The 66,927-nt window shown below is 42.8% G+C and overlaps 2 protein-coding genes across 8 annotated transcripts; both read right to left on the bottom strand.

Moving 5' to 3' along the window:
• Positions 1–278: 278 nt before the first annotated feature.
• Positions 279–15,751, bottom strand: LOC311229613 (alpha-1,3-galactosyltransferase 2-like; the record flags this gene model as incomplete). Its single annotated transcript, XM_084315689.1, is given in 8 exon segments — positions 279–423; positions 425–507; positions 511–554; positions 557–954; positions 1,170–1,244; positions 1,246–1,302; positions 6,387–6,482; positions 15,156–15,751. Coding segments are annotated over 8 exon segments (1,494 nt in total).
• A 21,232-nt stretch (positions 15,752–36,983) lies between these two features.
• Positions 36,984–66,551, bottom strand: znf362a (zinc finger protein 362a). Of its 7 annotated transcripts, none has more exons than XM_084316271.1 (10): positions 66,455–66,551; positions 55,827–55,893; positions 52,632–52,881; positions 52,134–52,259; positions 51,816–51,875; positions 51,106–51,424; positions 50,449–50,673; positions 44,843–44,921; positions 40,288–40,446; positions 36,984–39,874 (listed from the first exon to the last, which is right to left on the bottom strand). In XM_084316271.1, exons 2-10 carry the CDS (start codon positions 55,890–55,892, stop codon positions 39,752–39,754), a joined length of 1,407 nt encoding a protein of 468 aa, XP_084172397.1. In that variant the 5' UTR covers position 55,893; positions 66,455–66,551; the 3' UTR covers positions 36,984–39,751. The 7 variants fall into 7 exon arrangements, with proteins under 7 accessions (XP_084172397.1, XP_084172398.1, XP_084172399.1 ...); XM_084316272.1 differs by having other exon boundaries at positions 52,632–52,848; XM_084316273.1 differs by having other exon boundaries at positions 52,632–52,842.
• Between the last annotated feature and the right edge of the window lie 376 nt (positions 66,552–66,927).

The raw sequence follows: 66,927 nt of genomic DNA, 5'->3' as shown, positions 1-66,927 counted from the left end.
ATTTTTTTTCTCTTGAAAACTAGAAACGCCAAGGAAATCATTCAAATAACCTTTGTTTTTATTTGACAAAAAAAAATTATCAAACCAAGATGAATGTCCCTATTGGGATTGAAGTGCAAACCTAACTTTCACCAATCTTCACTTAAATTTTTTTTAAGTCGTTTTCAAAATCATCCTAAATCATTCATTCGAATTAATCGAGAATATCGATTAATCACCCAGCCCTACGTGTGGCATGGTCGACTGCTACAACCAATTTCTCTCTTTAGCCCACTCTATTATATCCGGAGTTTATTGTAATCTTTCTCTGCCCAGAGTAGGCGTGTGCCACGTATGTCACTCCTGTGACCAATACCTTTGTCCCAGCAGTACTCCGGAGATAGCAGCCTGCTGGGTTTGAGCCAAAAGTACTTGTTGAGGTGACTCATCGTGCCACTGAGCCTCCACCTCGTTCCCTTTATCCTCCATGATGCTCTGATAGCAGGCCTCGGTCATGGCCTTCACGCTCTACCATGAGCCCCCGAAGAGCGCCGCATGGTAGTAGAAATCCCCGTCTTCATGTAGGCCATGGACTTGGGGTTGCGGTCGTAGGTGTACATGATTCTCGGCCGGTGGTAGTAGTAGGCGTGGAGCAGAGCCACGGAGTCCCCCAGAGCCTCGGAGCCAAACCGGCCAGTGAACACCTGGTCCACGTCGAAGCAGAAGACATGAGTGCTGCGGAGACGAATGTCTGACTCGATGGTGTCCGCTATGGCCCTCATGCGCATCATAGAGATGTCCTGCCACCGGGAGTGTCTCTCCACCTTGACCGCCTTCAGGCTTTGCTGAGGAGCGAGCTGGACGTCTGGCACCTTCTCGGGTTCATCCGTAAACACATAATATGTCACGGGCAAAGCCACCATGAAATGACGTTCTGCAGAACGGAGGAAGGCCTCGAGGTAGGCATCCAGATACCTTGGGTGTAGATGATGGGGAGAGAGAGAAAAAGAAAACAATTTAGCCGCTGTCTCACAACAGTTTGGAATTGCCTAGGAACTAAGAAATGACAATAATCATGACATCCATTACCATTATGATCCTCACTTCATTCTCATATACAGTATATTCATGTGTTCCATGTCTGCTGGATTTTTATTCTTAAGACTCATTAAATTAGTGGAGAAACTGACCTGCCTACAGCAAACACTGTGAGTGCTACAGATGACTGGTTTCTCTTGTGCATCCCGTCGTAAATATTGGGGTCACCCATCCCAGATGATAGGAGCGCCCCAGTAAGTGCATGTCTGAACATCCGTTCTGGACCTGATGTGGGAGATAAGACTTGTAAAATACTACACCAGAAAAATGCAGTGAGATAAGGAGGGATTGTAGATGGACAATCACTCATTTCATATTATAGAAGGATGCAAAGGGATGTTTGCAGCTCATGGCTTTGTGCTTAGGAGGACTCTAAATGCTGATTAGATATGGCATAATGATAGTGAACAATTATTTAAAAGGGTACGTTCAACTCTTGGGCCTATAGTACCCCTTACCAAAAGTCACTTTACCAACAGAGCACAGTTGTGGAGGGATAGACTGTGGTTGTTTAACCTATTAAGTCTGTAGGTCCCCCTATAGGGTGACCCTGCTTTTCTTTATCATAAATCGATCAATAGAGACTGTATTAGATCCCCAATTATCATATCACGTATCATTAGAATCACAGGCGTATGTTTGCTCAACTGTTACAGTGAAATTAAAAAGACCCATTGACACTGCCCAGGGAAGCTAGAGAGGAGAAGGAATAGAGAATCGTTTTTAAAGTAATTTTTTTAACTGTTCTTCGGCAAGCAATGCTCTCTCTCTCTTCCCGAGAGATGGACCGGTCCGGGACTGAAACCCCTGTTGGTGATGAGGCTGCTTCCTAGGGCCTTACTTGAGGTCTGAAAACTATTTTCCTGGTGCCTGCCGCGCCACCAGACCGACGGAAAGTATACTGTACATATTCTTTTGTTTGTAAGGCGCGTTCAGCCTTATCCAGGACCCCCTGAGAGCCAGGATGGAACACATGACCCGGTATAACTGCCATATTAAGTTGCTTGCTGATGTTCTCAGGGAGACGTCTGAGATAGCCAGAAAAAATTACTTTTTCACTAGCCTTCTGCAGCCAGCATTGATTGAATAGTGACATACTAGTACCCCACCCCTTTCTCAGCAAGGTGAGCTTGTGACACACTATCCCAGATGCCCCCGGCGGGGGGGGGGGGGGGGGGGGGGGGGGGGGGGGGGGATAGAGGTGAACCCTGCTATCTTGGTAGCACTCAAAACTCTTGCATCACCAGGAGCAGGATCGGCCATATTAGATCCTGTATCCACCTCGTGGACTAGGGAGCTTGCCTGAGCCTGAAGCGTGGCCTGAGTGCGCATCACTGCCAGCGAGGGAATTGGGAGCATAAATGGACAGGATATAATAATAATAATAAATTGAATTTATAGAGAGAAGGACACTTTACAAGAGAGATAAGCTATATAAAAGGGGGTAAAAATACAGGAAAAGATTAAAGAATAATTATAATAATAAGGAGGCAAGGTGCTGTCCAATTGGACGAAACAGTAACAGAAAAAGAAAAGAAAAACAACGGGGATCGGTAGCTTAAAAGAGTCAGGGGGGAAGAGGGTGGGCTACTTGGGAGCAGGGCCGTGTTGCGCAAAGGCAAGTGTGAACAGGTGGGCTTTAGGTGGGTTTTGAAGAGGTTGATGGTGTCAGAGCCTCGGATGGAGGGGGAGATATCTGGGTCCCCTTCGTAGCAGGGTGACTCCCCAGTGTTTCATCCCTCGTCATATAGTCTCTCATAACCTCTGACACTACCTTAGTTGCACCAATAGTGGGAAGTTGTAATATTCTGGTGATTGTTTGGAAAGTGCAACGTTTCTCAATCTTTTCCTCAAACTGAGCTATGCAATCTGACACGTGATTGCATTTTCAGGTAACCTGCCAACATGAGGGTTCCTATGGGTTTCTTGAAGTTACCTGCCAGGTCACTTAATCTTATGCATGGCCAGTCACCTGCAAATGCAACCATGTGTCAGATTGCGTAGCTCCATTTGAGGAAAAGCCATATGCAAACAGTGCTGGGACTATAAACATTGCATTTAATTAGGGAATTTAATAAGATGATGGATGGTGAATTAAATTGACAGGGAACATCTTGATGTTTGGTATCTGTTCTAAATGAAAGGAGATAAACCTCAATACGAGACTGATTATGTTTCTGACCTGTTTACTTATAATCATTCAAGCCCTGCATGCATGGAACTACTGTCCTTGCTGTAATTAAATCACATTTCTATCAGTGCGTAATGATTACTTTAGTGCTGTTGGAGACAGTATGCCTACTTTAATGAGGATGTGGATCATAACACTTTTCTGCTCATTGATGATGTGTTGCAACACAGTCTAGTCAGAAAACATAAATAAGTAACACCATAATATATTTAGGTAATGTATCGGCAAAAGTCCAAAACAAAGAATTCAGACTGGGACTTGAACCAACAACCATTGCAGTTGATAGAAGTACACTACTCTCACCACTACACTACAGTACCCACACACTAATACTGTGATTATGATTACTCTTAACATTTGCTTAGCGGTTATGGTTAAGATATGCCACTATGGCTTCTTATCAATTGTATTAGTAGGTTGATGCCCACAAGCCTTCAAAAGGATATCCTATTTAATCAACTTCACAGTCGGCGAAGGAATGTTTACTCAGCTAATAGGCCTACTAACATTACTGTTTTCATTTGTCATTTTCTCAGAGTGAATGACTAACATGTGATATGTCAGATGCAAAACAAGTGGATATGGGGCGTTTCAACAGCCATTTATGGTTAATTGTGGGAGTTAACTGAGTGGGACTCGAGGTGGGTTTTGGAGAACATTTTTGTAATATAATTAAGATGTTTTACACTGACATACTGTGTATAGTTCTGTGTCTCTGAACCCTGGAATGACCACTAGGTTCAAGGTGCTATCTGATATTCGGCAAGGGTGCCCAATCTCTCCAAAAGTATTTATTTTGACCACCCAGTTACAGTTAGTAAGCAATGCTTATTAGTAAGAATCCCGAAATACAAGAAATACAAATTTTCTACAAGGAATTTAAAATGAGTACATTTTTAACACACATACATTTTCTTAAAGAAATCCATGGTAGATAAAGCCCTTAACACAATTTCGATATTACTTATCGATATAACATTGCCTTGGTGGTAATCACACTTACATGTCATTTCCAGAGACTTATGTACCGTCTGGCTTTGCAGCCCACCCCAGTGTTGTAGTCGAGTCACTAAATCTCGAGTCCGAGTCGAGTCTCGAGTCCCCAGTGTTAGAGTCCAAGTCTGAGTCACCAAAGAAGAGCCAGAGTCAAGTCCCTATTACCCTAGTCCGAGTCCGAGTCCAAGTCATCAAGGTTGAGTCCACTCCACTCTGGCAGTCAAAGAGCTGACATACAAATAAAAAAAGGTCTACATTAAACATAAATGACACAGCGGTCACCAATGCTCGAGTCCAAGTCCAAGTCAGAGCCATCAGTGCTCAAGTCCAAGTCAAGGCAGGAGTCCTGAAAATCAGTCCAGGACTCTCCTTGCTTCCCTTTTTCTGCCCATGTCCACCTGTTGGCCACTCTGCAATGTGCTCACTCCCTACCCATCCATCCCACCCCTGATCCCACCTAGCTTGAGCGTGCGCCCCGTGCATCCACCCGAAACCGCCAGTAAGGCATGTAATATCGACCCCTCTGCTGTCTATCCGTGCTTCATTCTCATATTGCCAATAAATACCTTGTACCCCATTATTGTCTTGTGTTGTCATTGGTGCAGGCTTAAATACTGAAACGTTTGTATCTATTCCAGGCCTTTATTGCAGGTCAAAATGTGCATTGACCGTTATGATTTGGTTTGGTGAGTTGATACCTCTGTTGTAATGTCAAGAACATCAATATTTGCCACAGTGAGCATTTACATTTTACTTGCCATGAGCCCTGTAAAAGAAAATTGTATTCTCTTTTAGTGTGTTCTTTTAGTTGGTAGACAACTTTCTTCATCAAAGGTCATACAACATAGATATGTATGTTTTTAGTGTGCTTCTCCCATATGCTTCAATAGAATTGGCACGAAGCAGGGCATTATGACATAATGAACCTTCCTTTGTTTATGTTTCCCTGTTCCATATTAACCTTGACTCAGACAAGCCCCATATAAGTATAGACGGTCTTCTATATAATTCTATAGCCCCATAGCGATGATGTGTATGGGAATGTCCGTTGGATTCTATTTCAATATTGTGTTATATCAGTAGAGGCCTTGCAAAATAACAATTGATATGTGTTGATATATGAAAAATAAAACATAATTATTTGGTGTCTTATTATTGGATCTTGTAAAGGAGTCACAGTGGAACAGTAATATCATGCTTTTCCAATGTTTTACCTTCCACTGCACAGAAATTTGACATTTTCTTTCAAAAGTGGTTACCAATGGTTACAGGCAGCCATGTTGGAATAGAGACACCTACACAAACATTCCATTGGTAATAGAATGTGGCAAAATATTTCTTCATATGAAAATGTTTACTTTAATGAGTTGCCTACATTATGTCGAAGAGTGTGAGGAAAGGAGATAAGATCTCGCACAAGATAATGAGGCATTACTGCTATTATGATTGCTATTATAATGCTTAACCCTTTCACTACCACACTACCAAAGGGTCAACCCTTTCACCGCGACAATACAGAAGGTTAACCCGTTCATTGCCACACGACAAAGGGTTAACCTGTTCACTACCACACTACAGAAGGTTAACCGTCTGTAGTGTGGTAGTGAAAGGGTTAACCTTCTGTAGTGGGGTAGTGAAAGGGTTAAGTCAATTGAGAGATAAAACAAAGTCAACATACTGTATAAAGGAGTATGCCTCATTCTTATCAGAAACAAGGTTAAGAATGAAGTAGCCTGAGGAGAAAAGGTTTTTGCAAATAGAAAAGGACAAGCTTGTGTGATGATCACTGAATGAGTTCCCTGAAAGATGTACTACTTGAACGTGTGAAGGAAAGAGGAAGTGGTGGGCTCACACAACCATGCTACGGCAGTTTTGTGGTAAAAGACCAATGACATCTGTAATGAGTGTATCTTTCCATCACAGCCTACAGTTGCTGCGTCTCAACCACTGTGACAGCTTAACAGGGTTATCTGGTTTCTTTTTACAGAAATTCAGTAGGCTAAGATCTAGTTTCCAATGAACTGTTGCTCAGTTGTTGAATACAGTACGTCACAAACAAGGAAGAACAAACGTTTTGAATATGTCTGTCCACAATTAGATCATATGCTGTGAAAACTCTTACCAAAGGTCTAGTGCGGCATCAGTATCACTGCCCAGTCTAAGCTTATCTCCAGGAGCCATGGGGCATTTGTCCATAGGGAGGAGGCCCTCTAAGTACCTGATAGAAAATACGTTATTGTACAAACACCCACAGCAAAGTAATGTTTTTTTTTTGTCTTTTTTTGCAATGATCTAAGACAGCAGTTCTCAAACTGTGGCAAGAGTAGCTCAAGAGTAGCTTCAGGCAACCGCCGTGAGAAGATACACATTGAAAATCCTTTGCTTGGAAGCTAAAATCAAACCAAATGCAACAAATTCAAGTTAGAAAATGGAAAATGTTGATATAATTTCCGTTATTATTTATTTATTTATTTATTTATCTATTCATTTATTTATGTATTAATGTTATCCAAATGACTGCCTGGCTAGCCCATGTCATTAAAATATGCTGTTCTCAGAGAGCAATGCCTATCATCTCTTACTGCAATTAAGACGAGACACTGGATGGATGCAGAACCAGATCTGCACTTGAAAATGACCTCAATGTGTCAAGGATATATAACCAGGCCTTTTTCAGCTTTCATTACTATCAATGAGTGCAAGATTTATTTTTTACACCATTCACTTATGAATGCCTTACTGTTATCTGAAACGGTACTGGTGAGCTACGCTGTTGAAAAAGTTTGAGAACCACTGATCTGTTTATAGTTGTTAATTAATTATCTTGAGGAGGGATAATTGTTTAGGGTTTACCTGACAGATGGTGGAGTCAAGTATATGTAGAAAATTATGGCGACACAGAGAGTCCATTTAAAAATGTACTTTAGCTTGTAAATCTGTCTGCTGGAGGAAAGAAAAAACTCCATTGAAAAGGGAACCTCAAATTGAAATAGTTTCTGCATGTAATAATGCACATATTGCTAGCATAGGGTAGGCTATATAGCCTATATAGCCAAGAAAATAAAACATTTGAATAACACAATAGTCTATTGTATGCACAGAAAATGTGTAAGTGTACAGTATTTATGAGCTGTAGCTTACCTCATAGCTTAACGTCTCTGAAATGTCTTGGCTATGAACCTTTACATGAACACAAGTTGCTGTTGATCAATGAAGTGCACCTTGAGGATGAGAGGGAGGATGAGAGGGAGGATGAGATGGAGATGCTTGGTATATTTGTATTTTGTATTTATTAGTTTAGATCTGTATTTCTTATTTCTTATTGTTTTGTCATTATTATTGTTGTTGTTAAAGTTGATGTTGTGTTGTTGGTTGTTGTTGTAAAAAAAAAAAAAAAAATGATCTTAAAGAAAGAAACTTCAGAATGTTACCTTTCAAAATAGACCAGACTCATGCATGTACTATAAGTATAAAGTATAATAAATAGCTAATTATTATTAAATAATTAATTAATAAATAAAAAAGCGCCCCATTTTTGCCTGTTGAAACCTGCAGGAATCCTGTCCGTCAACATCCAGACCATAACACCTGCCCATCATGAATATGACATGTCACCCACCTCTACAAGCAACAGTAACACCAACACCACTAAAGGTTTGACCCCAGAAGACCATGCACAATGGCCAAGTGTCATAGGCCATACCCAACAATGCAATATGGTATCAAGGGGACCAATACCGGTCAAAGATATTGTTTCCCCCCCAGAACTCTGAGAGAAGTCCTTGTAGATTTACAAAGGAAAACTACAACATGATAATAAAAAATTGGGAGAAAATACAGCACAGACTCAGTTTTCTGTTTTCCGTGCAAACTGTTAACATTGTGCTAGGTCGAGGCGCCAGGGTGGCACACCACGTAACGCACTGTAGTGCAACGCGGCCGTCCCGGGTTCGACTCCCGGACCCGGCGACCTTTGCCGAATGTCTTCCCCCATCTCTCCTCCAATACTTCCTCTCTGCCGGACTTGTCCAATAAAAACTAATAAAAATCAACCAAAAAAATATTTGCTAGGTCACCCTTGGTTAGCGTCTAATGGTTAACTGGTTGACAGGTAGGCTCTCACTGGAGAAGGGCTCCATGTCAGTCTCCAGCGAGGTCCCGCTCACCAGACTCCCATTTTCCTCACAGCCCAAACTAGCGATTGGGTCGGCAGGCCCTTCTTCCCTTCCCAGTCCCGACCTGACCTGGTCGCGTGTATATTTTCCCCAACGGAGTTTCACTTCCGTGTTCGGTTTGCACGATCTGATTGGCCACTGACGTTTTTTTCAGCGCCAATCGCGTTACTCCTAACAATCGCGCCAGCAGGCTGTTACCCTAACCCTAACCTTAACCAACTAACCCTAACCCTAACCTTAACCAACTAACCCTAACCTTAACCCTAACCAACTAACCATAACCCTAACCTTAACCAACTTCGAAAGAGAGCGACTTCGAAAGAGTCGCCAAGCTTAACCAGTTTGTTAGGAGTAACGCGATTGGCGCTGAGAGAAATGTCAGTGGCCAATCAGATCGCGCAAACCGACCGCGGAAGTGAAACTCCGTTGGGAAAATATACAGGCGACCTGGTCGCTAGGTCAGAGTTCGCTAAAATGGAGTGTCTGACTGTCTGGGCATTATTCACCGCTCAGACAGCCCACATCGTCCCTAAAGCAGACGGCGGATGGCGACCATGCAGCGACTACCGCTGCCTCAACGAAGCTACCACGCTAGACCGCTACCCAGTCCCCCACATCCAGGACTTCTCTGTGCACCTGGCGGGAAAGCTTATATTTTCCAAAGTGGACCTGGTGCGTGGTTACCACTGTGGTAACATTGACTGGGTATTTCATAATCCATATGTCTATAATTAGAAAAACCATATGCAAAACACTGGGGTGCTCTAAGGAACTGTTTTGAGCCCAGATGAAACCCCCGCTGTGGTTGAAACTGTATTTAGACAGCCATTCCCAACCCCCACTCAAGCAAATGTGGTCAACCACTAGAAACAAAGGAACTCGAAAGTCACACCCCACAGATGGAACAGTCACTCACCCTACTAAAAGAGATCAGATTTCAGAGACCAGATAACCAGCTCTGATAGAATGTTAAGACTGTATGTAAATATAGTCACACTCAGCACCTGAAAGATTACAGGCAGAGGGAAACAGAGGTCTGGGTGCAGGCCTAACTTGCTTTTCCTAAAGGTTCATGGAAATGGTCAAAAACAAGATCATATAATTAAACCACATTAGATAAAAGGTATTTGAATATCATTCAGAATGTCAAACTAATTATGAAGATGATAGTGTCATTTTCACTCTTTCACACCATATATAGAAAATAAGTCTCAATTACAAAGGTTTAGTCTGGAAAAATACACGTATCAAGTTATTCTTTATCACTGTTTGATATCAAAATGTAAGCCAAGAGTAAAACTGTGATAATATTAGAAGTGTGTAAATTCATATACACGGGAGATACATCTTGTAAATGTTTATTGGGACATGCCTCTGTGAAGAAAAGGCCACAGCCCGACGGGGGCCATGGGCCCCCCCTCTGATACTGGAGGAACACGAGGAGGAAAACAGGGGGGCGGACCACCTCCCAGAAGACAAACCTAATTGGACCAAACGTATTATTAGAATGTGCTAGGATTGGTGGAAATCAGAGTATTTAACAGAGAGCGCTGTGTTTGAGAAGGAGGCCAGACAGATGCACCCATCCCCAGGGGGTCTTGCTGGTCTCCACCACTTCCACAGACTGCCCTTTTGCCGCGACGTGAGTAAATTGTATGGAGTAATCACTGTTTGTGATATATAGATTTAGATGCCTAACTTAGACCAGGTTTAACCATGTGGTGGCAAAAGTAAGGTAGTCTATTCCATTGATAAACATGACTACATTTATGTGCAGACTTGTTTTGATGTGAAGTGCCACCGTGAATGGGCTATGATTATGTAAACCTCAATCTTTTGTACAAGCATGTTTTATGTAAAATGATGAATAATCCCTGTATGTAAATAACCTGCTTATCCACCTTTTGGGCCCTGCGGCAATAAATCATCTGAATTTGAATTAGAACTTTGTTGTCTGACTGCACAATTATTCCTCTCTGGCTAAGAGTCACAAAGGAGACCATTCTATCACTCTGTCCTTCTTCCCTCTAGTTAGCAACCTGTATGCACTGTAAATAACCCAATGTATTGACTTAGAATATACGACACCACCACCAGGTTCCTGTGCACCCCTCGGACGTCCCTAAGACATTAGTGGTCACTGGTCACTCTATTCGAACTCTTTGAATTTCTACGAATGCCGTTCGGACTTAAAGACTGAGACTGTGTCTGTTGACAGAATTAAGCCCGGCCACATGGACATTTCCCAGCCCTTGCTCCCCCGCCGGGGCCGTCCGCTGCTGCCCCGGCGCCCGTCTCCTGCTGAGGTCCCCGTGGCCCTGTTGATGTCTGTGCCCCCGGGTGTCGTGGACTATGGGTGAATTCTGGGGGGGCTTGTGTGGTGATTAGACATAATTCACCCACGGAACTGTTGTTGGGAACTTTGGTTCCACACGGACATATACATTGTTGATATCCTGTCACCTGCAGTTCAGTTAGCTAGCGACACCACAGGTGTATGTTGTATTCTTGGATGCACAATAAATATTCAAAACTCTCTTTTGACGCCTGTCCTTCGGCACTACACGCTTATAATAATAATAATAATATTACTTATTATGGAGTAAACATTTAATATTTGTGCGGGCAATTTGAACAACCTAGAGCTAGTTCTGAATAATAAACAAATGTTGTACTCCAGAATTCTTGTTTCATTATTATTCAAATAAAACCATATATGATGGAATAAGAGACACATAAGGTGTAAGGAAAGCTAAGTATTGTTGAATATTTACATTATTAACACTTTGCAATAGCTATGTACAGGCCCGGACTGGCCATCGGGACGTTCGGGATGAATCCCGATGGGCCGGAAGTAAAGTGGGCTGGTCCAAAAAAATAAAACTCCGATCGGCCCACTTTGGGTAGGGTAGGGCTGAAAAAGTTAGATGTAAAAATGAAAATTGACACAGAAAGATGCTTAAAAATTGTTAACTTATTAACCTTAGTTGTATAGTGCATAATGAAACGTTTGTCAATCTGTATTGTTCTAGAGCAGGGGTTCCCAAACTTTTCAGGCCGGGACCCAGAAAATAAGGCATCAGAGAGCCGCGGCCCAATGCACATCGTCAGGCTTTTTTTTTTTTTTTTTTTTTTGCCAGGTGACCGATTTTTTACGCCAAATATCACTTCAATCCTATTAAGTTAGTTTAAGTTAGTTATTCATTTATATGTGCTATTTATGAGAGGGCTAACTTGTTGCAAAATAATAATGATAATAATAATAGCCTCATTAAAATACTATTGTTGCTTTGGTTGTTTTCAGCGTTTTATGTGCATAATCTGTTATTTAGTTTGAAATGTTCGTTGAAATAAGTAGATTTTTCGTTTTTGTTTATTTATTAAGTTAATATAAAACCATATAGTCACATTTTAGCATACAATAGAATATAATTTTAGAATACAACTAGAAACACTGTCCTGGCCTGCTTCTAAGTTCAGTGGCCTGAAAAAAAATAAAAATAAAAATAAAAAAATAAATAATTTTTTATTTTATTTTTTTTTGGAAATCATCTCGCGGCCCTCCCGTGGCTGCTCGCGGCCCACCTTTGGGTCGCGACCCCGACTTTGGGAACCACTGTGAGAAAGAATGGGCATTCATTCAAGTCAAAGTTAATTTATCATGGATGATTCCATCATTCCAAGGAGAGAGAGAGAGAAAGAGAAAGAGAGAAAGAGAGAGAGAGAGAGAGAGAGAGATTTATTTTTAATTTTTAAACACAACTTTATTTTCTCACTCAGCAATCAACAATACATCAGAATGTATACTGCAAAACACAGAACAGCTAATCAAATCAAGAAAAATAAGACAAACTTCACATCAGAACAAAGCCAAAAACCAACTCCAACTCCTCCACAACTGTACACAACACCCACTTGTAACACCATATCATCTCAAACTCTGCTACATTGCTGGTCAACTTGTAAACATTTTAATCCGTTCGTAACCTTGCCTTTACCATACCTCTAAACAAAATAGTGGTATCTACCAGCACCGAATCCTCAATCTTTTTCCTCCTACTTAGATAAATGGCAATTTTTGCCTGACCCAGCAGGAAGTTGAAGAGCTGACACTTTAACCTCCTCTTCCTGCTGTACCTGTACCCCAAAATAAACATCTCTGGAGTAAGATGTTCATCAAACATCACAAACATGCGGGTCAGGAACTGAAAAAAAACAAGAGCCTGTCACACTTTAAAAAACAGTGAAAAACTGTTTCCCTCTGTGCAGAAAGGACAGGTGTCTTCAACATCAGAATTAATCACAGAGACAAAAGCGTTCACAGAAACTGCACCATGTAAAATTCTCCACTGTAAATCCCCAACTCTTTTAGTTAACAGTGGTTTGTATAGTGCTCTCCACTCAGGCCTCTGAGCCTCCTGTAGGCCCAGATGAGCTCTCCATGGAGTGTCAACCCTATCCTTCAGCCTGTTTTGGTTCAACACTTTATACACAGGTAATACATAGCTTTGCCCACCATGGTGCTCAGCCTGCAATCAGCAGCACTGCTCACCTCTAACAGACAACCATCACATTTAAAAATAGGGATAAGTTTCACCTCAGGAAAAGAATCATTTACAGCAGGCAATAACTGACCATTACATTAATCAACACACATTTCCAGTTCATTATCAGTCAGCTGCTGTTTCCAGCCTCCCAATAGGCGGCCCATCACCCTGACAGACCTTGTGCCCAGCTGTCAGCATTATCAAAAAGGGGACCGCACACCTCCAGCACATTGCCCAACGTGAACATCTTCGCCTCACACAGCCTTTGCCTCAGTGCTGGCTCGGCCCCACCCTGAAAACGAGTCCCATGAACCACCGGCTCCCTCAGAAGCCAGTACAAAGAGCCACCGTCCTTCAGTCTCTCTTTCGTAAACAAGCCCCATACTGTTAACAGTCCCTTGTAGAAACGGGGCAGTTTTTTCATTGTACATCCCTTTAAATCCATGAGGAACATTGGCTCAGCCAGACTTAGCCCACCACACCGCTCCAGTATGGCTCGGGCCACAGGTCTCCAGACCAGATCAGCCGGTCCTGTCAGGAGTCTCTGAATGAAACAGAGCCTGAACGCAGCTCCCCTACTTGCCAAGTTGACAAGCCCCTGTCCCCCTTCCTCCTTGGGCAGGAAAAGGACACTCTGCGGGACCCAGTGCAACCGGTCCCAGAAGAAGTCCACCATCAATCCCTGCACCTTAGACAGTAGGTCCAATCAATCAATCAATCAAATTTATTTGTATAGCACGTTTAAACATGACGCTTGTCAACCAAAGTGCTTCACATAGCTAAGCTAAGTACACAGAAAAGTATAAAATAAACAGAAAAATTAAATAAAATCAACGGATAGACAAAGGAAAAACAGAACAACACGTCAACAAGTACGGCAGGAGTCAAAGTGAGTCAGGGAAGGCCAGGCGATATAGGTGGGTTTTGATTTAAAAGACTCGATGGAGGGGGCAGATTTGATGGACATGGGGATGCTGTTCCAGAGGTCAGGGGCTGCGACCGCAAAAGCACGTCCCCCCCTAGACTTGAAGTTAGACCTACGAGTGGTTAGGAGACCCTTATCAGCCGATCTGAGGGCCCTGGCGTTGGTATAGGGGGTGAGGAGGTCTGCTAGGTAAGCAGGGGCTTTACCATTTAGGGCTTTATAAACCATTAAGAGGACCTTGAAGTCTATTCTAAAGCGCACCGGGAGCCAGTGGAGGGAGGCAAGTACAGGGGTGATGTGAGCTCTCTTCCGGGTACCTGTGAGCAGTCTAGCGGCAGTGTTTTGGGGGAGTTGTAGACGGGCTATGGTGGATTTATTTAGCCCCAGGTACAGGGAGTTACAGTAGTCTAAGCGTGAGGATATGAAGGCGTGAATTACTCTTTCCAGGTCTGAGGGGGAGAGAATGGTCCAGCGGCGGGTCCGTACATGCTAGCCGATGCCACAGCATGGAGGACACAAGATTGTTGATAATAAGGACCCGACCTTTCAGCGACAGTTTTGGAAGAATCCATTTCCATCGCTTCAGCCGGCCCTCCACTTGCTCTACCACACCATCCCAATTCTTGGAAGAAAATACCTCATCCCCAAGATAAATCCCCAAGTACTTTATGCCTCCCCTCTTCCAAGTCAGGCCTCCAGGTAACACAAGTCCATCAATTGGCCCTTTACCCACTGCTAAGGCCTCACTCTTCTGCCAGTTCACCCTAGCAGAGGAGAGAGTACCAAAAGCCCTCACATTTGATTGTACAATATTAATGTCATGCTGGGACTTTACCATAATCATGACATCATCAGCATATGCAGACAGTTTGAATTTTATGTCACAACCCGGAAAAGAAAAACCAGACAAATGAGTCCTTAATCTGTGTAACAGCGGCTCTATGGCCAGACAGTACAACATTCCTGATAAAGAACAGCCCTGTCGGACTCCCCTCTGAACCTCAAAAGGTGCACTTAAACCACCGTTAATCTTAAGTACACTCTCAATGTCTCTGTACAAGACCTGGATCATAGCTATAAGCCCAGAGCTGAAACCAAAAGCCTGCATTGCTTTCCACAGGTACTGATGTTCAACTCGGTCAAAAGCCTTTTCTTGATCTAGAGAAATCAGACCAAGTTCACAACCCAAAACACCAGAGAGGTCCAAAATATCTCGAATCAACGTAATGTTGTCAGATATCAACCTGCTGGACACACAGTAGGTTTGGTCCACATGGATGACCTGCTCCATCACCTTCCTCAGTCTCATTGCCAGTACCTTTGAGAGCACTTTATAATCTGAGCAGAGTAAAGACACTGGACGCCAGTTCCTGATGTTCTGTAAGTCTCCCTTCTTGGGCAGGAGAGTGATGACCGCTCTCCTACAGCTCAGAGGGAGCCTCCCCTTTCTCAGACTATCACTGAGGACACTCAAAAGATCCTCACCAATCACAGACCAGAGAGACTTGTAAAAATCAACCGGGAGACCGTCTATCCCAGGCGCCTTCCCACTCTGCATGCTCTGCAAAGCCTCTAGCAGCTCTTGGCCTGACAGCAGTGCTTCCAGCTCTGCGCTGTCCTCAGCTGAGACTCTAGGGAGGCCCTCAAAGAAGGACCGTGCCACCTCCGGCTCTTCTTGGTACTCAGTTCTATAGAGCTCTTTGTAGAAACCAACCGCACACTGACGGAGGTCGGCTGTCTCATGCAGCATCTGCCCAGTGTCTGACCTCAGAGAGTGTAGCAGCCTCTTTTGGCCATTCTTGCTCTCCAAACCAAAGAAAAAGTTAGACGGAACATCCATCTGGACCACGTTTTGAAAACGGGATCTAACCAGAGCGCCCCTAGCAGAGATACCCAGCAGGTCAGACAGAGCTGATTTTTTTCTTTTGAAAACTTCAATATGTTCTCTTTCTCCAGTGGAGCCTGCCAACCCCTGCATGTCCATCACTTCTCTCTCCAGAGCTCTCATAGATCTGGCCATGTCTCTTGTAACATTGAGAGTGTACTGTAGGCAAAGCTGTTTTATATGTATTTTACCTACATCCCACCACTGTTGCAGTGAACTAAAGTCACGTTTAGTTTGCCTATAGTCAGCCCAAAAAGAACTAAAAGCATCCTTAAAACCATTGTCAGACAACAGAGAGACATTAAAGTGCCAATATGCACTTTTACACTTTACATTTTTTATAAAAATGGAACACTGGACAAGGGAATGGTCAGATAAACCCACCGGACTTATGGAACAGCTTGTGACAACACTCATGTGATGTTCAAAACAATACAAACGATCAAGCCTGGCTAATGATAAATAATTATCCCTGGAATGAGCCCAGGTATACTGCCGCTGATTAATGTGGAGATATCTCCAAATATCACACAGTTCAATGGTTTCAACCAGTCGTATAAGACAGGCTTTAGAAGCCGCATGCGGCTCCTGATGATTCCTGTCTAACACGGGATCTTCAGTGCAGTTAAAATCACCACCCACAAACAGATACTCCTCACTACTACAAGCACTAAGAGTATTTTTTAATTTATCCAAAAACAATAACCTTTCCAACCCCACCGTTGGAGCGTCTTCATTTACAAAACACATCTTTACATTTTCAAATACAGCACAGAGTTTAAGCAACCTGCCTGGAATGATCTCATCAATAACACATGAAGCAGGTAGAAAATCCCTAGAAAAAAGAATGCCAACTCCCCCACTACTACTACTCTTATGACTGAAGAAAGCTCCCCCACCCCACTCCCTCTTCTAGTCAGATTCATTTTCAACCGTGCTGTGAGTTTCCTGAAGAAAAGTAACATTTAGCTTCTTGCCCCTGATCAGGCTGTACAGGGAAGCTCTTTTACCATCTTCTCTAGCACCATTAACGTTTAAAGACCCCAGTTTAAAGTCACACATGTTTAGTATACAGCACAGCAGCAACCAAACAATAGCAAAAAAACACATTAGGCCTATATATCATCAGGACCAACAGCCTCCTCATTGATTTTTGCTCTGACTTTTGATAATGTTTTCTTCAAGCGGAATCCCTCTTGGTGAGAGAAAAAAGGTTGCCCTGCATCCTCCCCACTCCTCATGTGTATTGTGACAGAATCGTGAAACTTCCTTAAATCAGGGAAAAATTCCTCTAATTTAATAGATTTACCTTTTGTATTTTTCAAAAATGTTTTTATCTGTTCAAAAGAGAACTCAGGCTGTGATAAATCACTCAAGAGCACATCCTCCTCTTCCTCACTGCTGCTACTACTGTTCTGTGACTGGGCGGCCTGTCCTTTATTTCCTGGGCCTTGCCTCGTTTGAGAGGGGGCGGGGCTCTGCTCCTTCCTAGCTGCCTTCGCGTCCTGCCCGCCAGTAACCCTCGAAGTAGCCCTGCTTTTCCTCTTTCATACAACTTTTGAAAACTCCATCTCTGTCTCATCTTCCTCAACCAGTACAGACTCCGCTATCCTGGTTGCTGTACTCTCCAAATCCTCTCTCACTTCGACCCGAGTATCACTGTTCAAATCAATTAGCAGATTCCCCTGAATAGTGCTGATGCTTTGCGCCTGCACAACATTCCCCCGCTCTCTCCACTGTGTACCTGTGCTTTTGCAATAATTGCAACTGGCCTCTCACTCACACTTGTTTCCGCTGCTGTGCGTGTAACAGTAGGTTTACTCGCTGCAGTGCGGGCAGCTGCCGAAGGCTTATTCGCTGCTGGCTGACTGCTATCTGCGGTCTTTGTAGCCTCAGCGCCAGCAGTCGGCTGTTCACCCCTTTTCGCTAGGCACGCACGAATTAAATGACCCTCTTCCCGCATCCAAAGCACTTCATTCTGCCTGAGCTCACATGAATGTCGTAGTCAAAATCGTCCAGCCTGAATTTGAAAACTAAACTCAGTTCCTCGTCTTTCTTCTTCAGAATCATATGCACTTGTCTCCTAAAAGACACGACATGTTTAACGTGACGCGAGGTACCCCCGAGAGAAAACATTGTAATCGGTGAAACTAACTGCCCGTGTCTTGACAGTTCTTTCTCCAAAAGTCCATTTTTCAAAAACGGGGGGACATTCGAAATTATAAACACGTTTGGCTGGGTTCGGGGGGTGACGAGTAACGGTAGTAAGCGTCTCCCGAATCACCACTCCACTTTCCACCATGATCTGATTCACTTTAACGGTAGAATCAAGAAAAATTACTGCTCTATTCATCCTAGAAGCTGACTTAACACTTGCATATCCCACGACTGCGCCGATAGCCAAACAACAACTCTTCCACTGACCACAACCGTGGTCTGGAGAGAGTCGCAAGCCGTGTTTGCGTGTAAGTCTCTCCAAACCGGAGGGTGCTACGTGCTCCGCCATGCCTGTGTAAGCACAACGCAGCACTCACCAAACAATTGTCCCTCTATACTACGGCTAAACTCAACCGAAACAACTAAAGCCAACACTCTCGTAAAAGCACACAATAAATAAGCAATAGTCTAATTCATAACATTAAACACAACAAGTTAGAGAAAAAGTTAGAGTTTCACTCACACCGCAAACGCTCCTCCACCACCATACACACGCATGTGCAGAGAGAGAGAGAGAGAGAGAGAGAGAGAGAGAGAGAGAGAGAGAGAGAGAGAGAGAGAGGAGAGAGAGAGAGAGAGAGAGAGAGAGAGAGAGAGAGAGAGAGAGAGAGAGAGAGAGAGAGAGAGAGAGAGAGAGAGAGAGAGAGAGAGAGAGAGAGAGAGAGAGAGAGAGAGAGAGAGAGAGAGAGAGAGAGAGAGGAGAGAGAGAGAGAGAGAGAGAGAGAGAGACGAGAGAGAGAGAGAGAGAGTAGAGAGAGAGAGAGAGAGAGAGAGAGAGACCTGGAAAGCGAACAGGCTCTTGGAATGGGTATCTGGGAGGAAGTGGGGGGTCTTTCGATGTTGATTAAACGGCAAGCAACTAATGTCATGAGTGCAAAATTAAAGGACAACAACCGCAACAACCAGGAAGGGGGTGGGAATTGCATAACGGCTAAACAGTGGGTTGGGAGAAAAATCGGAAAAAAGGAGGGGGGAAAAGATAATAAAAAAAATAATTATCTAATCTAACTGAAATTGTGTAGCACAGACCTTTCTATGTATCAAAACCTCAATATTATTATGGTGTAGTTAATACTTCATGTATCCTTAATCCCTAGGCTAATGAGGCACTAAGATGTTAGTAAAAAAAAAAAAAAAAAAATTATGCCAATGACAGGAAGTAATGTGTGTGTGTGTGCGTGCACTGTGCACGAGTGCACATCTAGGGGCGGGGTGTAGATTTGGTCTCCCTGATGTTGACTCCTTAGCCACAGCCTTGGGTTGTTTAATACTGGACGAGTGTTTCATAACGGCCGTTGTGTGGGCCGGTTTCGGGGCGGTGAGTGGGCCGGTGTGTGGGCTGGTGCGTCTGAATGTCCCGGGCTGAATTTGTGTCCAGTCCGCCCCTGGCTATGTATATGTCCCTAACAGGGTGGAACTCTCTCATGGTCGATGGCTGAACAATCCACCCATTATTTAAGTGCTTGAGCTCTATCAATACAAGTACCTGAAGGTTAAACATGTAATTTACCTGATATAATTATAAAAACGTAAAAAAAAACATGATTTTCCCCACAAAGGTTAGCACATGGAAAGGTCACCAATAGCCAGGAATGACCAAGCTGTCTTTGAAAAAGTTGAGACACCGATGTTGCTCAGAATGAAAGAAATGCTCAACATGGTCTGTATGCAGGAATTAGAATGTACATGATTTTTATTATGTTTTACTCACCTGTGGATTGTTGATAGTTATGAGAAGAAAGTTATTCCTGGCCGGTCATCTTTCATAATTTAAATCCAAGATCTATCGGTGCAATCTATAAAGATTCAAGAACCAATGATCCATTGTGCTCCTGGTCTGCTGTAAATTCGTTTGTCATAATTTTTTTTAAACGATCCGTATGTTGGACAGGGCTGATTTGATTGATTGATTGAAAACTTTATTAACAGATTGCAGAATGGGTACAGTACAGCTCAATACACACAATTGTTAAGGGGATGCAGACCAGAGAAAGACTTTCATCTTGTTTACATCAGGGTCCCCCATGATGAATGAATGAATGAATGAATGAATGAATGAATGAATGAATGAATGAATGAATGAATGAATGAATGAATGAAAACTTTATTTGACAGGTTGCAGAATGGGTACAACAATACAGTACGGCTCAATACACACAATTGTTAAGGTTATGCAGACCAGAGAAAGACGTTTGTCTTGTTTACATCAGGGTCCCCCATTTTCAATTCATCATGAGTCCGTCTCCGCCAGAATAGTAGTGTATGCGTCAGACAGAAAAGTCGTTTCAGAATGTTCAGAGGGTTTTTAACCAGAGGAAACAAGACGAAAGTATTTCTCTGGTCTGCATCCGCTTAACAATTGGCCGTACTGTATTGTACCCATTCTGCAATCTGTTAATAAGGTTTTCAATCAATCAATCAATCAATCAAAACTTTGAACTGACGGATGACCGCCTTAGCAAAGCTGTTCTGCTCAACCACAGTAGGCTCCTTTAGGTTACTTGTGGCACCAAAACGGTAAGTATATATAAAAAAAAAACAAGGATAATTTGTTTACACCATACTTGTAGTTTTCTTTGTTTCCTTTAATTACCTAGGTCCTACTGTATCCCCGCGCAGTCAGGCACACGCTGCTTGAGGCTTGAGGTGTTATGTAGATTAACGTTAGGTTATGACTATAACCAAGTTCTGTTAATTAGGGGTGACGCTTGGCATCACACTGCACTATCTCGCGTACGTGCACGCGCACTGAATAAATTCCACAAATGTACCTTTAATACCAGTATTAGTCTGACCACACCCGTCATCAGCTTACCTTCATAAGCAGGTGTGTGGTCACCTGCTCTCCTCCTTCCCAAGCTTTCACCACAAGGTGAGGTCAAGGGCTGCAGCGGCCGTCTGATGCCAAGCGTCACCCCTAATTAACAGAACTTGGTTATAGTCATAACCTAACGTTCTGTTCCATTAGGGGCTCTGCTTGGCATCACACTGCACAAAGGGAGGCCAAGCGGAGCCGTTGGCTGACAAATACACCCCGCTGAAGGCCCCCCACAACCAACAGAACAGGGAGGGCCGAGCCCCCATGACCCCCCCTAATGGAGGGCACCCTCCCTATTAGAGGTTTACCGAGAGGGCGACGGACCCGACCGCGCAAAGAGGCACTCAAGCAACTCAACGCACAGGGTGAGCAGACCGTGGCTTGACCCCACGACTACACCCACGCACAACCCGCATGCCACCCGGGAACGAACGTAGGAAACAACCTCGTTACTGCCCCCAGAATCACGGGATCAAGGGCAAACCCAACCCCGTGGCAAGGCCGTAGCAGCGGAGCGCGAAGGAAGACCCAGACCCACCAAAAGGACTGGACTCCCTGGAATGGGGGCCCGGAGAAGTCCATGATGCCAGCATCAAGACCCCACCAGGTGGGCACCTAGTGACCCCGCCCCCCACATCGCCAGCGTATTCGGACAAAGGCCCCTCAGCCTGCAACAGGCAGACAGCATGGTCGTAACACACAAGAGTTAACCAACGGAAACAGGCAGTGCACCGGGAAAAAAGACCAGGCAACAGGCTGTCAACCCAAGCCTGGAGACTGCGGACGAGGCAGGCGCCAGAAAGGACAGCTGAACACAGCCGCCCCGGCGGAAGGGGCGTATGCTGGCGTTGTCGCATAACCAAGCCTCCATAGAGAAGGCCGATACGATCGGCAGACGTCATGAACGTGCAGGGGCACCCTCAACCGGAGAAACCGGGAGTTGACACTGCAGCAACACACCAGAGAACCAACCACCTAGGCATTACCCCATGCAATGGTTGGTCCCATAACCCCTCAGGAAAGAAACCCCAAAAACACACCTGCGGCACTGCCGCAGCCCGCGTTCTGGTTTCCAACAGGGCTATCCCGGGTCTACGGGTCAACGAAACATTACCCCGGACCGGGCCCGGTGATACGGGGAGCACAGGGTCCCCCGAGGAGGTTAAAACCACCCCAACAGGCCCCTCTGCGCCAAGCGCAAGAGAAGAGCGTAAAAAATGGAAGACCAGTCCCAGCACCCCGCACTCGGTATTCCCAGGAGGTCACCCAACCAAGTACCAACCAAGACCAACCTGCACAGCGGCCGAGATCCGACGAGATCGGGCACGTACAGGTTGGCACGGCCGTAAGCCATTACGACAGTGCAGAATACAACGCACCCAACAAGGGTTCCATAACGCTCAACCCTGTGACACCCGGACCGACCTAGCATTTTTTCCCCCTGAAAAAAACCCAAGTCCCTCAGGGTACCAGAACAGCAGATCTGCATCCCCAGCGGACAACGGGTGCAACTGATCTGGACCAGCGCGACCAGAACCAGTCCCGTGCCCTAATCACGCCGACCTGCCAACCCCAGGAGAAGGGGCAGATATGCGTGTTGATCCCAACATAAAAAGAAGGCGCCACCCAGACGTTTCGGTACGAACCGCGCCCGGTGGCTCACCCCTAGGGCGTGAGACCCTTCCCCATATGTCCAGACCCATTCCGTTATCATCCCCTGACATGAACGGGAACCCATCGACAACCACACAGGGTGTCGGAAGAGGAAAAACCCCCATCCCAATTGCTTCATAAAAACGCTGTTTCAACCCCAAGCAATCAAGGCGCGCCAGTCAGCCAATGCCCCAAAAGAACACCCTGAGCTAGCACTATGTGTGCGTTTTGACATACCCACATCAACAATAGGCCGTTTAGACCACCTTATTGAATCCCCAAGACGCCCAGGGGAACGACTAGAGGGGCAAGATGCAATCAACTCCATGAATGAATGAATGAAACATTTTACCCAACAGACTGCAGAAAGGGTACAACCCAGTACGGCAATACACACAATTGGTTAAGGGGAGGCAGACCTGAGAAAGACGTTAGTCTTGTTTCCATCAGGGACCCTCATTTCCAATCCATATAGACACATCCAACTCTTTATAACAATAAAGAAAAAGCATCACCCGTATGACCCAACTGCACAGCTGGGAGTAAAAAACCTGTTTTCACATGATTTTAATCCAGTCACTCTTTTTAATCAGAGTGTAAGACCAGACCCTCCCAGAAACACCTTCCCACATGAGTTCATAGTCATGAAAAAGATATGCCAACTGTGAGTCACGTGACCAACCGACTCAAGTTGACACATAAATCGGGCGCAGCAGAACTGTGAGCCCTACGCCCTAAACTCGACACCTTTAAGACACCAACTCATGGAAGGCGTCGCCATAGCAACACTGCTACAACGGGCGTGGAAACCTGCCGGCTCCTGTCATGTAATAGGATGCCAAGACAACCCACCGGCTTGGCCCTGACTGGCTCAGCAGAAGAGATCAAAAATCCCCAAACCAATCAAGTGGGAAAAGGAGGGGTTTATTCGACACCCCCTCCCGAAAAAACACCCTTTATCCCTACACACAGAAAAACAACCGTAGCCATCTTGAAAAACCTCCGGTAGAAAGCAATGCATAGCAAAAGCTAATACAATGCCCGCTACCCACAAAAATGTAAACAGGTTTTACAACAAAACACAAGTCGCCTGTGCGTGAATCCTACACCCGTTGACTATGTCGTACATAGGAAAAAAACGCTGATCGAGAGTAAACGGCTAGGCCGTGAAATGTGTGTGTACGAGTATTACTGCAACTAAACAACACAGCATTGTGAAACACATATACTTAGTTCAAGCAATGGAATAACACCAGTTTCTACCTGCATGTGGAGCATCAAGCTAATAGAACCTATTACCGAGTGTACGTTGCAGACCTTGCTTAACCTCGTAACACAACACGACTCATCCCACAACGTAAAAGGGCAGATTCATATATACACAACCCCACCATATGAATTGTTTGAAGAAACACACAGTTTGTTCGGCCAAAACACAGTCCCCCTCACATCGGGGAACTTTTTTATTAAACTAAATAAAGTGTTTCAAGGCACAAAATCATAGAGGGGCCGGGGAGGGTGTAGAGGAGAGGGGACACAGAGGGGAAAAAGTCACTTAACGGCATCTGCCACCTCGCGCCGCTCGAGTCTTGCCACCCCGAGGAGCCCCGGAGGGACGGTAGGTTACAGTCTGCTGGACACGACGTTCCCTACCGTCTCCTCCGGTCGTGGATGGGCCGGCGGTGGCAGAAGCGCCGTTTCGTCCCCTGGCCCTCTTGGCAGGGCCAGCAGCGGCGGCGGAGGCAGTGGTAGCGGCGACGGAGACAGCTCGACGTCGCGGAAGCCTTCTGACTCCACCGGCAAGGACGGGAGGCGGAAAATGGGGTTGGAGAATGGACCTCTCCTCTGCCATCTCTCTGCATGTTGAGGACATCAACCGCAGGGCCTTCCCGAATAGGCCAGCGTCGGAGAGGGCGGCCGTCAGAAGAGGAGCTCTCTTCTTCTCTGGCACACGGGCCTGCTCCAGCCAAAGGTGACGCTGGCCCAGGGTGGCCAGGGCGCGCACTTTCCCCATGGCTATGGCCAGCACCTGGGAAAGGTGCAGGACAGCTCCCGCAGCCTGGGTGATCTGATCGCATTTCACCTCGTTCAGATCCGTGCCGCCCGTCATTATCCCCGATACAAATCTAGCCAGGTGGGCGATGTTAGACGCCGCAGCTAGCGATTGTGTACCAGCGATGAATGACTGGTCACCCCAATAAGCCAATCGCCTAGCCGATTTCCCCTGGAGGACCGGCTTGCATAGGGGTTCCCACACCATATCCGGACAGAGGAGCGCGGCCATCGGACTGTCAAGCCGAGGCACGCCCTCCCCCATACCTTTGACCAACCCCGACACCCGCGTAACTGGTACGTAGGCGGGAGTTAGCCATAGTCCAGATGAAAACATAGGTCCACCTGCATGGTCTGGATTTTTTTTCGCCACCTGTTTTTTCTTAATCCTTGAAGTGTCTATTTTAAGATTTTAACGTAACAGGTTGAAATAATGTCCCATGGGGTTTATTTTTAACCCTTTATTACACCTATCCTGAACGAAAACCTGAAAAAGAAGAAAAAGAAAACAGCATAACTTTTGAAGTTAACAACATATAGAGACAAATTAAAACACTTCCCCAAACAATATTGACCCAAGGAATTCAGTAAAATTGTTATTTTTAAGATTCAAACTCATCTTGATTCTATTTCAGGACAAGAAAATGCAAAAAGAGCTGAAAATGTTTAGATCACATCTCTATTTTCCCACTTTACTCAAATGTAGTCCATCAGATGAGATCAATTTGAGATTAATATTGGAAATACAATGTTAATAAAGATTGTATCATGCTGTTATGGCCTAAATATTGTAGATTTTGTGTAAACAAGGCCAACAGTGGAAGACTAATGTGAAAAGACTAATTCGTCCTACATAGACAAATTAACACATTTTCCTATACAATTTGAAATCCAGTGAAATATGTTTTGTTAAGGTTCAAACAAAGTACTATTAGGCCTACAGTACATCTTCTCTGTTGGCACAACATTAAAACCTAAACTACTAATCATCATCATCATCATCATCAAAGAGATCGTCATAGTATATCTCTCCAATCTCCATCCTCATCACACTCGTACTCTCCATCCTCCTCATCCACTTTATGTTTACCTTATTAAGAGCTTCTTGCTCTTCTGACTCCGCTTTCTGGGCCAGTACCTCAACAAGAGAAGGAGGGAGGATGGGTCCAATCGTCCAGACAGGCTCTATCACCCCCTCATCCATCATCTTCTCCCAGCCCATATCCTGATCATAGGGTTTGGGCATCTAAAAAAAATTGGCTGGTCTGCTCTTTTGTAGCATGCAGGCAACTCTGAAGTTGACTCGCTGTACATGTGGGATGAGACAGACCTTGGGAGGAGGCAGGCGTTCAAGGTCTACTTTGGATCTGGATATGCCCATCAACCTCCAAGAACTCATGCATTACCCACTCTCGCCTCATGCACTTGGCTCTCCCGATGGCTTTTTTGCCAAGACAAACAATGATGATCCTCCTCTACCAGCATGACCAACCTCTCTATATACTGATGATCCTCCTCTACCATGTCAGCATGACCAACCTCTATATACTGATTGTATAGGCAATCATACGAACCACAGTTGCCTTGAGGCTCCAGGTAATGCGTTGTTAGTCCGACATGCTCTTAATTGCAATCCAAAAGAAAGGATGACGCTGGTCCAATGTACTTTCAAAACAAACAGGATTTATTGGGAAGCAAGTCACAACAGCCCCAATAGCTGCCTACCACTATAAAACAAACGAAAAGGGTTATGTAAATGAACGTAAACTGTCAATCAAATGCGAATTGAGTGCGGTCAAAAACTATATGGTACCGCTATACCTGGGCCTGCATGAACTTCTCACCTGCCATGTTATAGGAGTGGTTAGGGGGAACATGGGAGAAAAGGGGAGTTGACCAGGTAAGTCTCCATCTTGGAATTCATTGACAAATATTAATAAACACAAAGCACGAATACCATAATAAACTATATTTCTAAGGGGGCAATAAAGATACAATTTACCATCATAGGATTTGGCTCCTACAAACCGGCCTCTAATTGTTCTTGTAGGCAAACGAAACAATTACAACTTTCAAAATATAAAAAAGGAGCCAAAATGTATAGTCCATTCAAAAATCTAAATCCAAGCAAAAAAATCTTCCATCTTCCAAGTTATCAGTAAGAGTGTATTAGTGAACACTCTCTACCATGTCAACATGACCAACCTCTATATACCGATGATCCTCCTCTACCAGCATGACCAACCTCTCTATATACTGATGATCCTCCTCTACCATGTCAGCATGACCAACCTCTCTATACTGATGATCCTCCTCTACCATGTCAGCATGACCAACCTCTCTGTTCTGAAGGTCCAGATTAACACATAAAGTCCACGTTTATAATTTTGTATACCTTTGTATGGCCGACTGTCATTCCTGGGTCGTCCACGATGCACCTGCTATTGTGCCTTTTCACTCTGTACCAAAGTTGTAGATGTTGAATGAATTGAATGTCCACAGTTGCTCCTCTTACGGTTTACAGGGTTTATTGTTGTCCAAGGGTAAATTAACACTATGATCGCCGGGGACGAGTTTACACGTCATTCCTAGCCATGCTCATTCTGCCGAAGACGCCGTAACTCGTCTTTGATGTCAATATTTCAAAAATCTGTCATCGAAATCATATTTCCTTTCCGGAGCCCTGAGACACACTGCTGATCTCCTCTCAACTCTCTAGCGGTTCAAGAGCGTCATCTGGTGGCCGATCGGCAGATCGCCAACCGGAAATTAACCTTTGAACCGGAAGTGCTCCGGGTCCGGGCACTCGCTATCGTTAGAGAGACTCCGTCTTGATACAGTGAACATCGATCGGTGCAAATAACTCGAAAAAACAACATGATTTGGACGTATATACTATTATACAACCTGGAAATGGATCGGGCATTTCTCCATCCCATAATAGAAAAAATTCTGTTCCACGCTCATCTGCCAGCGGCGCAAGGAAGCCACGGTGAGTTTCAACGTTATTTTCTAACGTCTTCTATACTAACTGATCTGATGAACATATGACCCACTCTGGATGAATCATCTAACGCTGCCCACGGAATTATAAACGATCCCCCGCCCATCCGGTCATCATCAGATGATACGTAGAAACTTCTAGAATCACGTCCAGTTGAAATTTTTTATCTCGCACAGATTGCTATCAAACTGTATTTCATCATCAATATAATGCATTTGGAGCTATAAATCAAGTTCTGGAGAAAGCTGCAGAAAACGATAAAAACATACTTATACTTTAGACCAGTGGTTCTCAAACCTTTTACACCAAGTACCACCTGAGAACGTAGCTGGCTCTCCAAGTATCACCATATATATGACCGGCGTTAAAATACAGTATATTCAGCTATGCACAGTTCACGCAGGAGGCAAATGTATTCCTAATACCATTATTTATTGTTAACTTTTGTCAGACACAGCCACAATGTACAAAGGGATAGCACTAGAACTAGCAAACGCTTCCACACAACTCATACAATGCAAGGGGCATTGAGAACATAATAACTAACATTCTCACATAGCAAGTGAGAAAATTAAGAACAACTGTATTTCAGCAAATGTACTTAATTCTCTCTATCTCTATCTCTCTCTCTCTCACACAGCAAGCAATTGTCCGTCATTCTCTCACACACACACACACACACACACACACACACACACACACACACACACACACACACACACACACACACACACACACAAACACACACACACACACACACACATTCTGCATTCTGGTGCAGGAATTTTTGAATTGTTACCCTTTAAATGCTAGTGTTTGTGATGGGCATCACAAATTATTGTAAAAAAGAAAAGAAAACACATATTCAATACATTTTTGAATGTTTACCCTTTAAATGCCAGTTTGTGTGATGGCATCACAAATTATTGTTAAAAAAAACACAAAAAAAGTAAAATATTTTCAATATATCAAATGCAAAGTACATTTTTCTGGGGGGGATTATTACAGGCTAGGCATGTGTCAATGATTAGCAGCAACACAGATTTTGATGGATTTTTTGTAATGTCAGATTTAACACCAACTCTTTTCAGAAAAGTGGGAGTACATTACAAAAAATCTAAAAAATAAATGGTTATGATCAGGGCTGAAGTTGAATTAAAGATGTATGACTGTTTAGACTGCATTACTCTCTGTCACAGTGATCTCCTGGTTGTTCCCCACTTAGGTTATCTAACTATCGCGCCGCCGCAACCAGAAACACTGGCCTGGCCTGCTTCTAAGTTCAGTGGCCTGGAGATTTTTTTTTGCCTTTTTTTTTTGTAAATGTTTTCAAGTACCACCAGCAGTACCACCAATTACCACAAGTCGGTTTCTGCCTCTACAATATTGTTTATGTATATAAGATATATATTTCACGTCGTCTATTTACCTAACAGTATTTTATCATTCGCCTCTTTGCATATGTTCCATTCTTAACGCCGTAGGCGCGTGCGCATGCACCTGTAGACAGCGTGAGCGCATGCGCTGGGTTTTAGGACATGCCCGGGCATAGTGTGTGAGAGAAAAACGTTTGGCGCAGTTGTAAACAGACCACAACGTATCTTAACACTTTGATCGCCATGGTTAAATTCATAATTTACCATCCCTAGCCAGCTCTATTTGTCTATGGAGAAGTTCCCCTTCTTTGCAGGGCTATAACTTTTTAAATTCTATTGCTAAATTGACATTATTATGGCCCATTCAATGTCCTATATCCATTGTTCAGGGTGTAGCAACGTTATACTTTTTCATTCACATATTCATACTAAAATATGGTCTAAACTTTAAGTATAAGTATGGTTTTATCGTTTTCTGCAGCTTTCTCCAGAACTTGATTTATAGCCCCAAATGCATTATATTGATGATCAAATACAGTTTGGTAGCGATCGGTGCCAGATAAAAAAATTCAACTGGAGGTACTTCTAGAAGTTACTACGTATCATCTGATGTTGACCGGATGGGCGGGGGGTCGTTTATAATTCCGTGGGCAACGTTATATCATTGACCTAGTGTGGGTCATATGATCATCAGAGCAGTTTATATGGAACACGTTAGAAAATAACGCTGGATCTTACCGTATCTTCCTCGCGCCGTTGGACGATCAGCTTGGAGTAGACAGTTTTCGATTATGGGATGTTGATCTATTCTAGATGAACCATTTCCAGGTTGTATAATACTATATACGTCCAAATAACGTTGTTTATTGAGTTAGGGCGAGCGATTGATTATCCAGTGTGTCGAGATGGAGTCCGGCTAACGATCGCGAGTGCCCGGACGAAATATGGATGAGCACTTCCTGTTTGGCGCGTCACTTCCTGTTGGCCGATCTGCCGATCGGCCACCAGATGGCGCTCTTGAACCGTTAGAGAGTTGAGTGGAGATCAGCAGTATATCTCAGGTCCCCGGAGGAGAAATATGATTTCGATCACAGATTTTTGAAATATTGATATCAAAGACGTGTTAAGGCGTTCATGAGCTACGACATAGGCTTGTCACGCTACGATTACCCCATCCCACAGCTGAGGGAAAAGTACGACCACCTACGCCAACTGCCCATACCGCCTATCAGCGGCGCCACACCGACCCTACTCATTGGGTCCGACCACGCGGACCTCATTGTCCCTACTGACGCGGTCCACATCGGACCCAGAGGATGCCCAGCCGCGGTTAAGACCCGGCTGGTGTGGACGCTCCAGGGCCCCCTCTCCGGGCCTTCCAGCCGACCAACGTCCACACGCTGCCTTTACACCAAGGCGAGCGACACAGACCCCACTCTCCTACAGCACGTTGAGCGGTTATGGACGCTAGATGCGCTGCCATTCAAGAACGAACGGAAGATGGTTCGGTCCAAGGAGGACAAGTATGCCATCGCTCTGCTAGAGCAGAAGACTACTAGGGTCGAGGTCGACGGAGTGCTAAGGTACGCGACCCCACTCTTGAGGCGAGAAGGGATGCCCACTCTGCACGTGCCTAAGGGAGCGACGCACCACTACCTACATAGCACTGAGCGGCGCCTCGCCAAGAACCCCCAACAAGCGGCGATCTATCGCGCTGAGATCGAGAAGCTGGTAGCGGCCGGCCACATAAAGAAAATCGATGACCACGAGGCAGAAGGGACGACAGAGTCCTGGTACGTGCCCCACCACAAGGTCACACACAACGGAAAAAACCGCATTGTGTTCAATTGCAGTTATCAGATTGGACAGCAGAGCCTGAATAGCCTACTCCTGCCCGGTCCCACACTTGGACCCTCCCTCCTCGGCGTCCTGATACGTTTTCGTCAGGACAAAGTGGCCATCAGCGGCGACATCAAGGGGATGTTCTTACAAGTCCGGCTGATGGAGGAAGACAAGCCTTTACTGAGGTTTCTGTGGAGGGAGAGGCTCGACGACGAACAACCCTCGATATACCAATGGGAGGTACTCCCCTTCGGCACCACCTGCAGCCCGTGCTGCGCCATGTTCGCGTTACAGAAGCACGTGGCCGAAGACCCCGGAGCTGACGATGATGTCCGACCCAGCGTTGAACGATGTTTCTATGTGGACAACTGTCTACAGAGCGTATCCACACCAGAAGAAGCAGAGAGCATCATGATGAAGCTACGGGCTTCGCTAGCCAAAGGTGGATTCGACCTCCGACAGTGGGCCAGTAGCGACCCTCAAGTCCTCCGGCACCTCCCTCCAGAGACGAAGGCCGCTAGCAGCGAGACCTGGATGGTGCACACCCCAGGCGAAGCGCAAGAGATGATTCTGGGTCTCGTCTGGCGCTTTAAAACGGACTCGCTTCACTACCGGCACACGCCTCTGAGGACGGACCAGGAGGCGTCCACGACTAGACTGACCACTCGGCGGAGTGTGTACCGAACACTCGCCAGCCAGTACGACCCTATGGGGTGCATTCTCCTTTACACCACCCGGGCGAAGATGCTGGTGAGAGAACTGTGGGCCAAGGAGCAGGGCTGGGATGACCCCATACCCGAGCACCTAGCCACCACATGGAGAGAGTGGGAGGATGAACTTGTCTTACTCCGCGAGGTTGCCATCCTGCGGAGTTACTTCCCTCCTACCGTGCGCTTGGAGATGTGTCAGATAGACCTGCACGTCTTCAGCGACGCCTCGGAAGTGGCGTACGGATCAGTGGCCTACCTGAGAGCTCAAGAAGAGGGAGGAGAAGTCCACGTAGCCTTTGTCCTGGCCCGTGTCTTGCCAGCTCTATTTGTCTATGGAGAAGTTCCCCTTCTTTGCAGGGCTATAACTTTTTAAATTCTATTGCTAGATTGCCATTATTAGGGCCCATTCAAGGTCCTATATGTATTGTTCATGGTGTAGCAACGTTAAACTTTTTCATTCACATATTCATACTAAAATATGGTCTAAAGTATACGTATGTTTTCATCTCTTTCTGCAGCTTTCTCCAGAACGTGATTTATAGCCCCAAATGCATTATATTGATGATGAAATACAGTTTGATAGCAATCAGCGCGATATAAAAAATTCCAACTGGAAGTACTTCTGGAAGTTACTACACGTCATCTGATGTTGACCGGATGGGCGAGGGGGCGTTTATAATTCCGTGGGCAGCGTTATACCATTCATCTAATGTGGGTCATATGTTCATCAGATCAGTTAGTATCGAACACGGAAATATTACACGCTAAAACTCACCCCAGTCTCCGCGGGCCGTTGGGCGATCAGCGTGGGGTAGACAGTTTTCCATTATGGGATGTAAAAATACCCAGTCCATTTCCAGGTTGTATAATGGTATATACGTCCAAATCATGTTGTTTATCGAGTTATTGGCAACGGATCGCTATGTATTGTGTCAAGATGGAGTCGCGGGAGATATAGAGAGTGGCCGGAAGTAATATGGGTGATCAGCACTTCATCCACATCACTTCCTGTTTGGCGCTTCTGCCGATCGGCCACCAGATGGCGCTCTTGAACCGCTAGAGGATTGAGATGAGCTCAGAACTGTGTGTGAAGGCTGCGGATGGAAAATATGATTCCGATCACAGATTTTTGAAATATTGATATCAAAGACGAGTTACGGCGTCCTCTGCAACTTGAGCATGGCTAGGAAAGACGCCTAAACACGTTTTCGGCACTTAAAGTGTTAAGAGAGAGCTGGTCGGTTAGTTAGATACAACAACAATATTGTCGAGCCACCATTGGAAGAGCAGAGTGACATGGTTTGAGAGAAGTGAAGTAAATAATAATTTCTATAGATTTACAGACGGGCAAATAAGAAAGGAACGTTGAGAGACTTTGGGCTGAACCCAGCGGCGTTCTGGATTCAACTAACTACTACTGACTACATGCGGGTTAGCCTTAGCATAAAAGGGCTAACTAGCTAGTGACCATGCCATCGGGCGTTTGGAATATTAGCTATTAAACCTGCCATCGGGCGTTTGGAATACAGGAACCAGGTCCGTACGAGACCCCCTATCCAGCGACGACAGGATTATACCACGTTGGTCTGCAGCTCTCTGGAGTAGGAACTCCAGAGAATATCGTCTCCATCCTTCTCTTGCTTCCCCCGTGCTGTTCACTCCGTCTCCCTCCATTCAGAGCTCCAACGGTCGGGTACCAGTAGTTTAGGAACTATACTTACCTCGGACATTGTTGCATTGACATTATAGTAGTAACCTGAGATCTGTGATATGTATGTTTGACTTTAATATTAAAGTGATTATTGGAACTTGGTATCACTGTCCCCTCGCAGTTAATAGTGTCCGCCATTTTGTGTACATTTAATGTCTGGCTAATTAATATTTAGTAGTGGTCGAACCCATCCTTTAAATACAGTCAGGGTCATGTAGCCCCTTAGCTACACTCTATATACTGATGATCCTCCTCTACCAGCATGACCAACCTCTATACTGATGATCCTCCTCTACCATGTCAGCATGACCAACCTCTCTATATAGGGGAGAGTGGGGTGAGTAGTTCCACTGTTTACTTAAAGTACCTTTAAAGCAAGGGGATTACAGTAATGCCCCCAACTAAAATATGTACATATCGTTTAGGATGTTGTGCATCCCTGGGGACAATCACTTTGGATCTTAAATAAACTGTTTCAGAAATATAGTTTTAGAAAAAAAAGTGGTTTTGTGGCACAACTTGTCCCCGGTGCGGGGTAAGTTGTGACATTAGAGAGAATACACTGCGGTAAATTGTGCCATTGATAATTTTACGTAAAACAGATCATTTTAATCTCAAAAGCGGTAAAAGCATCCTGCAGATCTTCATCTCCTTTCCAACCTGACGTATAGTCTTCCCCTGTTGTGATAGTTTTTAGTTCATTGATCTAGTAATATTTGATGTCAATATCCTATGTATCTGTGCACCTATTGTGTCCCCCATGATGCAAGCTGTGGCCTGGGCGTCTCTCAGTCTGACCTGCTGACCTCTAGCTGTAGGCTCCTTCCACACACACCCATTAACACACACAGGGCTCCCTGTACATCCTGATCATGCGCCTCACGCACACTCCTCTTCTGACACGCACACACACTCACGTACACACGCGCACCATCTCCCCCACCCAGCTGTCGCGCCTGTGATTTGTGGAGATGTTGTTCGAGAATAGGGGTCTTCTCCATCTGGAACCCATTAGCCCCCCTTCTGAAACAAGCACACACACCGACTAGCACACACACCTACATACACACACAAATACATACACACATACACCCCTCCCCTCCTCCTCTGTATAAATGTCATGTAATGTGGATATTCTGCCCTTCTTCTACTGGTGTGCGAGGAGCTGAGCCCGTGCGGGGTGACTGTTCTTCTTCTCTGTGTAATAAAAGCTCAGTTTGAAATACTCTGTGTTCCGCGAATCTTTTGGTCGACTGGTCCACTACCATATCAATTAAGAATTCACGAGGGACAGGTTATCCCTTTCAGTTGCACCTCTTTCACTGCTCTTTCCAACTTCTCAAGAGGAGTTGAAACCCTGTCTGTCTTCCGTTTGTATATCTGCGTGGCATGATGGATTTTGGTCTAAAATTAAGAATATCACATAGTTTTAGTGATCAAATGCAAGAATGCAATGTACAATAACAATACAATACAATAAAGTAATATATATAGTTAATAAAATAAGTTGGGGCAACTTAACAAAGAGAATATCTGGCACAAATCACCCCAAGCCTACCATTTTGAAAGAAATACATCCCCCAGCTGTTTTGAGCTAGCATCATGCTAACTGTATAGACTCATGGTGTAGCTTACTAAAGCACTAAAACATGTGTGAACTGTTTTCAAAGTTGTCTATAATTGTTCAAACACAGCAATAAAAAAACCTTGATCATACAAATTTTACTTTGGAGGGCAAAAAACAGTTTTTTGAACTTAAATGTGCTTACCTCTCAAGCCAGGTGTCTCCCTTCTCTGCAGGTTGAGTGAAATGGATGCCTCTTCAAAAATATGTTGTCACATGACCAACTTCTTCTATGGTTTTCTAGATAACAGGGGTGGAACTACATGCCCCTTGGCACTACTCACCCCACTCTCCCCTACTGATGATCCTCCTCTACCAGCATGACCAACCTCTCTATACTGGTGATCCTCCTCTACCAGCATGACCAACCTCTCCATATACTGATGATCCTCCTCTACCATGTCAGCATGACCAACCTTTATATACTGGTGATCCTCCTCTACCATGTCAGCATGACCAACCTCTATATACTGGTGATCCTCCTCTACCATGTCAGCATGACCAACCTCTATATACTGGTGATCCTCCTCTGCCATGTCAGCATGACCAACCTCTATATACTGAGGATCAACCTCTCCATATACCTCGACCACAGCACTGGCATGCATCGCAAGCTGATAAATGTGTCTGAACTGGCTGAGTCTCTGGGCCCTGAGTACTGCAGCACTCTGCTGGGATACTATGTATTTTCTGGGGAAGACTGTACCAGTGCCTTCAAAGGCAAGGGAAAGGTGAATCCCTTGAAGAAGTTGCAGAAGAACCCTAGGTTCCAGAAGGCTTTCAGTCAGCTTGGTGCATTATGGCTGGTGACAGATGAGCTCCAACAGGAGATGGAGTCCTTCACTTGCATTATGTATGGCCATGGTCAGATGAAGTCAGTTGATGCTGTGCGGGCCAAGATGCTGCAGAACATGGTGGGTCTTGATAAAAGTCCTGGATGCAAAATCCAAAGTAGACCTTGAACGCCTGCCTCCTCCCAAGGTCTGTCTCATCCCACATGTACAGCCAGTCAACTTCAGAGTTGCCTGCTACAAAAGAGCAGACCAGCCAATATTTGAGATGCCCAAACCCTATGATCAGGATATGGGCTGGGAGAAGATGATGGATGAGAGGGTATTAGAGCATGTCTGGACGATTGGACCCATCCTCCCTCCTTCTCTTGTTGAGGTACTGGCCCAGAAAGCGGAGTCAGAAGAGCAAGAAGTTCTTAATAAGGAGGCAGATTATGCAAAACATAAAGTGGATGAGGAGGATGGAGAGTACGAGTGTGATGAGGATGGAGATTGGAGAGATAGACTTTGACGATCTCTTTGATGATGATTAGTAGTTTAGGTTTTAATGTTGTGCCAACAGAGAAGATGTACTGTAATAGTACTTTGTTTGAACCTTAACAAAACATATTTCACTGGATTTCAAATTGTATATGAAAATGTGTTAATTTGTCTATGTAGGACAAATTAGTCTTTTCACATTAGTCTTCCACTTTTGTCCTTGTTTACACAAAATCTACAATAGTTAGGGCATAACAGCATGATACAATCTTTATTAACATTGTATTTCCTATATTAACCTCGAATTGATCTCATCTAATGGACTACATTTGAGTAAAGTGGGAAAATAGAGATGTGATCTAAACATTTGCAGATTCTTTTGCATTGTCTTGTCCTGAAATAGAATCAAGGTGTGTTTGAATCTTCAAAATAACAATTTTACTGAATTCATTGAGTCAATATTGTTTGGGGGAAATGTTTTAATTTGTCTCTATGTTGTTAACTTCAAAAGTTATGCTGTTTTCTTTTTCAGGTTTTCGTTCAGGATAGGTGTAATAAAGGGTTAAAAATAAACCCCATGGGACATTATTTCAACCTGTTACCTGTTAAAATCTTAAAATAGACACTTCAAGGATTAAGAAAAAACAGGTGCCAAAAATAAAATCCAGACCATGCAGGTGGACGGACCTATGTTTCCATCTAGACTACCAGTCATCTGGAAATTATCCAAATGAATTGCAGCCAGTGTTACTACGATAACGATCGCATGTGTACTTGCATGCCTCTGCCCTGGTATGATAAGTTAACATTTCCCATCTGACAACACTAATTGCAGCCAAGTTCAGTAAATCACCCAGTTAGCACCACTTTACAGGAGAAAATAAAATCCTTTCATGATACCTGTAATTATATAATTATTTATTATAAAAAGGGGTTAACAGTTAATATTTATTTACAGTATATATCATGCTATGACATAAAAAGCAAAAGGAAAAGTGATAACATACAGTGGACTCTAACATTGTAGTTAAGGCTTAAATGCATAAAATGTTAATTATTAATATGATAGCAAAATGAGTACTCGATACAAGATCGTCTTTACACAAAGATACTGGGTCTCCACGTTGTAACAAAACGCCCAAAAAGAGCAATTTCATCATTCCGTTTCAAAGGGCAAAAACATATCTTCTGAGAAGGTCAGAGAGTAACATTTTGGTCTTGCCATTATATATTTTCTTTTATTGTGCGTACACCTAATTTAAAGAAGAGTAGACAGAGTACAGCCAGCGCATCATAATTATTATGATGGATGGGGTGGGGGGACTATAGGGGCATATGAAATGATTACATTCTCAGGGAGTACTGACCAGCCTTTAGAAGATATTGATACTGTATATTACAAAAACAAATCTGTTGTAACTCTTGCACTATGGCAGCACTTAAGATTACCAAGGATCTTCTCACTTGCATCAAATGAATCACAGTTGTATGCTGAGATTCTGCATGATGTACAGAATAGTAATACTGGAATGTAACATTAGCCATTGGAAAGAAGTTGTTAAAAAAAAGTTTTTTTACTAAGTGTCTTGGAGTGATTCAAACTAGTCAGCCATGTCTAGAATGGATATCTACGATTTCTTTGGACTCAGTATTTGTATTATCACTACATGGCAGTGCTTATAATTTAGGTGAGCCCAAACATTTAGGAAACTTGGTTCAACAAATACCATCTCTGAATTACATCTTGGGGCTCTTGAAGATTGCCTTGAGCAATATTTCATAATACAACAAAACAAAACAAAAATACAGGAAAAACTATTAAACCAAAATATTGACACTTCAAATCACATGTATGTGTGCATTCTGTCTAGACAGACTTGATTAACAAATGTTGCAAACATCGACAAAGTGGCACAAAACTGCATGAATACAATTGATATAAGCATTCATCTTTATGGTCACTTGACCTAGCTAAGGAAGACAAGTTTTCCAATGCAAACATGTTTTTGCAAAGGCCAGAGTAAATAAAGAAATACGGCCATATAAAAAGCCAGAGTGATCCTTTAGAACACAAAGAAAATAACATTTAACATGTAGCTGCCTGGAGCAATACCTTTTCTTTCTGTGTAATTTGACCAAAAAAATTTGGCCTATTTTTTTCAGGCCTGAAAGTGCTGTAAAAATCATCTTTGGACGTCCCCAATAATACCATCTAACAGCAAGAAGAGGAAAAGAGGAAATACTTGTTAAAAAAAAAAAAACACAGTCCCTCTTTACAAAATACACGTACAATCTGACACTTTTTGGAGCCCATTCATGAAAAATAATAATCTATCAGTAGGGAGTGAATGAAAGAGGAGATCTCTGTTGGCAGAGTAAACAAGGAGAGAGGAGGAGATCTCTGTTGGCAGAGTAAACAAGGAGAGAGAGGAGGATATCTCTGTTGGCAGAGTAAACAAGGAGAGAGGAGGAGATCTCTGTTGGCAGAGTAAACAAGGAGAGAGGAGGAGATCTCTGTTGGCAGAGTAAACAAGGAGAGAGAGGAGGATATCTCTGTTGGCAGAGTAAACAAGGAGAGAGGAGATCTCTGTTGGCAGAGTAAACAAGGAGAGAGAGGAGGATATCTCTGATGGCAGAGTAAACAAGGAGAGAGGAGATCTCTGTTGGCAAAGTAAACAAGGAGAGAGGAGGAGATCTCTGATGGCAGAGTAAACAAGGAGAGAGGAGGATATCTCTGTTGGCAGAGTAAACAAGGAGAGAGAGGAGGATATCTCTGTTGGCAGAGTAAACAAGGAGAGAGGAGGAGATCTCTGATGGCAGAGTAAACAAGGAGAGAGAGGAGGAGGAGGAGATCTCTGATGGCAGAGTAAACAAGGAGAGAGAGGAGGAGGAGGAGATCTCTGATGGCAGAGTAAACAAGGAGAGAGAGGAGGAGGAGATATCTGCTGGCAGAGTAAACAAGGAGAGAGAGGAGGAGGAGATATCTGATGGAAGAGTAAACAAGGAGATAGGAGGACATCTCTGATGGCAGAGTAAACAAGGAGAGAGGAGGAGATCTCTGTTGTCAGAGTAAACCAGGAGAGAGGAGGAGATCTCTGATGGCAGAGTAAACCAGGAGAGAGAGGAGGATATCTCTGTTGGCAGAGTAAACAAGGAGAGAGAGGAGGATATCTATTGGCAGAGTAAACAAGGAGAGAGATGATGAGGAGATCTCTGATGGCAGAGTAAAGGAAGAGAGGAGGAAATCTCTGATGGCAGAATAGAGGAAGAGAGGAGGAGATATCTGATGGCAGAATAGAGGAAGAGAGAGGAGGAGGAGATTTCTGATGGAGGAGGAGATTTCTGATGGCAGAGTAGAGGAAGGGAGAGGATATCTCTGATGGCAGAATAGAGGAAGAGAGAGGAGGAGGAGATTTCTGATGGTAGAGTAGAGGAATAGAGAGGAGGAGGAGATTTCTGATGGCAGAGTAGAGGAAGGGAGAGGATATCTCTGATGGCAGAGTAGAGGAAGAGAGAGGAGGAGGAGATTTCTGATGGCAGAGTAGAGGAAGGGAGAGGATATCTCTGATGGCAGAGTAGAGGAAGAGAGAGGAGGAGGAGAGCTCTGATGGCAGAGTAGAGGAAGAGAGAGGAGGAGGAGATTTCTGATGGCAGAGTAGCAGAAGAGAGAGAGGAGGTCAGATGAGGGAGATGCGTATAGGGATGCTGGGGGAGTCTGTCCTCTGCTGCGGTGAGTGATGATGCGTCACCAGATGTTCCACCACTGTGTGTTTGGACATGTGCTTCATAAGGTAGGTTTCCTGGAGAAAGACAGAGAGGTTCAGTCACTCAAAAAACACCTTCAGAGACAAACCACTGTAGCTAATGAGATTCAGCAAGTTTTAAAACGTCATCCATTTAAGAAATACAGTGATAAAGGAAGGCAACATGAATGTAATTGTAGTCATGCATGTCAAATGTATAAATGTCAGCGCTCTCTGTTGGCTCTCAACCTCCCCCCGTCACTGATCGTGTTTTCTAAAATACTGGCCGAGGGTTGATTGATTGAAACACGTCATTTGATGTAGTGAATCCTGAAATCCGTGCTGAACGGCTACACAAAAAAATACGTTAAATGTACGTTATTGTCATCGCGTTGTTGCCTTCCTTTCAAATCAGTTTGTTTCCCCACAGCCCTCAACTGAGAGCAATGACTTTGGGCTTCCCCACTTACTGAGGTGTAGGCCCGTCCGCACATACTGCAGCAGTAGGCCTTGGCATTTTTGATGGCGTGCACGGACAGGTGGATCTGCAGGGAGGCGGAGTCTGAGTAGGCACGGTAACAGTTGGAACACTTGTAGGGCTTGTCTTTGTTGTGCTGCCTCTGGTGAGACTGAAGAGAGACAGAAGAACATCTCTGCAGAGACTTTGTACTCTTTGGTTCCCTCCTGAAATCCCCATTGAAGTGCAGACTGCCCTCGACAACATGAGTTAATACAAGAACGCCCAACAAGGAACCATAAAATACGTGTCAGAGAATGTTCTGTGTGTGTAGTATGACCAAATTAGGATATGTTGTCTCTGGGCAAAATTAAGATGTTTTGACATAAATGAAGACTATACTTATATTTCAAACTAGGGATGCTCGATATTGGCTTTTTTACCGATACCGATATTGTCCAACTCTTAATTTCCGATACCGATATCAACCGATACCGATATATGCAGGGTTCCCCCCCCCCCCCCCAAAAACTGAATAATTTCAGGTAACTAATTATTTCACTGTTTCATTGTTATTTTTTTTTTTTTTTTTTTTATCGATACCGATATTTTCCGATATCACATTTTACTGCCGATTTACGGTCGGCCGATAATATCAGACATCCCTATTTCAAACCAATGATAGTCATTTCCAAACCTGTATTCTTACTCATAAACTGTATCAATAATGAATGTACTTTGAGAATATTGCTGCTCTATTGTCTGCTCTGTGTATACATTTAGATTATTGTCCTGGTACCAAAATAAACCTTTACATTTCTGTACTCTTGACCTTTGTGTAAAATTCTTTATTTACTCAAAGTAACAGGAGAGATTCCAACCACATGGCACATGCGTAGCAGCTGGTTTAAATGGGAAAAGGGCATTTCTTCAATCACAAAATGGTCCTTTTTGACCAATGTAACTGTCGACTTGTTCTGTGTTGCAAGTAATTTACCAGTAGGCCTAACTTCAAATATGAAGGAAAAACAATGTATGACAGATTCTTATGGATGACTCCCCATTAGGGGTCTGGTCTCGTTAGTCCCTGTTATCAAGATGGCGACAGTGTGAATTCTTTAGACAGACTAAAGTGCACAGTGCTTTCTCCCATCACTCCGAATAGGAGTGGAAAGTGGGTGGGGAGTTAAGACAGTTGCTACGGACACCGCTCGGCATCTCTGGATGGTCACATACATTCATTTGCATTGAGAAATCACTCAAACAAAAGCGGTGGAAGGGATGGAGAAGATGAAGGGTGGCGGTTTTCTCCCATGATGGTGGTGATATTTTCTGTGGCAGCTTTTCACATGGCAAGGCTTCCAAACCATCTTATATAACCCAAAGATCCTGCGAAGGGAGACTCTTATTATCAACGCACCTACCCTGCAAAGAGACTCTTATTATCAACGCACCTACCCTGCAAAGAGACTCTTATTATCAACGCACCTACCCTGCAAAGAGACTCTTATCAACGCACCTACCCTGCAAAGACTCTTATTATCAACGCACCTACCCTGCGAAGACTCTTATTATCAACGCACCTACCTACCCTGCGAAGACTCTTATTATCAATGCACCTACCTACCCTGCGAAGACTCTTATTATCAACGCACCTACCTACCCTGCAAAGACTCTTATTATCAACGCACCTACCTACCCTGCGAAGACTCTTATTATCAACGCACCTACCCTGCGAAGACTCTTATTATCAACGCACCTACCTACCCTGCGAAGACTCTTATCAACGCACCTACCCTGCGAAGACTCTTATTATCAACGCACCTACCTACCCTGCGAAGACTCTTATTATCAACGCACCTACCCTGCGAAGACTCTTATTATCAACGCACCTACCTACCCTGCGAAGACTCTTATTATCAACGCACCTACCCTGCGAAGACTCTTATTATCAACGCACCTACCCTGCGAAGACTCTTATTATCAACACACCTACCCTGCGAAGACTCTTATTATCAACGCACCTACCCTGCGAAGACTCTTATTATCAACACACCTACCCTGCAAAGAGACTCTTATTATCAACGCACCTACCCTATGAAGAGAGACTCTTATTATCAACGCACCTACTGTAAAACCTCCAGACAATCTTCTACTAATGATATTCCATTTTCTAAAAGAGTTGATTCTGTCAATAGGCGATTCTTTTCTACATTTGATCTGTTAGCTAGAACATGTGTGCAGCATAGGTTACCATGGCGATTCACTCTAAAAAGTTAACCACCGCTGTGACGCTGACAAACGTCAGAGGTCAAACGTTCTGTCGTAATGTCCATCTGGTACACGACAAAATGTATTCTTTTTCACATGTTGAACGATGTTGTTGATGCCATAGTATTGTCTCCATAGCTATAATATAGAATATAGATATAGCCCTGCAAACACCGCCACGCATCCCTATCTCTTAGAGCGGTGGCGCAGTAGGAACAAAGATGGCTAGACCCGGTGGCGCTGAAAGAGTTAAAGACGAGCAAACAACAAGGTTTTTGCATCCAAATGTTGCCCCAAGTCTCGTCTACAACCGTGTGGAATTGGATTATTCTTTCCGTTTGGGACTTTTTCCACAGAGGTGGAATATGCCATTTAAATAAATATTAGCTCTACCACAGATTAAAATATATATATTTTCGGTAACAGCAGTAAAACATTTTACCTCCCTACAGCTCCCCCCTGGGAGAGTACCAACAGAACTCTACCCCCCCCCCCCCCCCCACCTGCTCAAAGCAGCCTAGCTATCAGTCTGTTCCAATAACAAATCATACTTTCCTGTTTTCACTACTACCCGACTCAAGAAGAAATACTCAACACGTTCTGTAACACCCAGTAACCTCAGCCCAGTCAGACAAAACCGGAAAGGGGGAGGGGTTGCCGCTATTTTATCTACATCATTTGTATGTAATGACATTGACATGGGTGATGAATTTATATCATTTGAATATCTTACTATTGAGCTCAAAGCTGAACTGTCTTTGCTCATCACATTATACCGACCACCAAAATACTCATCAGTATTTCTGCTGGAATTATCAGAGCTAATCTCAGTTGGTATCATTAGATGTGAAAGATTAATCATACATGAAGATCTGAATATTCATATAAATAAGAAGAACGGCCCCAAGGCTATTGAGTTGATCAACCTACTGGACAGCTTTGAACTAATACAACATGTAAACAAACCCACTCACCAACATGGTAACACCCTAGACTTGATAAAGTATCAGTAATTGAAACCAAAAACGAATAAAACTTTAAGTAGACGTACTTATAGCTGTTGTTCTGTAAAGTAATTCAGAACTGTAATTGTTCTATAATGTACCTTAGAACGGGGGAAAATACCTATGGCTCTGACAGTACTAAAACATCTAAAATACTGCTTTTGTATTTTTTCTTTTTGTATTGTGTAAACATCTAAAATACTGGGTTGACATGTCCATTTTATGTGTGTATGACAATTTCTTGACTGTCTATTTTGCTGCGGTCATATTTAATGCTAATTGTATGCCTAATTTTTATGTCTACACTTTATGCATTGTTCTTGATCTGCCCATTTTGTGCTCATTTTATGTATTTCTTTTTACTACTGTAAAGCACTTTGAGCTGCAATTCTTGTATGAAAGGTGCTATACAAATACAGTTTATTAGCGAGCGAGTGCCTATGTCCAATTGTTTTCTTTTTGTTTTGTGTTTTTTTTCTCTCCATTTTTCATGTTATTATTATTACTACTGTTATTGTCATGTGAAGTCCTGTCTATTATTGTTGTTTATTATTATTATTACTGTACTGTGTTGTGTCTTGTTATATATATATTTTTTTTTAAAGCAATAAAAATATTTGATAAAAAAATAACAAATACAGTTTATTATTATTATAATTATTACTAACCCCATAATTTAGCTTTGTATTATACCCCCCAGGTATGCAAGGGCATTAAACGCCCCTGTGGAGACACCCCTAAGCTCCTTTTTCTTTGGCAAAAATGTGTTGTCATTTCCCATTTACTGAAAACATTTGTGAGCGGTTTGGAAACAGAATGGTCAGTTGCCCAACAAAAGCTTCAGTAAATGCCCTAATGACACAATAGAGGCTTTGCACTGCATTTTTGTGTAGTACTTTTTCTTCCAGCATGGATGCCTGTAACTACTGGTAACCACTTTCAAAATAAAATGCCTAATTTATGTAGGTAAAAACACTGGGAAAGCATGATATTACCATTCTGTGACTTATTCACAAGATCAGTAATAAGACACCAAATGATTACACATTAACAAATCGTTTTTGCTGATATATTTCTAATAAATCAACACATAGTAACCAGTGTTTTGCACATGGAAACCATTGTCTCTTGCATTGCCTTATACAAAATAATGGTTGCTGTTACAGGCAGCCATGCTGGATGAGAGGGAAAGAGCTACATTAACATTCTGTCAAGGCCTCTCTTCCATCCCACAAATGAATAACTGTGGGTTAGTGTAGGGTAGAGAAAAGAGAGTGAGTCTCAAATGGTTACCTGCAGATTAGAGAGCTGAGTGAAGGCCTTTTCACATCCTAGACTGGCACATTTATATGGCCGGTCGCCCGTGTGGATTCTGAAACAAATAAAAGAGTCAAACTTCAGCCCATTGAAAAGGTTTTCAAGTCAGAAACGTCAGAGCTCAAAGAGACCAAAAAGGGAATTTTTAAGCAATGTGTCAAACCATATTGAGGACTCATCCTCTGCTCAAAAGCATAGGATTCTGACTGACATCGTTTGGCAAGCTTGAGAATCTCTGTTACTTGGGACTCCTTTCCAAGATAACATGTGTTGACAGTCTATGTAAAGAAAATACACATCATCCTAATAGGTTACATCACGTTTCACCACTGCTTCGTCTTATTTTATTTTATGTGAACCATTAGAACAGCAATGTCACTAACTCACTCAGTCCTTCACTCACTCACAGTTAGCCACTCTGCCTCTAGTGGCGGCTCACAGAAGACCTGTTCAACCCATGTTGGCATCTATGGATCGACACTGAGTTTCCTTGTTAGAGTCTGGACAGCTCTACTGCCAGCCCCTCTTGTTCTCTTGTTAGAGTCTGGACAGCTCTACTGCCAGCCCCTCTTGTTAGAGTCTGGACAGCTCTACTGCCAGCCCCTCTTGTTAGAGTCTGGACAGCTCTACTGCCAGCCCCTCTTGTTAGAGTCTGGACAGCTCTACTGCCAGCCCCTCTTGTTAGAGTCTGGACAGCTCTACTGCCAGCCCCTCTTGTTAGAGTCTGGACAGCTCTACTGCCAGCCCCTCTTGTTAGAGTCTGGACAGCTCTACTGCCAGCCCCTCTTGTTAGAGTCTGGACAGCTCTACTGCCAGCCCCTCTTGTTAGAGTCTGGACAGCTCTACTGCCAGCCCCTCTTGTTAGAGTCTGGGCTCTACTTCCAGCCCCTCTTGTTATCGAATCTAACTTGAACCATTCACACGTGAATTCTAAATGCAAATCAACCACATGATAAATGTTCAGGTTGCGAGTCCCACTCCTAATTCATGAAATGCTTTACATGTTCATAAATTAGTTGGATAGTCCATGGGCAAACATGCATAGTCTGATGCCCTACGGGACTACAAGGCTAAAGATGCCAAGACAAGACAATGCCTATCTATTATGTTCATGTTCTGGCCCGTCTCATTCCTGTGAAGCAGCTATAATTTCTTTTCTATTTGCAAACACTAATAAATGACTGGCTGACATTAAACTTTCACTTCTCAAAGCTTCTGGGTTTGTTTCCTTTCTAACAGCTCATCATGAGTAAGCGGTTCTATTAGGGATGGACATTTCCTGTGTTGTAACTTGTACATGTGTAACTACAGAGGGTAGTACGAGGCACTTTTTAGAGGTCAATGGAGGTTGTGGAGGTCAATGGAGAAAATCATGAATGATGAGTCTTTAACCATAAACATACATTTGGTTTTCATTCTCAGACACTATTTGGTTTTCATTATCAGACACTATTTGGTTTTCATTCTCACACTATTTGGCTTTCATTCTCACAATATTTGGCTTCATGGAACGGTTTACACTGCACTTTAAAACTCATTAGTATCCCTTGGTCAGTCTAAATATTTAAACAGCCAACCATTTTACCACAGTCTGCAGTTGTTTTTAATTATTTCAAATGTTAAATTGATTGACTTTCTGTTTCTACACCATTTTTAGTATTTATCTCGTGCTGTATTTTTTGACGTCATTGTAAATGTGAGCTCGCTCTCGATGATCCTTCAAGAGATTCTTCCATTTGCTCAGATTTGTTGAGGGGCGCTTTATAGAGTGTGTTTTTCCCACAGTGCAACCAAGGGCATCAAGTGGCGTTTTCAGGTCAGACCATCCATCACTCAGTCATGGAGGCTTCATGAGATTACCTCTAGAGGGCGCATTGAAATCAATGGAATTGAAAACCGGGCCTGTACAGGATCTGAGTTTGTTTTTCATCACATTCTACAACTTCCAAAAATGACTCATTGTGTGTCTGAGTTATTAATTAGTGAACTTCAATTTCAATTCAACAGTAATGAGTAATGACTATACTCATTCATAAAATACCTCCTCGAAGTATGTTGCATATTGTTCTACAAAAGGATTTCAAGATGCACTTAATGGGGGATTTATTTTGTCTATGCAAATGTCGTTAAGTACTTCACTAGTCGAGTAGGTAGTAATGAAATTAGTACTTCAATTACTCATGCCTATCCCTATCCAGGCCCTGAGATTTCAAGGGAAAACTAGATCATCATCATAATCCTTATCACCATCACCATCATCATCATCATCCTGCTACTATGTTAAATTACAGAAGGCGCTCTTTTCACTCAGGTTTCCTATACATTTTCTCCATTGACCTCTAAAAAGTGCCTCGTACTACCCTCTGTAGTTACACATGTACAAGTTACAACACAGGAAATGTCCATCCCTAATAGAACCGCTTACTCATTTATCCCCAGGCAGGGATACTATAAGATATAAGAGTTGCAAAAGGTATCATCAACTTATTATCAGTATTCATCAACCTACAGTACCGATGTGTAAAGCAGAAATACAATACTTTCTGACTATGTACATAACTCTGTTAACTCAATACCCATACCCAAGTAAAGTTGGGTTAACTCGCCGACGCTCGAGCGCCAAACCCGAGAAAAGTCGGGTTTTCATCCTTATTTCTTTTATTCGATATTTCCATTCATTATCCATCCAGGGAGCCTGGTGTTATCATAGGGAATGAGTCTGAGATAGCAAAAGTGCAATACTGGCCGCAGGCGGCGGTATCGAGCACCCTTTGAAACCTTGTGTCTTGGGCTGTGCATCGATTATATGGGTCCGGGTCGCGTGAATACTTTACCCAAGGCAGTTGTCCTTCCGCGTTCGGTTTGCGCGCCCTGATTGGCCTCTCTAACTATCACTCAACTTCCTCCAATTTCCTCACCGCCCAATCGCGTTAGCCCTACTACTCGCTCAATATCACTTCAGTTCCACAGCCCCATTTCCTCGTATTGTTGCTCCGCCGTAACTAAAACTAACTATCACTCAACTTCCTCCCATTTCCTCATATTGTTGCTCCTCCGCCGTGCATCATATACTAAAACTAACTATCACTCAACTTAACTGGAATATGTTGTTAAACTAACTATCACTCAATTTAACTGGAATATGTTGTTTCTTTACACATGTTGGATTATGTAATTGGTTTGTCATGACAAACCAATAAAAAATCGTGAATTTTACTATCACTCAAGCTCCGTATTATTTTCGCCTCTCTATTAACGTAACGCGCTATTCATACCAATCTACATCACATCAATATAAATAACGTATTGTTTTCTTCTCTCACATCAATATAAATAACGTATTGTTTTCATCTCTCTATTAACGTAACACGCTATTCATATCAATCGACATCACATCAACGCAGCCTCCTCCAATGTACAGTTTCTACGTCAAATCTATTCATATCAATCGACATCACATCAACCCAGCCTCCTCCAATGTACAGTTTCTACGTCAAATGTATATACACTCTTTTTCTGGACACTTTTTGGATCACAAACAGTACTGTATTTGCAAATCTGGTATGTCATAAATGTATAGATGTAGCAGTACTGTCTATCTGTATGTCGTGTGTGTTATGATGAATTGAAAATGGGGGACCTTGATGTAAACAAGACAAAAGTCTTTCTCTGGTCTGCATCCCCTTAACAATTGTATGTATTGAGCTGTACTGTACTGTACCCATTCTGCAATCTGTTAATAAACGTTTCAATCAATCAATCAATCAATATAAATAACGTATTGTTTTCATCTCTATATTAACGTTAGGCTGTAAAAATCTGTTCTATAGGCTATATTTAGTCTAGTTTATTAGCCATAAAGAATTTAAAAATACTTTGATTAGTCTACATCAATAGCACATTGTCAAGGTTGACAGAATAAAGTCAAGGAATAATAAGGCGCTTGAGTGATAGTAAAATTCGCGATTTTTTATTGGTTTGTCATGACAAACCAATTACACAATCCAACATATGTGTAAAGAAACAACATATTCCAGTTAACGGTATATTTTTTTAATGATTCGTTACGGCGAAATCAATACTTCCATTTGTATAAATTGGATAGTATTCCTCCATAGTATTCCTCCGTGCAGCGATAGTAGGGCTAACGCGATTGGGCGCTGAGGGGCCAATCAGGGCGTGCAAACCGAACGCGGAAGGACAACTGCCTTGGGTAAAATATTCATGCGTCTGGGTCGGCTATTTTTCTCCGGGCAAGATGAGCGGTTATAACGCTCGGATTGAGAAGAATCAAATACTCCCGATCCATGTTGTGTGGTGGATTACGTTGGCAACACGATGGACATCAATACTTGGAATGGCGATCAGATCATTGGAATATTCATCAAAAAACTACCCCCCCCCCCCCCTTTCATGCATCCATGATGGAACATAATACCTATCATATGCATTCGATTTTTTTATTGTAGCTTGTGTAGGGATGAAACACCAATGCATTTAGTATAATACACGTTGCGGGCTATTACCAGCCTCCCAGGAATTACCCTAGACCACTCTAAAACCTTATCCTTATACTTACTTATATTCACCACGGTATAAAACAGGAATGTATGGATATTGAACAATAGATACTCGATGTCAAATGGGCCATAGTATTGTATCCATAGCTATAATATAGAATATAGTTATAGCCCTGGAAACACCGCCACGTATTCCTATACTTTTTCTTTTTTTTTCTTTCTGATTTTTCTCTGATTTTCTCCCCGTCCCAATTAGTCGTTGTGCCAATTCCCCCCCTCCCCTACCTGGCGCTGTATGCATGTTCTCCTACGAGTCGGTACAAGGGCGTCCCGAGTAGATCGCACGCTTCCCCCGAGACGTGCCCCGACAGCCAGTGACGTCTTTTCACTTGGCAGCGAGGGCTCTCATTGGTGAAGTGTAACGCGTGGGAGGGCACGCTATCTCCACCAAGTCCTGCCCCGCTTAGCAAGCGCCGAGACCTGACCTGTAGGCGTCGGTGTCCACAACGCCAGATTCCCAACCGCCAGCTTTCCCACCCTCTAATACTACCAATTGTATTAGTGTGAACGGCCAGCCAAGCTGGTGACAACGCCGGGAGCTGGATTCGAACACGCGAATCCAGCATCTCCGGCGTTGGTGACGAACGCAATCTCCGCTACGCCACCTGACCGCCCCCAGAGGGCTGGCCTTTTAACCACACATCACACATATCGCTCCGGCGCTGATTGAGTTAAGATCTCTGTAAATAAGGCAGTAGCCTATGTAAACAACAACATGTATCATATCTGCTCTTGATGCAATTCTGCCTGCTGACATCTGTAGAATGTGAATAGAATTCTACTCTTTTGTATTCCTATTCTGTCTTACTCCATTGCATTTTACTTTGGCTTGGTTATATATATATATATATATATATATATATATATATAAATATTTTTTATTTTTTAAATATATGATTATTATGATTTTATTATTATTCATAATTTTTTATCTTTCTTTCTATGATCTTGTCTCCATCTTTTCTTATCTTGTAACCAAGAGGGATGAGAGTAAAGCTGAACCTGGTGTGTTGCTGCAGGTGGGAGAGCTGACGGAAGCACTTCTCGCAGTAGGAGCAGTGGTAGGGTTTGACACCCAGGTGAATGCGGAGGTGCTGAGCCAGGTAGGAGGCGTTGGCGAAGGTCTTGGTGCAGTGAGGACACTTGTGGGCCTTTGCTTCCGTGTGGGTTTTGGAGTGCATCTGCATGTCTGACTTGGAGAAGAAGGTCAACGGACAAACTTTACACCTGTCAAATGCAAAAACACAGAGACAGGCCACGCACACAAGCATACACACACATATACAGACACACAAGCAAACAATAATTAATGTAATGTCCACATACATTATAGTTAGGCAAAGGACATAAACATTGTAAATACAGTCAGATATTAACAGACCGGTCATGTGCTTAATTGACAGCCAAGTTGAAGCATATAACATAAGTAGGCAGACAGCAGCACAATGAAGGGCACAGAAAGAAAATGTCTCTTCCACACTGAGTGGCTGGCTATTATCTCTCTCTCTCTCTCTCACTCACTCACACACTCACACAGACACACACACTACGAGAATAGGAAACACCATTATAAGCCGTCTGCACTAGTGCCAGTAAAGATTTCTTTGTTTGCCAAGAGAAAGAGCAGTTTCTCTAAAACAACAATCTCTCCTACAGTACCTGTACGTTTTGCCTTCTTTGGCTGTGATGGAGACACACTGGTCGTTGCCCGAGGCGAGGATGGGGTAGGGCACCACGAAAAACGGAGAGGTCCCGTTCTCCGCTTTAATCTTCTTGCGGCCCTTAGGGGGGGGTCCCAGGAGTCCGGCGAGGCCCCCGTTGCTCTTAATATGCTCCATGCCAGGGCCACTGGCCAGCCCCGAGAAGAGGTGGGGCGCGGGCCCCCCCCCCAGCCGGCCCTGGCTGCTGGACATGGGATTGTTTGGTGTGATGATGTCTGCCGTGTTGAGGTTACCTGTCCTGGACGCCAGCGCTACGCCTGGAGAGGAGGAAATTACCATAGGAAATAATCACAGTAAGGATTTAAGATATCGAAATGGCTTGACATTAAATATAAACAATAAATAAATAAACACGTAAATAATAAGCAAAATAATAGATTTAACAGCAACTGAAATTATGTGAGAGAAGTATATAATGAACTCATTTATATATAATTCACAAAACACTCAATTATACGCAACAGAGAGTGGTACAAGATTACAACTGTAATACATTAGTAATTCTAGTAGAGGAAAACCATGAACGCTTGTGTGGTAAAGGAACCTCGTACACACTTGCAGATTTTTATCTTATGGAAATGTTTAGTGGGTTTTGAAACTTTTAAAGTGACTGTAAACATTGAAAATAAACGCTGCTTGATTCATTACCGGTATTCATTCTCTCAGAGAAAAGGCAGGAGTAGTTTTCATCCAGTATGTGCGCATCACCTAGATGACAGGATGAAGAGTGGCCTAGAATGTTTTGACAACCACGTACCACTATTGCTGAAATACTGTCACATCGTCAATACCAGGTCCTAGATTGGTTCAAAGTAAAACATTTTTGCAAACCCCTCAAAGTGTGGGTTTGACCGCTTCTGAGGAACCAAATGGAATGGCTCGAGGTGCAAGCATGTATGAGGTGTTACTCTACTTGTACAACGCCAGGTGGCAGTGTTGAGCTGCACAGTGACACCATGTATTTACCTGATAGGTGATTTGTTCTGGAGGGTTGCTCTATGATCTGGCGCAAGTGCCAGTCTTCCCACAATCCTCTAGCTTTTATAGCGGCCTTATCGTCCAGATTCAAGTTTACATCGCCCAGAATACGCCCTGTTTGAGATGTGCACAAAATTCACATTTTCAACAAAACACACATTCTCTCTTTTCCCCCACCCAGTAGACATTACAGTTGATAACAACAATAAGCAACAAGCAATAAGCAACAATGCACAACAAAATATATTTACAGAAGGTAACAATATATCAATGTAATTTTTTATTTATTTTTTTACACCGCAGGATGCAATGGAAGGGGTGGGCAGTAATGAGATGGTACTGATGAATAACGTGAACCACCTCTCCCTCATGAAGGATGGGTACATTTCATGCACATCACTAAAGACAGTGGCTAGACTGGCAGAGGTGACTGAGGACCTGAGGGAAGCCGAGAAGGAGTGGATGTCTGGGGCAAACGATCAGTACCTGCTGTCACTGAGCTGGAGGCCGGGCGGGCGTGCAGTGCGATGTCTGGCTGGGTCAGGCTGTGGGCATGGAGGCCTGGCATCTGCTGGGCTTTGGGAGCAGACATGACGTGTTGGCCACCCTCCGTCTGTGTTGGAGGGCCCAGCAAGGGCTGCTGGGAGGGGATTGTAGTAGGGGACAGGTGCGGAGGTCGTATCTTCTCGGCCATCAGCTGCTCCTTGATTTTATTGATCAAGACTAGGTTATCCAGCTGACAGCGCAGCCAGGAAACAATATTTGTGACAAGAGAACATCCCATCAGTTCAGAGTGTCCTTTGTTTATGCTGCATTGGCTCCCTCTACTGGATGCTACCAAACAATGCACCCCATAACCACCTGGAATGTCTCTGGAGATAACTGCTTTGTATTAGAGTATGTTTGTATTATAGTAACGTTATCCTATGCAAGACCTGAGGCTGTGCATGTTTAAATAAAAGCCCTGCCATTAAAAATAAATACTCCTTAGAAATACAATCCAGAATGTATGCGTCTACATTTTGGGTATGATGATCATACATTTTGTCTTTGAGGATGAAAAATGTAAGATTTTTTTATTAGACCATCGTAAATCAAAATACATGCCTGTCTTGTCTAAAAGAAATCACCTTCAACTATTACATACTGTCAGTACTTGTACCAAAGGCTCAAACAAAACATTTAAATGGGGTGTGCCATATACTGCAATCACATATTGGACCTTTAAAAGGGATAGTACACATTTTTCAGGAGCCTATAGACCGCAACACTTCCGGTATTCTGAAATAATGGGAGAGAGAGCGGGGGGAGAAAATTAATGAATGTGGATGAGCAGTGGTGCGTTATTGAAATCATCGGGGGTTGCACGCACCACGTGCACGCGTGCTCCCGGCGCGTGCGCGCGCTCTTGCGAATGCGCATTTAATGTCCCCTCGCTTGAGCACAGACTAAAGACAGTGCCTAATTGCCTCTACGAATGGAATGTAACACATGTCTTCACAACAAGTTAGGTGTGAATATATCTGAGAACGTATTTAACACACCTGACGACCGGCGCTATTGATATGCAAATAGCGAGTACTTAATTTATCATGGGGTGGCACGGAGTGCAACCCCGTCCCATGAAGAACGCATGCCTGTGGATGAGAGCCCTCAGCCTTGACATTAAGTGGTTGCAGCTACGGCTGTGGGGGTGATGGAGACATGATCCAATAGACTTTTATACGCCCGAGTCTCCTGAACACGGAGAGACCAATCCCAAGTCGATTGGCACTTTCTCGGCCGAGCTATAGTCACTTTCCCGCACCTACTCCCGAACTACGCATGTGCAGATTGCCCACGGAGTCTCTCTGGATTGTCCAGAGATCTAGGTTTATCAATCTGTGCATGCGTAGTTCGGGAGTAGGTGCGGGAAAGTGACTATAGCTCGGCCGAGAAAGTGCCAATCGACTTGGGATTGGTCGCTCCGTGTTCAGGAGACTCAGGCGTATAAAAGTCTATTGGATCATGTCTCCAGCACCCCCACAGCCGTAGCTACAACCACTTAATGTCAAGGCTCTCATCCACATTCATTAATTTTCTCCCCCCGCTCTCTCCTCCATGAGCTCAATGTGCGGAGGAAGTGCAGCGGTCTATTCCTTTCAGAGAGCATTTGCACCCGAGTTTTGGTGTTGAAGATATTGGAAACAGAAAACCTTAGCATTTTGTTAGCAATGCTAGTAGAAGTCAATGAGATCATGAAGCAACAAGGTCACATGCTTCTTGCCCCTTCACACTAGCACACACTAATGCAACATATTAGCATCACTATCAATTGCGGACACTTAAAGGTGCTATAGATACATATTTATGAGTAATTGTCTAAAAAGAAAATACGTAATACATCCACAGAAAGCTGCAGAATAAAAGTATTGCTTTTCCCCAAAAAAAACTTTGATATAAATGTATAATTAAAACAATTTCAGCAGTTCCAAAATCAATGTTGTTGTTTACATGTTGTGTGCATGTATCCCCTCCCTACTTCCCTATGTGAAATACACCCGATTGGATAATTGACATGCTGGTGATCTAGTGGCTGAATGTTAACTATAGCATCTTTAACACATTGAGTGCCACGCCCCTTCCGGGAAGTGACCCCTTCCTTGCCGTCCATTAAACCCATGTAAACGTAGTTGTAGTTTGTAGAGCTAAACCTATATTTTATAGTATAGCTATGGGTCTAATAACGCTGTCGAGTCTCAGTGACTTGCTTCTGGTCAACGTGCAAAAAACAGATTTTTTTTTCATCCGTACATTTCCGTTTTTAATACCGTTTTGAATATGAATATAGTTCGGGTGCTTCTGAGTCATTCCATGGAAAAGACGCGAAAACTGCGTTTTTGTGTAATTCAATAAACACGTTGTAATTTTTCGCCTGATTATCGGATCTTCCTGAAATCAACGCTAGATCATAATTATTATCCTTCCTCGTGCACGCATGCAATGTTGTTTAGACCGGCGCGCCGCTGCCCCCCCCCCCCCCCCCCCCCCCCTCCTCCTGCAACCCAACGGCAAACAACCACACATACAGAGACAGAGACCGTGTCGATCGGGGTAGAAATAAATATCAGATCAACGCAAGCTTTCATATATAATGTCCTTACCTGGTCTCTGATGTAATGCAAAAAAAATTATCCAAATATCTGATCGCCATTCCAGTTATCCACAGCGATCCTGTCTCCGACGTTGTTGGGCATTGCACATTAACGGGCGGGTGGGGTCAGTAGTCAAAACCATCCCTACAAGCGTGTTTTTTGCCGGAGTGTTTAGGACGCGCCCCCACGCCGCAGCTCGGTAGAGACAAGAAACCAACCAGTTTCTAACGGGGTGCAATACTGGCCGAAGGTGTTAAGAGGGCGGTATAAGACCATCTGCCAGCTCAGACACATTCAGTACAGCATGCACAAGGTGCCCCGCTGAATTCTGAATGGCAATAGCGAATAAAAGAAATACAGTGAGAAAAACGTAGATCTACGTTTTCGGCACTCAACGATCGGGCGACAGAAACGTAGTTCTACGTTAACGGCACCGGATGTGTTAAAAAGATTCAATAAAAAATTAAAAGACTATCCCTTTAAACTTTGAAAACATTTGTAATGTTATGCATTTCCCAACTAAATGAGAATGTTAAGACTTACTCACCTGGCTAGGCATAGAGTGTGGTGGTGGAGGCCAAAAATATGGATTATTAAACCGAGGTTCAGCCATCCTGGAATAAAGATACAAGGGTCATAATCAATATTAATATTAAAATAGTGGACATTATTCAGGGAGATATTGATACTGTACTAGTAGTACTTTCCCTCAAAAATATTATATTGATACGTGACGCTGAGCATTGTAATATTTTTCACATTGATTTTTCAAGGCTTTTAATAAACGATCAATGACGCTCTCTTCATCTCGGCTGTTAGAAAGTCTAAAAGGCCTTGAATTTCATATTGTAACTGATCTGTGGCTTATATAGCTATAGTTGATGTTGGCATTGATGATATTATTACAGATTTTACTAATAATATTATTATTATTGCATCTTACAAATAGCCTTTTCCAGTGGTTTGCATTGTTTTCTAGCAATGTGGGGTTGTACCAACACTGACTAGATGTGAAATTCTCATTCAGTCCCATTCCTCTAGTTCAGCGGATACAAGATCCTCCCCCACTAAACGAAGCCATTCAGAATTGACTCGCTATCCTACGTAATAATGCGCTGATCTGCCACCGCCTGCCCACAATCAACTGTGATACGTGTATATGAGCAGCGAGTGGAAATAATGCGGAAGCGGTTTTCGACAGCAGAGACCTTCAGCTGTTCACACATGGGACTGGGGGGAGCTCTCTCTCTCGCCCGCTATCTCTCGCTCTCTCTCGTATCAGCACTCGGCTCGCTGTATCACCGTCAACCTGTTGCAAAATATCATAGCGCAGGGCTGTACACTGCGACGAGATTATCGCAAATTGACCCTTAATTTGGCCTGTGCGAGTGGAAAATAATATTTGGGGGCAACCTTGCGAGTAGTGATTTCAACCCTTCATTCGCATTTCACTCCTAAATGAATCCATACAAATTGGATAAAAAAAATAGTAAAACATTAGCCTACAACCAGGGCTGTACAGTGCGACATAATGTCGCAGTGCTATGAAAAAATCTGTCGGCAATGAATGAATTTACTGCGATAGCCTGTGTGAAAAAAATATTTGCGTGTAACGTGAATCTGGGCCACGCAACTTGGTAGTTGTAGTCTATCGTGCGATTAAATACCATGTCCCCGTCTGGTAGAGTCCATACATCCAACACCAAATCCCATAATTCCTAGCGAACAATCTAATCGAAACTGAATGTTGTATCGCCAAAGAAAATAACTTCCTTTCAATAAGTTTAAGCCGCTAATTTTGCTCTGCAAGAAGAACGGAGCGGATATCAGTCCATTTTATGACAACCACGTCCGATGTGGAGAGATGATAAGAGACCATAGCCGATTAAATTAAGTCGGATCTGGCAGTGATGATTGACGGGGACACACTTCTAACGTTCAGTTCAGCCATGCATTAGGTGAGTCGCCCACTATTAGGACGTTTTTCAATACTTAAATACTGTCTACTTAAATACTGTCTACCGGGGATCAATAAAGTATCAACCTATCTATCTAATAATGAGACAATATGCAAATAAGATAATACTAATAATTGTCACGGTTCCCCGTATATGAAAGTGGCTTGCAACTTACTGCTGGTAAAATCACTGTTTATTTCTCGTTTTGCATAGTATTACATTCCTCTTCTATAAAGTCCCACCGTAAGAGCTATGGCCTCATACAGGTCCATTAAACCTTTTTGATTAGTCTTTCCTTCGAGCTAAGTTGAACTGAACATTTCACTGTCAAAAGCGCAAACTTAAACAAGGTTGCGTCGCAACACGGTTTTCAAAATAAAGGTCACATATACACATACCGTAGTAGGCCTCTCAATTCTTATAAAAAAAAAGTCCCGGATATACATAAACATTAATTGGCATAGATCTCTATAAACGGCCCAACACATTGATCACTTTAGGCACACACTGAAACCAGTAACATCACAAATATGAAGCGGGTAATTACCCATACAAATAATAAACCTTTCATGGGGTTATTTACAATAATAATAATTCATTTTATTTATAAAGCACTTTTCATTGTGAAACAATGGTATGCAGAGTTTCTTGTCCTCATGATTAAAGCAATGGTATGTGTGTGTGTGTTGTGGTGATCTCATTCAAGGAGCACTACAAGCGCGCGCACACAGACACACACAGTTTGTTGTTTTTGTTCTATTAGTGATTTACACACTTTCTCAGTTGGTTCATTATAAAAGATACAAACCTGAAAACAAACGCACTTAAATGTTAAATAAAAGGACCACAGTAATGAGGCAGGAGGAACATATTTTTTTGCACTATAATGGTAAAATTGTTATTTAAAAATGTGCCCCTAAAAAATATGTAAATTTCTCATTTAGGGGCAAGTGTGCCCCTAGTGAAAAAGCTTAGCGTACAGCCCTGAAGCGCATGCTCCCACGCGCACGCCCGTATTCCGATCCGTGCAATAATATTCACAGGATATTATATTGTCATTTGAAACAAGTTACCAATGCATTGTCCCGTGGGATTATGCCCCCCGCGGCTAAATTAATTAGTCCCTCTCTATTTCTCTCTCTCTCTCTCCCCCAAAGGTATATGCCAGTGCAGGTGGGTGACTGTCACTCAAAGCGCATTGCGAGTATGGGCGGAGCCCAGCCAAAAACAGCTTGGAATCTGGAAGGGCAGAAAGTGGTCCACCAAAGTACTTGATTAAAAATACATAATGAATTTTATTGAAAGAAACCTTACAGATGTGTTCCATAGACTCACAAGAATTGTGTAAAATTGCCCAAATAGTGAAAGAAATAGATAAATAGTTCCCCTTTAACACATTGACCGCCAGAGCAGGGGGCGCTAATACCCCATTCATTGCCAGGTCTTTTTTCAATGGATATAGTTTTAGACTGTGGCATTTGCGAGTGCTTAAAATGTATCTTATATTATATCTATCGGTCTAATAACGCCGTCAGGTCTCAGTGAGCTGCTTCTAGTCAACATTGTCGAGACATTGTTTTTTCATTCGTAGATTTCCGTTTTATACCGTTTTGAATAGAGTATGGTTTGGGTGTTTTTCAGTAATTCCAGGAAAAGGCGAGAAAAATGCATTTTACTGTAATCCAGTCATCACGTAATTTTTCTGCTGATTATCTAATCATTCTGAAATCAACGCTAGATTATCACTATTATGTCTCCTCGTCCATACATGAAATTACTGTCGTAGCGGGGCGCCCCCCCCCCCCCCCCCCCCCCATCCCCACCGCAGCCAACGGTAATAAGCACATACATAATAAATGTCAGATCAACTATCAAATTCATATATGATGTTCTTACCTTGTATCTGATGTAATGCAAAAGAGATAATCCAAATATCTTATCGCAATTCCAAATAATGCTTGTGGAGGTCCGCACCACACTACCGACCGTTTCACAATGACGGGCGGGTGGAGTTACTGATGCCATCGTTGTATAGAAGTGGCTCGCCTGAATATTTAAACCTGGCTCAGATCGCCTCCTAAAAGACACAGGGCTTATCAAAATAAATGGTTTGGTTCCGGTTGCCGACCGACCCTGCAGATTTTTTTTTACAATAAAGTTTGATAAAAATCTTAGTCAAACCTTTAGTATTATGGATATTAAACATGCTGGCAGAGTACATGCATCCATGTTGTCGTGAACATTTTTATTAAATAAAGAAATTCCCTATCCATAGTTGCCGTGGGAAATTTTTTTTATTAAAAATTAAATTAAATAAATTCCCTACCTACCCATGGCCTTAACTGACAACCAACAGGAACCAAACAATTTATTTTGTTAGGCCCAAGCCCATTTTCCATGAGATGGAATAGCCCCGCCTGGCAGTAGAGGGCGGTGTTGACCGTCTGCTAGCTCAGACAGGGTCTGAAGACTATACCAGAGGCTGCGGCTATGAATTATGAATAGATATAACGAATAAACGATCCCAAAAACGAGTAAACTCGTTGTTGGCACTATTCGATTGGCGGTCAATAACGAGTTAACTTGTTTATGGCGCAGAATGTGTTAACAGTAACAATAAATTAACAATATTATTGTATTGTGGTGCAAGTATGATCTGGTAAAGTTTCCATAAAAACACAGGGTCACTGTCTAATGTACTCATTAAAAGAACACGCCAACATTTTGGGAAATTAGCGTACCGTCTTCTCCAGAGAAAGACAAGAAGATAGATACCAGTTTCCTCTCTGTGCGTTCAGTAGAAAGCTATCTGGCTGCATGTTAGCCTAGCTTAGCACAATGAATGGAAGCGGACATGACCGGTTAGCCTTCGGGAGAGGTGTTAGTTGGACAATGCCTAGGCTAACCGGTCTTGTCCGCTTCCATTCATTGTGCTAAGCTAAGCTAACATGCAGCCAGATAGCTTTCTACTGAAAGCACAGAGGAAACTGGTATCTATCTTCTTGTATCTCTCTGGAGAAGACGGTACAAGTAATTTCCCAAAATGTTGGCATATTCCTTTAACAAGAACTAATCTGTCCAGACCCACAGCACAACTATGTGTGTATAGGCTTTCGTGTTGCGCCTACATGACCTGTGTGCAAAACATCCACGTATGAGCGAGGAGATAACAATTAGCCACAAATAGCCCAAAAACAACATCGATTTAGTGGGAAAACAAATTGGGTCAAATTTGTCTGGCATCATTAGAATTGCATGCAGCAGCTGACTGCTTGATGGGATAATGTATGATGTGTTCCAGAATCCAGTCTGAATTTTGAATAAGACATGCTGCATTGCCTCTCTTGTCGTTGTACAAGAGAAATGTCTGTTTCCATGCGAGTGCACCGTTGCATAAGAATTTCCCTTAAAGGGGCACTTCACAAAAAAAAAAAAAAAGGCAGATTTATTTACATTTACATTTAGTCATTTAGCTGACGCTTTTAACCAAAGCAAAGTTTTGTATGACAAGTCAGCAGGAAGGGTACAACTCTATCAGCTGAGTAACAATGTTCATCAAAGTGTTCAGACTTGAGTGCTACAGTGTTGAGTGTATGTTAGTAGGAAGGGTGCATGACAGTTAGTAAGAAGGTTAGTATATATATATTTATTTTTTTAATCATTTCAGATATTGATTGAAGAAGTGTGTCTTTAGTCGACCGCGAAAGATTGGTCGGGTTTTGGCTGTCCCAACTGTGGTGGAAAGTTCGTTCCACCATTGTGGGGCAAGGACCGAGAATAGGCGGCTTCTCTTTGATGACCCTCCCTGCATTTATTTTGCACATAATCTCACATGTCCTAAAGCTCTAAACAGTTTTGCATACATACATTTTGTTTGACAGTAAATTCGAGTAAATTAGTTTTAGCTCAATGAAATGATAAGGTAGCAGTCCATATGAGACAAGGTATTGCTATTTTTCATCTACATCATGGCATGGTGTTGTAATTAACACAACACAAGGATTCAATGTCCCCGATGACATCACTGGTGGGCATATTCAAACTAATTTACTCTCAATAACTGTCAAACTAAATGAATGTGTGCAACGCCGTTTAAAGTTTTTGGATGTGTGTGAGTTTATGTGCAATATAAATCTGCATTGTATTTTGGTGAAGTGCCCCTTTAGGAGACAGACTCTTCTCTTCTCCGTCCCGTCTGTGACTGGTGTACGGACCCACCCGAGAAGTAGAGCCAACTCGCATTTATACAGGCAGCTACCTTGACCTGGTGGGAGTTGCCCATGTCTGATGTGAAACAAAAACAAAAAAAAGAAACAGACTCTCACACCATGACAACAGCTAGATAAGGAACCCTTGAAAACTTAATCAGAGAAAACAGAAATGTTTTAACCATTGAGGCTCAGATATAGACTCTCCTACAGGCGCAGACAAGTCTTCTTGTAGGAAACGGACACACAGATACTAACTTTACATCAGAAAACTCTGTCAACAACACATCCCGTCTCATTGGCTGAGAGGTCAGTAATCAATCTAAGTGTATATGACATGGAGTGACTATTATAACAATACTATTGAGTCCCTGTATTACATTGATTTGTAAGTGACTGCAGTAGTAGAGGCAGTGGAACCGATAGGCCTGCTGAGCAACTGCTTTTGGAACATTACAAAGATCAAAACTGTAGCTACTAGCTAGCTTTATGCCACAAATCAATACGGAATCTAGAAAAGAGAATCTAGTGTGAAAACCGATTGCGTAAAATCTTCCCGGCATCATTAGAATTATATGCGGCAGGTGAATGCTTGATGATGTGATAATGTGAGATATTGCGTGTTCCACCCCGTATTGTACAAGAGAAAGGTCGGTTTCCATGCAAACTGAATCTAAAGACCATCCTCCTCACAGCTTGATCAGCATTGCCCACATTAGGGGAAGTGCTTAAGAGTCACTGTGGAGAGTGAAGTCAAAAAGAAGAATTAGGAATTAAGAAGACAGACGTACAGTAAGCAAGAAAGTAAGTAAGTAAATCAGAAAAGAGTCCACTCAGGGCTAGGGGCGATAATCATACAACCTAAAGTCCACACGTTCTCATCAGAAAAAGTACTGTACCTAAGGACCACGTCAAATAATGTAAAGGACCTACATATTTCTGTAGCGCTATGTATGTTTGTACGTATCAGTCGGCCTATTTGTTTTTTGCAAACGTCAATGTTATGCACTAATTAAGGAGACAATTAATGACAACCGTGGTCAAAGAGCTGTGCCAGATTTTCTCTAAGACTCTGAACGCGTAAACAGTTTACATTGTTTGAATATATAATGTATGTACTTATTTGTAATACGTATTACGTACACATTGTACATTTCTAATACAATACGTAAATATATTACTTACGGCTATAATATAACGGAGAATGGGTTAAGATTACATATCATAATAGGCCTATATTTTGCATTTGGACAGTATTGATATTATAGCCTTTATCACAGTGTATTTGTTTAAAAAATAATAATAATAATTTATGAGTACAAGAGCTCGATAGGAAAGGCTGTTTCTTGCCATGGGTCTCAACGGTGCAATATTATACATTCAGTGATATTCATATTGTGCAACACGTAAACTATTTTTTCACAACACATTGCATAAGGCTAGCAGCCTACACCCTGAATTTCTACCAGTGTATCATTTCTAGCGGTGTATTGCCAAGCCCTACTCAGGGGCCCCCGTTCTCACTTTAAACCACACTGAGGCACCATGAACATTTCCTATACGAGACAGACTCTCAACTGAACTACTTATCAGAGAAAAACAGAAATGTTTTAAACATCGAAACTCAGATCCTATCTCACGTTATCGGACTCCTCCTACATCCTATTAGCCCAGACAAATCGTCTTGTAGGAAACGGACACGCACATACTATATAGACTTACATCAGAAAACTCTGTCGACAACACATCCAGTCTCATTGGCTGAGAGGTCAGTAATCAATCTAAGTGTATATGACATGGAGTGACTATTATAACAATACCGTTCAATGGAGTCCCTGTATTACATTGATTTGTAAGTGACTGCAGTAGTAGAGACAGTGGAACAGATAGGCCTGCTGAGCAGTTTTGGCATTTCTGTGACTGCTGCTGCTTTTGGAACATTAAACTGTAGCTAGCTTTACAACTCAATCTGGAATCTAGAAAATAGAATAGGTTACTTGTATTTTCATAGGAAATAATAAAAACACAATGCTTAATCAAAAATGTGTTTTCTCACACAAGCTCTCTTTTGACACGCAGACAGAAACCTCAGAGAAGGTTGTCTGCTCATAAAGCTGGTGGAGGTCTTTTCCCCCTTTCCGTAGATTCTCTTTTAAAACCTTATGAACGTCTTTATACCGACTTTTTGCATTGCGTGCTTTGGCACAAGTTCACCATTCCGAAGTCTGTTTGACTTTAGCAGAAGCATAGCACAGTCCACATCCACGAGCCAAGAGAAACAAAAACGATATGTCCAAAGTGTATGAACCTAAACCCCACCAAATATTTCCCTAATGGTGCCAGTGGGTGTCGATTTCACTTCCTGGAGGCATTGTGGAGAAGAGGAAGGCAGGAGAGTTGACTGTCTCCAATAATGACAACTTTGTCCTATTATTATTATATTATTTGACAGATTTCAGTGAAAGCAACAGCTTTTTGGCATAAAGTTATTTCAAAGTAAACATGATATATTCAAGATGAAAAAACAAATGTCTGTGCATTCATTCCCTCTGCTCAGGGTCTCCTCTCTCATTGTATGTACAGTAGGTCATCGACATACACTCTGCTCGTTACACCGTGTCATATCAGGCAGGGCTGGGCAATTAATCACATTTTATTTTCAATTACAATTTTGGCTTCCAACGATTATGATAACTAAATAATGGACTTTTAGCCAGACCATGTTTTTGTTTTATTTTAATTGTAAAAAATGTATTTGAAATTATATTTTAATTTCAAACCTTTATTTCAACTTGTGAGAGAATGACGTTACTCTCGTTTACAGCGACGACGAGCTTACAAAACAAGACAGTTTTCAGTAGATTCATACATGTAGGCACAACAAATATTTAAAGTTCAAGAAAATCCACTGTTAAAAAAAACATGTTTCCAAAGGCAATGATAATAATAATGTTTTATTTGATCTCAATATTGACCAAAATAATCATGAGCAGCCCTAATATCAAGGGACAGATCAAGTGGTAAACTTGAAGATTACTTCATTTCTTATCTGGTATTTGGATAGTAGGACAAGTGCAACCAATGCCTGAATATTCTTATTCAAGATACAGTGTATCCTTAAACACTGTATAAGGCATGTAATGGAAATATTATCATGTCATTATAGATCTGTGTTGAAATACATTCTATCATACATATTCGATAGCCTTGACTAGTTTAATATAGGTCAACTAGCAGAGCTCAAAGACACTATAGGCGACAGTCTGGCTGATGTTCTTAAAACAACCTCAAGGGCAGACATTTCCAAGTAAATCACATCTTGTTCTTTTCTTGTTTAATCTAGACTCCAGTCTTGTCTCAGGGACGACAAACCCTTAGACCTATCTTCTGTTTTTATTTTCTCTTCCATGTTAAATCTATGTTTACCTGTTTGGTCATCTTAATGTACGTCATGTCATGTTCAGTGATGCATTTAATTGTACGTCTGACCAAGGTTCCGTCTCATTTCCTGGTCAGACGCTTGTGTACACTTGGTCTCCGATTAGTAACTGAGCACTTTCACTGTGATCACAGAGAATAAATCGTTCATTTTTTACAGCTCGACTCAATCAGAATTACTCAGCTCATCGTTTCTTCTCTCAAGAGTAATTTCCACAACAGGCATTAATTCAACTTCGATATTCACTAGGAAACAGTCCCTTAATTGTACACCTTAATTGTAACTCCTTAAAATAACCATATTAATCAAATAAGAATTACGTTCAATTGAGAAAGAAATTAAGTAGAGTTGTGCATGGAATAAGTCTAATTATAAACCTTGAATTCTACCCTTAAAAACAACATACACCCCCTTAATTTAAATTAAACTGCTTAATCTGACCTGAATTACTGATTGAGGTGACTGAAGGCCTATTCAAATTCTTATTAAGGGGTGTGTGTTAAGGTAATTCAGGCATTTTAGGCGTTTTTAAGGGATGATTCCCTATAGGTACTGTGACAAAGGAAAGTGTAGGTGCTGCAACCTCTATGCTGCTTAAATGAAAACAAAGTATTCTATAAAGGTGCCAGTCGTACGTTTCCAGTAGTTATGAGTCTATTAAGGAAAAAATAAATAAAACAATAGTCTCAAATGAAACATCCGACATCTCTAGTAAATATCTAATCAAGACAAAAATAGAAATGTTTTGATTAATGACAAACAACCACGTTTTCCATTGAAGGAATTAGACATATATACATTTGTTTTTACTATGAAGAAGATAGAGAGCGCACTGAACTAAGTTAGGGTTAACTTTTCCTTTATTCTATTGGGGTGCATGTATTATTTCCGACAATTAACATCATCATCACACGGGCATGGACATAATATCAACATCTAGTAGTCTAATTGGGAGCATCTTTGCTACAGAGAGACGACAGCTCACTCCTCAGCGCCACGGTCCCCAGCCTCTCCCACATTCTCAGACAGTTTATTAAAAAATTTCAGACAAAAGGAAAACAAAAATGGCAGCCTGTCTTATTTTTATAAGGACGGGACGCCATATTCTGCAGATCCGAAATTATAGGGACATAATTCGCCTGATATATTCAAATGGTCGGGGTGCATCCAGATTTGCCATCCGTTTATTTGCATTAAGAGTAGCCTACGAATGATTGTTTACTTTGATTTGCAGGTTTGAATAGCCCGGCTCGAGGAAGAAAAAAAAACCTAGACACTTCCTACAACAATCACCATGCCTTGCAAAAATGCAGTGCGTACAACTGCAGCCGCGATCCGAGTCCCACGTTTAATGATCGGGGATGCATTTCGTGGCGCATAATGTAAAATAATGTGTTGCACCATATGACGAAATGGTGTCTCTTTCAAACATGCACTAGCCTAGTAATAGTATTTTTTGAATAAGAACTTTTTACGACTCGAATAGAAACGATAAAGAAACGATAGGACATCCGTGCATTTTAGAAATGTGTAAAGGGAAGAAAAGAATTGTATCGGGTAGCCTACATACCTGAACCTTCGATAGAAGATATATTTTTATAAATGGTTAGATTGTTCTTTCTGGTTGCTTTCTGTCGGAGTTCAGACCTTCCGGGTCGCCTACTGTTCACTTCTGGGTGCTGCAAGCAAATAATGGTTCAATACAACAGTATCTGAACTGAGACAATTTAACCCATTTTATGGTTTCAAAGTACAAAAATGCATCATTGTAGCCTATATAATAATGTAGATTTCTCTACTGAAATACACGAGAATAACAAGTCCATTACAGTCGTTATTACAGTACCACCAGTGATCTGCCTAAGATATTATGTGATTAGAAGGTTAAATTTAAGATTATAAATTATGTTCATGAATATTATTATAACGCTAAAAACACATAGCCTCCTTATGATTTCACATATATCACAGAGTTAATTGGTTAAATATTGCAGTATTCATAATGCCTGGGCTACATATAATGGTAGGCTATGAAATAATAAC

The sequence above is a fragment of the Notolepis coatsorum genome (genome assembly GCF_963971535.1).
Source record: "Notolepis coatsorum genome assembly, chromosome: 6".
NCBI lineage: Eukaryota > Metazoa > Chordata > Actinopteri > Aulopiformes > Paralepididae > Notolepis > Notolepis coatsorum.
The sequence above is the reverse complement of the archived record's forward strand: the minus strand, read 5'-3'. Positions and strand labels throughout refer to the sequence as shown.

What these genes read in the sequence shown, in the direction of transcription:
- znf362a (XM_084316271.1), bottom strand. Translation starts at nt 55,892, where the DNA reads ATGGCTGAACCTCGGTTTAATAATCCATATTTTTGGCCTCCACCACCA. An exon ending in CTCTGAGAGAATGAATACCG is followed by an intron (nt 51,425 to 51,815) that starts GTAATGAATCAA and finishes CCTCCTCTCCAG; the next exon opens with GCGTAGCGCTGGCGTCCAGG. An exon ending in CTCAGCTCTCTAATCTGCAG is followed by an intron (nt 40,447 to 44,842) that starts GTAACCATTTGA and finishes GTCTCTCTTCAG; the next exon opens with TCTCACCAGAGGCAGCACAA.